Raw genomic sequence first — 70938 nt, 5'->3', positions numbered from 1 at the left:
AGTTCCTAATGCAGCATGGTCAGTTTTCTCTTTACATAACATTTCTTCATTTGAAGGGGACTAGAGTCTACTAGTCCAGTTCCCTTGTATGACAAGGATCTGAGGCTCAAAGAAGTGAAGAGCAAATGTGACTCGGTTACCTTAGGCAGGCAAAGCTGGACTGAGCCCAGTTCTCTTTCCATGTAGCAGATGTCTTCACATATTTTGACAGTATTATAGCATCATTCCCTTCTAGCAGCCAGGTTGGACTGGTCTGGAGTCAATCACTGATACCACGTAAGAATCCCTCAAATTAAGAACAAAATCTTTGCTACCTGTTTTCCAAGCAGCAGCTTGTTCGTCTACTTCAGGACTGGCATGGGCTCTCAAGGGAGCTTGGAATAAGGGCTGCCTGGGGCCGGGGCTTAGGTGGTGGGTGTAGGCCTCATGTCTCTCTCCTGGAATGCTCTGGGTGCAGCCCCAGGTCCCAGAAGTAGCCTGGCACTGCTGCCCCAGTGCCCATTAGCCAACCTCTTCCGAAACCCTGAATGTGGACTTTGTCTGGTGGGCTCCAATCTGCTCCTAATGGACTAAAGCCAGTCATTTGGCAAAAATTAGCTCAGTTGCCACCATTGTTCTTAAAGAGGCAGAGCTGAAAGGGCTGCGGGGACTAATGTATTCTATTATGCCCCCCCCTGAGGCTGGCCTCTGAGTGCTGGGGAGAGGGCTGCATTCCACAGCCCTGCCCTCCCCCAGCACTCACTGTTCACCAGTGCTGCAGGCCCTGGCTCAGCAAACTCGCTGCCTATGAGAGAAGAGCCCCTGGATGCCAGCTGTGAGGAAGGCACCCCATCTGGAAACCCTGGGGTGGGTAGAAAGGGTGTTGAGAGCCAGTGAGAGAGCCAGGAGTACAAATGGGGCTGATGAGGATGAAGAGGCAGCCCGGGATGCCTGGAGAAGCAGGAGGTGGCTGGGTGGCTTCTGTCTGCCCAGACACGTCTCCCCCTGGCCGCCCTCATGCTGTGGCTTCTCAGGGCACTTTCACGAAACGTGCAACATGGGCCTGCAGCCCCTATCTCCTCTGCAACCCATTCCCTATCAGGAACATTCCTTTTCCAGAGGACAAGGGGGGTCATGGGATTTGTTTTGAGCAGCCTGCAGATCTCTTGTTGCAGGGTCAGTTATGCCTGAACCAGGAGAAATATGATGTGTGAAAGATAAAGGAGAGGGGGTTTGGAGACTGGGAGCCTGTGCTTACACATTTATCATATATGCCCTTTTAAGTACAAAGGAGGGGATGTTTGAGTCTCTGGGTCACTACCTAGGGTTCCTCCTGTTTTGCAAAGCGAGGCCTCCGTCCAGGGCTGCCCTTCACCTTGGAGAGGCTGCAGGAGGACTCAGCCAGGGAAGGAAGGAGGGGAGGCAGGGTGTGGCGTGCTGGTTTAGGTGTCTTTCCTAACTTAAGACAGAGGTTTGGAAGTGTCACTACCCTGGCCCCCAGGGCTGGGTGAGCTCATTCTTCAGAGCTGTGTCCCCTTTTTTGGACATTAACACTGGCTGTCCCTATTTCTACCCCCTCCCCCCAACCTAAATCTGTTATAAGTGTACTCAATTTCATTAACAACAACTCTGCAAGCTTTGAAAGAGATATCAGAAGGCTGAGAGCCTGCTTGTTAGGAGAGTTTAGGCCAGGCAAGGAGACGGATAAAATGAATGGGGGTGGGGTGGCGTGGAAAGAGGATCCAGAGCCAGAGAGCCAGACAGATCTCCCATCCTAACAGAACTGTCAGATCTGAAGAGTATGGGGATCCCTGGGTGGCTAATGCCACAGTGGGGGGAGGGGGCTCCTGGTGGGCTTTGTCTATGGCCATGTCTCTAACGTGCCTGCTGATTTCCTTAGGTCGCTGAACAATGAGTGGACAGATGAATTCTCCAAAATGAAGCAAATTGTCCCAGTTGGCTGTGACATCTCAGTTCTGAGCTCTCCCCCACCTCCACTCCCTCCCCACCTTTCCGTTGAGTGCGCTGCCTTCTTCAAGCATCTTTGCATGAGTATCTGTTCCCCACCTCTATGCTTCTTGGGGCTGGGAACCACATGATCCATAGCCTCTCTTTCCCACATGGCTTGGTACAGGGCCAGGCACACACTAGGTGATCAATAAACACTTATTGATTCACTGGCTCCTGGAATAAGGGGAACACAACTCAGAGTGTGCCAGCCACAGGTCAAGGTTGGTTATGTCAGCAGAAAAGAGAGGATGGAATTAAAATCCAATCTGAAATCTCCATCAATAACAAGGAGGCAATTTCCTTGGGGGTAAGAATGGAATTAAAACTAAAAAGCTGGGAAAAGGGTGAGTTAAAATCATGCAGGATGTAAAGCATTTCATCCTCCAGAAGGAATATTTTATTATTTTTTCAAGATGCCAGTGATAATGGAATTCAAAGAAAACCTAAGTGATGGTCATAAGGATAATGTGGCTATTTAGGAAGCCACCGGTTATATATTTACTGACTGAAATGGCTGGAAAAACCTTCACACCCGAGGAGTGAATGCAGAACTTGGAAAGCACTCCAAGGCTGAGTGGCTCTACTTGGGAAGTTGTTATTTATGGAGTTTTATACTGTGTGTTAAGCAATTTGGTGGTCTAGACTGCAGTTAAAAATAAAGAACAAAAGGGTTTGATGGACAAATTATTCTTTTCTGGGGTGGGACTGGGTTACGGCTTTCTTTACAGTGCTAGAAGGATTTGATAAAAAGCAATGTCTGTAGAGTGGCAGATATTAAATATGATAGAGTGTGAAACTGCTGGAAGATTACAGAGCCTCCAGGTATACAGCTGCGTATGTTATTGGGTGTGGGGAAGAAAGAGAGGTCTGTTTAGCTCCTGGCTGCTGCCAACAGCCTCAGAAGGGCCAAGGGGCAGCACTTCTTTGCTGCTGACCCTGCTGCTTTGTGACACCCTAAAAGTTCCTGCTGCCTTAAAAAAGGCGAGTTGCCTCTCCCTGCTTGGTGCCTGAGAATTTGATTTCATTTTTAAAAAATTGTCTGGAGGCTGTGTACTTGGGCTGCCTGATGAACTTCTCTAGGACTCAGTCTCCTCTTCTGAAAAGTGGGGTTCCATAGTATACTTCCAGAAGGATGCTAAAGAGAGGGATACAGAGCAAAGCTGGTGCGTGTGTGTACCAAGATCCAGTCGCATTTAGAAACAGGAATAGGAATTGAAACAGGAGAAAGATATACAAACCTCCAGGTACATGGAGGAGTTTTGTAGGCTGGTGCTTCTCAATCTTAAGTGTGCATGTGAATCATTTGGGGGTCTTGTTAAAATGCAAATTCTGATTAGGCAGGTTTGGGGTGGGGCCTGAGAGTCTGCATTCCCAACATGTTCCCAGGAGATGTTGCTGCCGCTGGTCTAGGGACCACACTAGCAAAATCCTAGGAGATAATGCTTAGAACTTTCAGCCTTTGACTTTCCTTTCTACTGTGAGAGTCCCTAAACTATAGACCTGTAGCAGTAAGGTTTGTTTTTAGCTACAAGAAACAAAACTCATAAATAAGTTTGGATTTAAACAGGTGAGGGAAAGGGATTGGCAGCTTCATGCAGCAAGAAGTCCAGATGTGGGCACTTCACAGCTGGTGCAGTGCTTCCAGAGGACTCCAGCTCCTTCCAAAACCTCGAGTGAAGGCACTTATCTCTGTGCTTGGGATTGCATGGATGCAAGATACTGCTGCTCCTTTTTTTTTTTAAATCACTTCTGAATTCCAGGCAGGAAGAAGAGGGAAGGGTCATGGTACACGCCCTCTATATTTTAAAAAATATACTAATCTCTACTTCCATCTTATAAGTCAGAGCTAGGTCTTATCACCCATCTCAAGAACATGGCTCATTCAGGGCTCGCACAGTTATCACATGTAAACTGCACACCTATTAGGTAACAGGTATTAATAAGTGCTGGAAATACAAAGATTAATATAATTTCTGTCCTCGAGAAGCTTTCATTGCTGTACAGATGGCCACCCTGCACAAAGGACACCCTCGGCCACTTCTATGGGGCTGACACTGGGGGGTGGTCAGGAAAGAGAAGATGATTGGCTGAGACTTGGAAGGTGAGTAGCTGGATATGAGCTGGGAGGATGGTCCAGCCTGGAAGGGCAGTGTGAGCTCAGGCACAGAGGCGGGAGGAGGAGGGGGGCAGTACGGTGCTGTGATGATCCATGGGGGGCTGCAGCCCGCCACACCACTTTACACCTCTATGGGAACTGCCCCAGTGCAGGGATCCAGCTGAAACATACAGTCCAGTCAGTCGGTGCCTATGCAGTAAATATTTACTGGTTTTAAAATATTTTAAATATCACCTCTGGAAAGATCATGTAACTCTCCAAATCTCCAAGTTCTAGTAAAGCCTGCAGACCTCTGGCCTCACCCCCTGGATCAGCTCTTGCTCAGTTGCCCCTTCTCTCTTGGGCATAGATTGAGCAGGGCTCAGACTAAGCATGGCTCCCGTCTTCCCTCCTCTGGAGCTGGTTGTTTCCTGAGCATCCAGGGGAAGGCAGGTCGGCCACCCCCAGTTCACTGGCAGCTGCCTGCACAGAGCACTGGGGTCACTCTGTGTCCCTGGATGGGCCCTTCACCTTTTCTTGCAGCAGTCCCACCCCTCACCCCAACTCCTGGCCCCTGGCAGGCACCCACTACTCCATCCCACTCTATCTCCATCCCAGACCCCCCCAGCAGGACAACCCAGGGAATGCCCAGATCTCCAGTCTTCTCTCTCAACCCTCTCCTCTTTCAAAACCCCTGCTAGCTGGGCTCTTAGAGGAAGCTGATAAATGAATTCACAATAAGATGTCAACGACTGCCAAAGGCTTTCCAGGTTTCTCCCCAGGGAGAAACAAAGGCCTTGTGGAAAGTCAACAGGATTTGGAATCCAAAGATCTGTGTTCTGACCCGAGCACTTTCTGACTGGACTGGCCGAGGGTCCCACCCCCTCTGAGTCTCCTTGTCTTGCCCGGTTAAATGGAACAGTGAACTTCTCTGCCAGTTCAGAGGATCTGGGCGAGACCCAGAGGCGATAATGCATGGGGAGTGCAACTTGGGAACGACTGTATAAAGGCAGCTTCCTCCTCAACAGGGGGCTCTGCATCAACCCAGATGAGGGAAGGCGAACCAGCGGCGCGGATGAGTTATTTCCGACAGAGGGAGCGTGGCAGGAGAAGCCGGCCCTGCCCTCTCCACCTGGGGACCCGGAGGTGAGCGCTCTCACAGTGAGGGTGAGGCCACCAGACTGGAGAGGAGGGAGAAGAGCTCCCGGGAGGGAGGAGGAGTCTGAGGAGGCTCCGCCCCCGTCCCGCCCCCCCACCGCCTCCTTTATATCTGCGTTCCAGGATAAAACCGTTGAGAACGGCCGGGGGCGTAGGGGGTCCGCCGGCGCGCCTGCATGGGGAGGGGAGGCGAATGAGCGCGGGGCCCCGTGGGGAAGGCGCCCCACGCCCAGCGAGCCCGGCAGATTTATGGGCCTCCGTCCGTCACCGAAGCATGTGCCACTTCACTCTCACTTCCCTGGATTACCGGAGGGGAAGGGGTTTCCTAAAGGCCCGTTTCTCCTGCTCTGCCGAGTTGGGAGCCTCGCGCTCCCGGGGACTCCCTCTGTCTTCTCTTACCCACCTAACCCCCTCCCCTCCCGGGTGCTGCTAGAGGGCTTCCAGAACTCCCTGCCTTCGAGGCACCAGTCCCCGTTTTTACGTAGGATTGCTTTGGGATTTGGGGGTACATTGTCCAGGGAGTATTTAAGGGAAGTTCTGCTCTCCTGGAATTGGCTACTACGTTCCCCAAACCCTGTTCCCTCCCAGCCTGTCCTGAGCGCTCTGTGCAGGGCCCTGGGGAGCCGGAAGTGATCCAACATGGCAGCTGCCCACAGAGCCCACCCCAGGATGGGAAGAGACAAATGCAGAAGTCCCACCCTCTGTTTACACTCTTTGCATAAAGCACCTGATGCCAAATATCTTTTAGAATTCTGATCTAGAAGAGGTTTTCCTTTCCTGAAGACAAGAGAACTATGTGAGTTATTCATGCTTACTTATTGCCTTGGTTCTCAGGAAACTCAGTGCAAAATTAGAACTCAATGGTAGTAAACCTACTCCCCTGGGTAGTTCACGTATCTGCCACCCTCTACTACATATTTATTCATTTATTGGGGTGAGGTGGGGTTGTTGAACATTCACATGTACTTGGAATGGGGTTCGATGCTGGGGATGCAAGCATGAATGGAGTAAAAATAAGACAAGGTCCTGGCCCTCCAAAAGCCAGGAAGATATGGAAAGTAAAGAAGATATGGAAAAGTAAACAGTCATAATACATTGATGTGAGTGCTGTAAAGAAGTGTCTATGACAGACTGGGGTGAAATCCTGATACATCCCAGAGTGATATGGGCAGAGAGTAAAAGTGTATTTGCGGGGACCCCTGAGGAACTGGGGAGAAATGCAGAAATGTTAGACTTCCCCACCTGGGTTATTGCTGATTTTCTTACAAACATTGAGGACTGCCAATTTGGTGGGCCAAGCCCTCAATCTGGGGGGCTTTCCCTTGTGAAGCTTTTTGCTACAAGGGAGAGGCTAAGCCCACTTATAATTGTGCCTAGGAATCTCCCCCAGAGAGTCTCTTTGTTGCTCAGATGTGGCCTCCTTTCTCTCAAAGCCCACTTGGCAGGTGAATTCACTGCCCTGCCCCCTACGTGGTACATGACTCCCAGGGGTGCATACAAGACGCTCTGGCACAGGGAAGGGAGAGGCTCTAAATCCAGCCACGATGGAGCAGGTTGTGATGGGCCAAGGGGAGGTCAGGCAAGGCTGCAGAGAGGAAGCAAAGCTAGGAGGATAAGGAGGAAGGGTTGTCAGATAACATATGGGATAGTTAAATATGAATTTTAGATAACCAATGAATACTTTTCAGTGTAAGTATGCCACATGCTATATTTGGGATGTACTTATACTGAAAATTTATTTGTTATTTATCTGAATTTCATATTTAACTAGGCGTTCTGTATTTCTATTTGCTTAATCTGGCAACTCTATAAGTAGGCATTTACCGGGTATACAGAGGTGATGGAGGGCATTAGAGACAGAGAAAACCGCACGTGCGAACAGCATGTGCACAGGATGGGAAGCAAGCCAGAGCTGTTGCGTTGGGAAAGTGCAAGTGTTTCCCTGAGGACTGGAAACTGGGGTGGTAAAAAGGAGGGCGGGAGATGAATCTGGAGAGACTTTTGAGGGCAAGATCTTGATGTCCTGCTGAAAGGTCTGGGCTTTTTCCCATGGGCAATCAAAGATTCAGGGAATGTTTTAATCAGAGAAATAGCCAATTCAGTATTTTTGCTTCTATTTCTAAAGTTTTGTGAAAAATTTGCCTTTTTATTTTTAGTCTTCTCAGAACCTCTCTGGAAGCAGGTGGTTTATAAGTTGTCTGCTTCATATATTTATAAATAAACAGATTTATAAGTGTGTAAAAGTGGGCAAACTTGTTTGGCAAAGCCTTTTCTGGAGAGTGAGTAGGTGGTCTGCCTGGGCAGGGGCGGGAGCTGGGATCACTGCCTTGCAATCTGAAGTCACTGCTGGTCCATGAGTGTGAGCCCTATTGCTAGGGTGGCTCCATGGGCAGAAAATACAGGGAAGCGGGTTCCCTTCAGGAAAGAGAGAACATTCCAGTGGAGCTATCTGAACTTGGGAACCAGGCCCCCGAGAAGTGAAAGGGCCATGGCGATGGGTAGGATGCCCAGCCAGTCACCATCAGATGGCTCACAGGGGGCCTTCAGTGGGAGGAGCTAGGGCTGGATTTTGCTTTCAACTGCAAATGTGCAAATGTATATGATTCTTCCCAGACGTTCCCAAACCCCAGATGGCAGATCGGGCCAGTTCTTCAAAGAGGCAGAGAGGCTCATGGTCAACAGAGAAGCTGTGCCGATGGTGGGCACAATATTCGCCCCTCAACAGAGGAGGAGTTGAAAAGAGGCTTGTCCCCCACACACAGCTCCATCCTGCCATCCTCTAAAGAACTTGGAGCCCATCCCTTGCTTAATGACATTGCATGCCACTTTACACATTTCGTATTTTATTGAAAGCTTAACTAAGTGCCTTCCATTACACTAGACATTGAGAATTCACCCCCTTTATTTCATTAATAAAAGAGCATTAATAACTCTTTCTTTTACAGATGGAAGCTCAAAGGCCAGAGAGGTAGAGTGCCTTCACTGAGTGTCACTCAGCCTGTTAGGAGTGGGAACAACTCCATCCTCTGTGTGTCCTGACTCTGAACCAGAAAGTTTTTCTGCCCCAGTCCCTGCACTACTCAGCCACAGACATGAGTCCCCTCCTGCCCTGCTGCTCCTGGCTGATGGAGTGATTCTGAGTGTATATTTGGAGAGTGTCATAAAAATCACTGATGATATAACAGAATAGGATAGGAGGGATGGGCTCCAAGTTTGTTAGGGGATGGCAGGATGGAGCTATGTGTGTGGGAAGAGGCACCAGGTGGGCATCTGGGGAGCCCCTCAGTGACTGGGCTTGGCTGGGCATTCAGCTTTGGGCAATGGGGAGACCGAAGCTGGTGTTAGGAAGAAACAGTGACTGCACTTCCATTTTTCACATATGGACATCAGGCAATGTGGGAAAATCAGAACTTTTCTGAAATGAGAAACACAAGTTTAAAGTTGTGTTTTGCCCTTGTTCTTTCAAACCATTCAGGAAGGAGGGAAGGTGTGCCTCCTGGCCCACAGTTCTCATTCGCAGGAAACCTGATTCCTGATAACTGTCATGTCAATAGCCTGTTTAAAGAACCCTTGTTCTAGAACTTTCTCCTCTGTACACATACACTCTTGTCATTTGGAAAAGGGAGACTGGACTTTGAAATGCAAAGGTCTGACAATATTAAAAAGGACAAAAATTACTGTATGGAGGCTTCAGACAGTTCCGCTGGGCTCTGTTATATAGGATGTGAACTGAATGGCCGCAGGTAGTCATTAAAAAGCTCAGGTGTGTGTAAAAGTCTCGTGGTGGGAGCCGAGACTCAATAGTGTGGTAGCATGTGGAGTGGGGGGGACTGGTATCAGGCTCCTTTTTTTCCAGTTGAGCCTTGGGAGGAGCCAGAAATGTACTGGGTTTAGAATTCTGGGGTCTAACGTACACAGTCACTCCCTCTTTATCCGTGAGATAATTCAATCCCTGTCATGTTCCAGGAGGCTTATCTCTCAAGTAGGAAGACAATTGGGGGGTGGGGTGAGAAGTTGGTGATTGGGGTGATCCAATGAGGATTAACCAGAGAAGAGGGTAGATCTTTCCCTGATGGGCTTGTGATATTTACTCCTCTTCTTGGGGTTTCCAGGGCTGATGGAGGTGGAGTCATCTGGCCCAATCTCCAGAATTTTAATGATGGACAGACCTAAGACTTCCCACGATTTGGGAAACTGTACAAATATGAATGAGGGGTTAGTTACGCCTGGATTCAGAAACGAGATGATGTCATCTACAAACAACTCTTTCCAACGAGTGAGTAAACAGACACATTTGGCTTGGGATTGAGGGCCTGGCTGTAGGAGAGAAAATGACCCCCTACCAAACAGCATTTTTTCTCTAAATGTCCCTTGAATTGAAACACAGTTGCTGGATCTCCTGCGGTCTACGCTCTGTGAAGAAATTTCTCGGACAGAGCATTACCAATTGTTTTGGGATTAACCCTTTGCCATCCAAAGTCTTGCTCTGTCTCTTTCTATTTCTTTCTTCCCATTCTGTCCCCATTTGCTTTGGGGCATCTTTCATCAGCCAAAAATGGCAGAGAAGTTGACTCTCTGCAGATGCTTGCTGTATGCACAGTGGAATCACAATCTCTTTACGGGCACCATAGCTTTAAGAAAATAGCCCCACTTCTTCACAAATTCCAGTAGTTTTACTTGGAATCTCTCCATCAAGAAATTTGGTTTGCAGAGCCCAAAGCAAGCTTCCTTGGAGCTTTACAAACAAGCTGGCTTGGCAAGGCAGCACCTCCTATGATGTCCACCTTGAGTTCTAAGCTGTGGTCCGTTTGCCACAAGGCTCAGATACGGTTTTCAGCATCTTCTGCTTCCCTCAGTCTTCACTTCAGGACACAAGCAGTGTGAGGACCCAGCAAACTTCACAAAGTGCTTGCTGTTGTCTCCCACCTCTGGGATGAGTCGTGGTCATACTCCCAGCTCTCTGAAGTTCGACTCTCCCTCTCAGGGGAAGGCTTTAAACCCATGAAGAATTCCTCGGAATTCCCCAGGTGGAGGGTGGAAGGGAGACTTCTGCTACTGGGTGTGTGGTGTGGGGCGTTGGTTAGATGAGATAGCTGAGCCTTTGTCTCTGCTAATACGTTCCTCTTGCCTTCTGCCTTAATGAGGACCCTTGGCTTTGACATTTGAGGTTCCTGGACCCAGTCTAAATGTAGCATGTGTGCCTGAGTGACAGACTTGATATTTATACAAGCCACGTCGATAAGTGCACATGTGTTTTTAATGTTTTGGCTTTCTACACCACAACCATGTCAGTGTGTATAAGCTTGCACACACAGACGTGCTTTTGGTCTGGGGCTTGAGAATAGGGGTTTTGACTGTCCCTTCTCGAGCAATATTTCCCACCACACTGAGTGACATTCATGTAGCGTCTCAGGTGTTGCTTGAAGGCCATCTTCCCGGTGTCTCACCTGGAAAGATGCTACATTTTGAAAACAGCAAACAGACTCAATGAAAGCTACCCTGTTTCTTTGAAGGAGCCTAACCTGAGCTGCTAGTGATTTAAAAGAAGCTCTCTCTCCCTTCAGCCTCTCTGAGCTCCAGTTAGTCTTGAAATGGCCTGTCTTTGTACTGCAGCTCCAGAGAACAAAACTGAGGAGGTGAGCCCGGTAGCCTGGTGGACCGCTGCTTGAAATTGGAGAGGGAAAAGGGTAAAAAAAAAGTATCAGGTATCTCGTGGGTTTGCAAGTGGTATTGAGGTTCCTTGCTTTTCTGCAAGCTGACTCAAGTTAATTACAGCATCATAGATTATCTACCCCACACTTCCAACTATACCCTATCTTTTCTTTTTCCTTCCTTCTTTCTTTTTCTTTTCTTTTCTTTACTCTTCTTGGTTTTGTCTCTTAAGGGGTGTTGACCTGTGTTTAGTTCTAGTAAACCGAGCCCTCTAGCAAGTGAAGCGATTGGTTAATTGAGTCGGTGACTGACGTGGTTAATGAGTGCGGCTCGCAGCAGCCGAGAGCTGATTGGCTGCGCGGGGAGACTCCGAGGACTTTGCAACACGAGCACCGGGCACTCGAGTCCTGCAGCCTCGGGAGTAGGTGCTGCGCGCCCGCCCACCCGTCCGCCGCGCGTCCGGGAGCCGGGACGGGACTCGGTCCGCGCCGCCGCGCTGCCCTGCGCTCCCCTGCGCTCCCCTCCCCGCGCGAGCTCCCGCGGCGGCTCCCGCGGCAGGCCAGGGTCCTCGACCCGCCGGGCCCCGGACAGCAGCGTGCGGCCGCAGAGCGGGGCAGGGGTGGGGACGGTGCCTTTTGTCCCTGGACATCCCTAGAAGGAGCCCCAGTAGTTTGCAGCGGGACGCGCGCGTGCAGGCGGCCAAGGCAGCCCCGACGTCGCCGGTGCGAGCGCGCGGAGCCAGCGATGGGCAGCGGGCGCGGCGCGGGGGGCCGCCGCTGGGCCGCCTCGGGCGTGCTGCTGGCGCTCGCCGCCGGGCTCCTGGCCGCGGGCTCGGCCAGCGAGTACGACTACGTGAGCTTCCAGTCGGACATCGGCTCGTACCAGAGCGGGCGCTTCTACACCAAGCCGCCGCAGTGCGTGGACATCCCGGTGGACCTGCGGCTGTGCCACAACGTGGGCTACAAGAAGATGGTGCTGCCCAACCTGCTGGAGCACGAGACCATGGCCGAGGTGAAGCAGCAGGCCAGCAGCTGGGTGCCCCTGCTCAACAAGAACTGCCACATCGGCACCCAGGTTTTCCTCTGCTCGCTCTTCGCGCCCGTCTGCCTCGACCGGCCCATCTACCCGTGTCGCTGGCTCTGCGAGGCCGTGCGCGACTCGTGCGAGCCCGTCATGCAGTTCTTCGGCTTCTACTGGCCCGAGATGCTCAAGTGTGACAAGTTCCCCGAGGGGGACGTCTGTATCGCCATGACCCCGCCCAATGCCACCGAAGCCTCCAAGCCCCAAGGTAAGGCCGCCGCCTCCCACGCCCGCGAGCATCCCACCCGGGATGGGCAGGGGCCGCGGGACCCCGCAGCGCGCGACGCGGGCTGCAGCGGAGGCTGCGGGAAAGCCCCGGCCACCCCTCACTCCCACCCTTGCCCGCACTTCGGCGCTCCTCCCGGGAGTCCGGAGGTGCTACCTGGAGGCCACTCTGAAGCTGTGCGAGTGGTTTGTAAAAGCTTCTAGTCCGTCCGAGGTGGCATTTAGCGCCTCTCGCGACCCGGGTGCTCGGCGGGGTAGCCCAGGAGCGGCGGCTGCGCCTGGGCCCCACCGAACTCAGAGACGGGGTCCCATCCCTGCGACAGCTTTTCTAGGGCTCCAGCCTCGCTCTTTCCATGCCTGAAACAAAGCCCTATGCTTTCAGGAAAAGGAGAGCTCTTCTCTCCTCTGGAAAGGAATGGAGTTCTCATTCAAGTTTTAACAAACACGAGAAGCAGTGAGTGCCCCATTTGGAAAAAATCAAAACCCAAAGTGTAGGAAGCTCAGAGAGGCAGAGAGAATGCTGGGCGCAGCTTTGTTTATTTTCATAGGTTCTGTGAGGATTAAAAAACAACACACACGCAAACCTCTTGCCTCAGCTAGTCATTCAGCCAAGTAACCTCAGGACTGCTGTAGAACTGGCTGGAAAAAGAAAGTTTAGAAACTGCGTGGATTTCTGTTCCTCCACCCCTTTCAGGTAACAGCTCCTGATTGGGGGCGCCAGGATGGTTGGGGGTGGAAGACCCCTTCTGTCTCATTCTTGCATGCCCCCTGCTTCCCTCATTTACACAAATCCTCAGGTAATTAGAAAGATAAAAAAATGTAATTAGCTCATTGTTCATCTTCTCCTAGGGGAGTAGAGCAGCAGCTCAGCAAATTGGGGACCTTCCTAACAGTCTTAGGGAACCCCCTCCCCACCCCTTTCCCATTTAAAGGGCAATTCTTGAGTGGGAGGGAAAGAAAACCTGGGAAGGTTAAATCGTAACACGGTGACCTGACATTTATAGCAGTGAATTCATCCCTGAGTTCTTTGGAAGCAGAGTTTAGATTCAAAGAAGTGGACAAAATCTGGGATGGGGGAACTGTACCCCAGGTGCACTTAGCACAGGAGCATGGGTCCTTAGAGTTTTAGGGGGAGGGGGTTTGGGATGGGGTAAGGGCTGCTCCCTCACTTAGCATATCATCCTGAAGTGTTCAGTGCTTTTAACCTCCTCCATTATTGATGCTGAAGGAAGAAATGTCCCCTGAGGGGCAGTGCAGTTACCTGGATCCCCTGAAGTGAGGGGGGAGGCTGGTGTGGGGAAAGGTGGGGAAACCCCAAATTTTGAATGTTCATGCTTATTCTAGGGAGGGAGGAAATCGGTCCAAAGTAACTGCCGTTGGTTGGGTGGCTGGACCCTGGGGCCCGGTGGGAAAGGTAGCAGGTGGGAAAGGGGTCTAGGGACCCCTGCTCTCCGCTTCCTGGTTGTCTGCACAGGGTTAACCTTCAGGGAAATGCAGTCGTGTGAGAGCAAGAGTTGAGCAATTACGTACAGCTAACAAAGCACTTTGTGTTCTGATGGTTGTGGAACCATCCCCTGCAGCCCACAGGATTTTCCTTCTCCCCTTCCCCGGCCAGCTGGGGGATTAGCCCTCCCTGTCCTGCGTGGTGGTGGCCAGCTCTCCCTGGGCTGAGCTCAAGCCCTCTCCCAGTGGCCGTTAATTATCTCTTTCTGGTGCGATCAGTGGATAAGAAGTGGAGACCTTTGGGGGAATAGTTATAGAGAAAGTGGCTGAAAGTCCAAGGGGTTGGGGGAAAGAATCCACCCTCAACCCAACTCCCCAAAAGGCTGGGGTGGAGTGGGCTGCCTTTTGCCCCTTGACTGCTGGTTACCTAGTTTGCTACCTCATCAGTAGCCCGAGAGTCCAGGCCTTCACTGCCTCCTCCTCTCTCCCTGCCCTCCACCCCAGGGGTGTTCATGTAATCACCCCTCCCAAGACCAGCTGCCGAACACAGGGAAAAGCTGTGAGAGTCAGGAGTGGACTTAGGAACTGAATCTCGCCCACCGTTTTTGGTGAGAGGCAATGCCCCTGAAAGGGCGCGCTTTCCTTTCCAGGACCCTTGAGGTGAGGGAGCCTCCTCTGAGGCCTCAAGGCCACTTACCTCCACACTTACTGTGGAGTTCTCTGTGTACAGGTTCTCTGTGTACCTGTGTGCACGTGTGAGTAGGGGGCATGTTGAGTTAGACAAAACTCCGGGGCCCCGGCGATTTCTAGCCGGTGGCTCTGGAATAAGAACTGGTAGTTTGGATTGAGAATAAATACAGAGGCGCTGTTTTCATTCTTTAACATTAAAACCAAAATTTCAAACAACCTCATAGCTCAGCATACTTCTAGGCTGGTTTCTATTCACATACATGAGCATGTACAGTTTGGGTGTACTGGGCAGGTCTGAGTGGCCATGTGTTATTCAGGATAAACCTGATAGTGATCAATGACTCCAAAGACGTCTTTCCCCCAAAGGCTGATACCCAAGTCATATCAGCATCTGTTACGGGCAAGGCAATTGTTCATTTTCCTGGAGAGCTGCTTCTAAATCGTACACTTCCATTAGCCCTGTAAAGCTCCCAGACTCATAGGTTGTTCCCCATCCCTACCAGGTTTTACTGATTCAAATTGTGTGAATGAACTACATACTTTAGTTTTATTTTTTATTTAGGCATAATGTGCATTGAATCAACCTGGCTGTTTCATTCACAGATTGCAGAAGCTGCAGTGCCATCATTTCCCCATCCAGCCTTCCTTAGGGTTCCTTCTCCATGTCTCAAGGAGCTGGCTGGGAAAGACCTGTTATATACATGTATGCCAGATTGTGCTTGTGCTTGTGTGTTCATGCATGTGTGTTGATTTTTTAAAATTCATGTGATCCTGATTCCGGTGTTGGACTTTCCCCTCTAGCCGCCTTCAATGGTAATAAAACACAAAACCTTTTAGTTTCTCTTTTCTTTGCTTTAGCCGTTATTTTAAATACACCTTAAAGCAGCGATTTAGTTCTACTTCTCAGATGGAAGACCTGGTGGATTTCTCCTGCTGGGGCAGCTGCGGGGCCCCAAGGACACACCAGAGGAGGCACAGATTAATATTTCATTACACATTCCTCCCCCTTTCTCTGGATTAAGCTGCTCCAGAAATGGCTGTATGAAAAGTTGAGATGGAGGAAAGCCGTGTTGAAAACACACGGAACTCACCCCGACAGACTATTGCCGCCATGAGTGGCATCGATGTCTCAACGGATTTGAAAGATCCAAGGATGTGCCGCTGTGGGGTACAGTGCCCTAGGCTGCTGGCGGGATCAGGGGAACTGCGTGTGCCCAGAAGAGATGGTGTGGGGGTCCCGAGGGGGTGGGGTGGGAGGTGAACCTTATATTCTCATAGACTCGGTTAGGGTTATATTCCTAGAACCTCGCAATGTGGTAACTTCCACTTTTTCACATTTTAACAACCTGGACAAGGAAAAACCCAAAGCACAGTTCACTTTCCTGGCCTAGGTGGCATGGTCCTTTTCAAGTTGTGGGACTTACTTTTCCCAGTTTTCTCCTCCTGGAAGCAAGAACCCTAATGCAAAATTCTGGGTAAGTTTTTCCCTTTGTCAGAAACACCACCTGCAGATGCCAATCTCAAGCACTGGGAGTAAAGTGAATTTCTAACCTCTGGGCCAAAAAAGTCACACTGTCTTCTGCTTGGAATGTGGTCCTTGCTGCGCTGAGAATCTGGAGGGAGTTTAGTCCTGGATGCAGAGTAGAGGTGGGGAAGACCTCTGACAGTAAAGACAAAGGGGTTTGGTCTCTGCTGGGCCGTGCAGGGACCCTGCTTGGAAGTGGGGAGAGGTTGTGCTGTGAGGGAGGATGCTCCTGCCATCACCTGCGTCCTGACGGGGGGCTGGCCAGCGTGGACCAGCAGCGTCCTGGGGGCAGCATTGTCCTGGGAGCACTGGACAGCACCCTCCTTCGCCTCCACCTTGGAAAGCTTTGCCCATTTCACTGTGTGAACCATAGAGGTGCTCAGTGGTGAAGGAGATGCTGCCACAGAAGCCATTCTTGAGAGGAAGAACAGGACAGAGAGGCTATGGCCTCATGTCTGAGCAGAGGCCCTCAGCACCACCGAACTCCAGCCAGTTTTTCATCACCCCTTTGTCTTCAGTCCTGAGGGTGACTTTCCTGTGCTTTTCACCTCCAGCCTAGCTGTGCCTCCTGTGGTGTGCGAGAAGTACAGTGCCCTTAGAATGTTCTAATGCTTCCCTAGATCAGTGGGTAAACTTCAAATTATTTATAGGTGATGACAATGATGGTGATGATGATGATGATGATGATGACCTTCTGGAGATTCCACTGTGCCATTTTCTCCCTGTCCTTCCATGGAGGTAACGTTGCTTCCAGGAGATCTCTCCTGCTTCAGCAGCATTTTGGCTTGGAGGGGGCCTCTGGCCCTGGCCTCAGTAGTCTCCTTCCCCTGGGGCTTGGCCACCTCCCGGTGGCCTCCATGTCTGTCCCCACACACACCTCCTCTTCAAAGCACTTCACAGTCACTCATGAAAGGACCTCCGAAGAGTCCCCCTATCAAGCTCTGTCCTTCCATTTGGCAGCTCCTGCTATTGCCGCCCCCAACGCACACCCCAGCTGCTCTTGCTTCCTGCTCTGGCAGGAACTCTCACTGAAATCGCCCTTTTGGAGAGGGGTTTTCAGGCCCCTAGTGTTGGAGTTTGTGATTCTGTCTGAGTTTCTTTCTTTGTTGGCTCCTAGAGAGTTGGTCAGATTGATCTGCTCTCTTCTTGGGAATCTGGAAATGGGAAGGGGTCAGGGATCAGAGGGGGTTTAGTAAAGAAGGGAAAAAAAAAACAGGAAACAGAACTGGAATAGATCTTTGGGTTTACAAGCTGGTTTTTTCCAGGGACCCCAAATACCCCCCATCAACTCACAATTCACAGATCCTGCTCCCACCCAGCACCAGACAGTGTTAGTTTAAAGCATTGTTTCATATTCAGCAGCTCTAGCTCAAGAAGTTTCAAGAATGTACCATATGCTGGTTTATGGCTTTAGGTCTTAGGCTCAAGAACTATTCTTTTCAGTTTTAAGGTTGCTTTTAACTACTTTCAGCCTGGCCCCAGTGCTGAGCTTTTCCCCAGGGGTGGTCCCCACCCTCCCCATTACTTACAGCTCCTGTTTCTCCCTTTTTTCCTTCCTAGGCACAACTGTGTGTCCTCCATGTGACAACGAGTTGAAATCTGATGCCATCATTGAACATCTCTGTGCGAGCGAGTTTGGTAAGAAAGTGCTCCTGGCCTCCTCTGTGAGGTTTGGAATCCCTGTCTTCTCCTTGCCTGTGTCCCTGGTGTTCACAGAGCCTGCTGATCCATCTTTTTAGAACCTTATATTCTCTGCTTGTTTCCTCCTCAAATGGCTGCTTTTCAGGTAGAAAGAAGACAAGATAGGGTGGGGAACTGGCCAGCTTTTATAAAAGCCTTACTTCTGCCCTGGACAGATTTGGGGCGGAGGGGAAAGGATGCTTCTCCAGGAGTGGAGGGAGGCAGGCCTGGGGACAGGTCGCGAGGAGCTGGGGGAAGATACCAGCTGCTGTGGAAACTTGGAATCTACCATGAGGTACAGGCTTCTCTCACCTGCAGCTTCTGCTGGGCTTGGAGGCTCTCCAGGCTGGCTCTTCTGTGCATCCACCCCTAGGTGTCAGCACTGTCTCACACGGCATCTGAAATGGCCCAAAGAAAGGCTGACCACTGGGTGCCCCCATAGGGCGGGAAGATTTCAGTGTTTAGGGGATTCAGAGAAGGGCCCCCAATCATATTCTCCCAGGCGGAAAGACTCGACATCCCCACAGAGGCATGATTTCTCTCCCTTCCTGTATCAGTCTGGGTTAAAGAGAATTCAGAATCAACACGTGTAGCCCCAAGAGTAGGGCTGGGGGGCCCAAAGAGGGGCCTTCCAAGGATGGTTCCCTTGCAGTGTGACCTGCCAAAGACCGGAATTCCAAATACCCTGGGAATCTCTCCTCTGGGAAGAGTAAGTGTAAGCCTCATCCTGCCTCTATCTTACATGGATGCAGAGAAGTGGCTCAGGCCAGGGCCATTTGGCAGAAGGACAGATTCTGTCTGAAGCTGAGCAATGTGTTTCTCGTAATTCTTGCATTGTTTCCCTGAGGTTAGACTTCTTATGGAGCTCTTATCAGGAAAGCCATAAAGGTAGGTAATGTCAGTCTTCATGTCCATTCAGAGCCACCCATTCCAGGCTTTCATTAATCAAACACGAGAAAGTAGACGAAAGGGCCTTGTACTTGTAAAATGCCCTGTCTAAATGAGCTGCACGTGTATGTGCATGTGTATGCAAGTCAAAGGACATTGTGTGTTATGACACAGAACTTCTCAGGGCATTTGTGATTGTGAACAAAGATGGATGTTGGAGAATTCAGACCCTTTGCCACAAGAGAGCTTCTTGAAAATGCGTAAGTTTTGCGTGCTTTATCCCTACATTAGCATCTCTGCATGCCTCCTTTGTTCACCTTGGAGGACAACAGGATCTCTAGGATGATTGTGTTAGAGTCACATCCTTTTTTTCATGTTGTTATTTTAAATGAACTCAAAATTGTAAAAGGCACATGCAATGATGGATACAGACTCTTAATTGCCCTTCCATCTAAATCTGGTCACATATGCTTCTTGATGTCAACACTGTTGCTTCTTCATCAGGGGCTGTCAAAAGCTGGGCTCAGTTCTGGTGGTCACCTGCTGTACAATCTGTGGATCCATACTGCCTTAGCTTTCAATCCAGACACTGGATTGAGATTCCTTCCCAAAGGTACATTTGGACCTAGGGAAAACAAGACATAAATAAAGCTTCTAACTATGAATCCTGATGGGAAGCCATTTGCTACATGGGGCAGGAGGAGTCTGCTCAGATATGGTTGTGAGGCCTAAGAATTCTTATAAGGGATAACCAAGGGGTGGCTCTTTTAGATTCATTGATTCTCTTCAGATATTGTAAATTGAAACACTCACTTTTAGAAATTGGCTCCTGACATTTCAGCAAACCCAGGAATAATATTTGCAAAAGTGCTGAAGGATAACAGTGTTTTATATTCATATGACTTCTGTTGGGTTCAGCTCCTGAGAGAAGAGTGATGGAAACCCTGAAACTGAGTGTGTGGAGGTGACTGGCAGGCGACGCCTTGGTACCGGGGAGCTCAAAATTCAAAGTGTACCATCATTTACTCATTCAAGTATCCACTCATTCAGAAAACACTTATTGAGTTAAAAACACTGTGCTAGGAGCCTTCATCCAAAAGTATTTATGTAGAATAAATTTGATTTTTCTAATCCTGACCGAACGCCAATCAGTGATTTCCCTGAGGAAATCAGAGAGGCTGTAGCTTTACAGAAAAGTTATGTAAAAAATATGACGTCCCCATATACCCCACTATTGTTGACATTGTGGCATCATTTTATAGCTCACAGGCTGCAGAGGGGGCTGTGGGAACTCAGGGCCAAAGTTCATGTTAAGGACCTATGAGAAGTGGATCCAGGTTTTTGTGGTCAGAATCTTTGTTTGGAACTCACAAGCTGAAATTGTTGTCAGCTCTCCTCCCTGCTCTCACAAATGAGCACCTGAATTCTGGCACTTTGGGGTTTCATGGCAACTAGTTAACCTAGAGGCATTCCCTAGAAATGGGCCGAAGAGCCAAGCCTTGGAAAAGAATTTGAATGTGTCAAGGGTCTAGAGGGGCTTACGATACTCACGTGGGGTAGGACTTACTTTCCCCACTGGAGTAGGCACCTCTCCTGTTTACAGGAAGGACAGGTATGTCTCAGTTTAGTAACTAGTCAGGTCTGTTTGGAACTCTGTTCCTTTAACCGTGAGATTATTTTCCTCTTGGGTTCTTGAAAGTTTTGAGTTCTTCTTGGACCTTAGAGGTCGTTTTATCAAGTCACCTTATTTTATCCCTTATTGAGAAATAAGGGATCTGACTTCCCCACCTGGGGTTCTTTAACTCTGTACCGTGCTGTCTCCCTCTTAAGAGAAGATGAATGCCTGCTGGGCGCCGATGTCCAAAGTGGCTTTGCCCTTGAGCTTCTGGTTGGAGCCAGAAGCATTTGGCTCCTCAGCACAGGTATGGTGTTCATCTGGATGCAGTAGAGACTTTTCTGTTTGTTTGTAATGTTCTTATAAAACAACAAATAGGTTTTGTGTTTTTTTTATTTATTTATTTTTTCAGCGGGGGCTGAGCTTACTTGTGCTCTTAGCGCCCTGGAGAATGCAGCTCTGTTGAGAAACTTGTTTCCTAACTCAGTGCAGTTCAAGTGAGTGAGGCAGTCAGCCAAACTTATGGGATTCAGTTAGGAAACAAAGAAATTCAACCATCCAGGCTGACACACAGTAGAGAAGAAAAAGAATGTTTTCTCTCCACTTCAGGGATCAAACTTAGCATTAAGTGGCGCTGACATCCCCAGTGGGAAGGCCTCAGGTTGCTGGAAGGCTGTCTGTGAGCTCCAGGAACAAGGCACACATTTCTTCTGGGTCAACACACACACACACCCTCCTGCAGTGCATCCTCGGACTCCTGTAGCCTCCGTGGAGCTGGTGTGCCCAGTCCCTTACCTTCTCCCCTGGCAGTGCATTTTTAACTCCCTGGCAGTTCTGCTTGGTCATTCAGTTCTCCACCCCTGCACTGTAACCTCTCAGTTCAGAGCACATTTTTTCCCCAACAGGGAAAAACATCAGTAGAAACACCTGTGTGCTGATGCTCAGGAATGCAGCTGGATCAGCTTGGATCAAGTACCAGATGTGGGAAACCAAAGTTAAATGGTACAGTTTCTGAATTCAACATGGCAGCCAGCCTGCCTTCTCCGCTTACATTAGGATGCACGGTTCTGGTTTTGTTGCTTCTTGTTCTCTCTTTACTTTCCAAGTGAGAAAGTCTTGTCCTGCTGTCTGATGATAACAGGATGCTGCTCTTGCCTCTCAAACAGGTCAGTCTGGTATTTGCGAGCTGCCCAACTCGTAATCTTGCTGTTTACAACCCATTGCCCACAAGCCATCATCCCTTCAGGTTAGTTTATTCCAGAGATATGGGGATAGGATTTATAATTGCTGTGAGGTTAGGATCCTAGCCTCCAGCCACTCTAGCTGCTTCTCCAGGATCTGTAAACACTCTTGAGCTTTTCTGGAAGAAATTTGCATAATGATGTACTTTTGCTAAGACAGTTCAGAGCTTCCTCTTTTACTAGCTTCTCCAATTTTTTAAGCTTGAGAGTTCGGATGGCAACTTCTTCCGTCCAGTATTTTCATGCTGTGGAAAAAGAGTTTTTTTGCCCCCAGAAATTTTCCTTGCCTTCTAGAAGGCAAGGAAAATTTCCCCATTTATAATTATATGTTTCCTCATAAAGAGTAAAACCATACTTTGCAACTCTGAAATTAGTGAAATAGGAAAGAAAAGAAAATCCACTCTCACTGCAAGCATTGGGAGTATTTCCTAGAAAAAATATTTTCTGAGATGCTTGAACCTTCGCTAATCTGTTCTCCCTTTGCCATACTCTTCTTCCAAGATATCCTGATTGTGCCGCTGTTTGCAAGCATGGTGTTTTACTTTGAAAAGCAATTAGATCTCTTGCAGAAAGTGAGCTCAACCTTTTCAGACTCAACCTTGAAGTTTCTTACTGAAGATGAGGAAAACCTCTGGCTGCCAGTGCAGGAATTACAAGCACGCTCTGAAAGCTGTTTGTGAGCAGGGTCTGTGTCTTATGCCATCTAAGATGCCCATTAATTGCAGGATGCATTAATTTTGTTCCACTGACACAGGAAACATACTTCATGTTAAAATGTGAAGAAAATATGTATCCTAAAATGAAAAAAATAAGGCCTATTTGTACCTAGTCCCTGGCATGGTGTCATATATGGTAGGCATGAAATAAAAGCTTGTCAAATGATAGGGGATGGTGAGGATAGGGAAATTGGACTTCCTTTTTTTTTTTTTTTTAAAAAAAAGAATAAACTCCTTTCCAAGTGAATATCTGCAACTTGTTTATTAAGTTCAAGGAAAACTACATGCCCCTCTTTTGGGAGACTGAGTGTATATGTGTGTATATATAAAAATGTCCTATCGTTCAGAAATCTAGTTCCGTCAAAGTAAAATTAAATAGATCTGGGGGAAGAACCATTACCCTGGGGTGGAGTTGGTGGACTGAAACAACTGTTTTGTATTGTCATAGAAGATCTCTATCTTATCTGGTCCACATATGTATCTGGTCCACAGATATGTAATGCTGGTCCACAGATATGTAAATGCTTGGAATGAATTGTTATGGTATTTCATGTGTGGGAAAACATGGGGCCAGACCCCTTGTTAAGTGCTCTGGAAGTGTAACCCCCAGCTCCCAGCCTGAATCCTATTCTGAACAGCCTCCCCAGGCACTGGGTGGGTTATACAGCACAGAGGATGTAGCCAAACCAGAAGCATCCGGAGCCTTCGAATTGGTGGGTTAGTTTGTGATGTCAGTGACCAGAATGGAGCATTCCCGAGCAGACCCTGGAACCTGGGGGTCTGGCCAGAAACACCAAGCTCTGGGCAGTTTGGTCTGAGGTCACAGGTGGACCACTTTGTCCTCTGAAGCCATGTTGAGGAACCACGAGGAAAGCCCCCTCTGTTGAGTGTGGTGCATCCTCTCTCCATTTCTGATTTTTCTCTTCTCTATAACTGTGGCAGAAAGGTACCTAGATAAGGCACATTTCAATGAGAAACACTTTTCTTTAGCATCTTTGAGCTGATGAAAGTCTACTGAATTATAAGGAAGGACACAGAAATTCAGGATCCATGGATGGGACATGCTATCTTTTGGAACTGAGTTCAAATCTTCCTTTTGCCACTATAGTTAGGCCCCGTAACACTGGACAGATCTCATAAAACTCTCCAAGCCTCGGTTTCTCTCTAATAGATTATAGGACTTTGGTGAGGGACAGATGATATAGTGTCAGTAAAGACTCCAGCACACAGGCTGTACTCGGCGACTGTTCATTTCGGTGCTCTTTCAGGGACAGAAGTAAACCAGTAGTCTCTCCCGAGCAGTCGAGGCCTCCTTCGTGGCTTTCACCAAAGTGAGGGGTGCATCTCAGAAGCCCTTCTTTCCTTCCCCTCTCAGCTTATTTACTTGCATTTATTTAAACAGAACCCAACTCGGTTTTCAGCCCTTCCCCTCTCTTTGCACCATGATAGAATGACTAATTTTCTTTATCCTAAGTCAGATTTAGGTATGGGTGTGGTTGGTTCAGGAGTGGCCGACGCCTGACTTCTCACTCATTGTGGTAAGACTTGGCGCCCTCCAGTTCTGACTAGGTGATTCCCTGGGATGGCCAGTTGCCAAACGGTGTGGTTTAGATGTTTCTTGAAGTGCTTTCCAATTTCTTGCAGTTGTATGATTATCTGGTGGTGAGCAGCCTGGCCCCATTTCCTGGCCCTCTATCTCTTGCTATCGGTATAAAGTATTATGGCGAGTGGGAGTGAGGAGAAGGATTTTCCTCAAGTTCACCTTTGTTCTCTGAAGCTTTTCTGGGGGTGGGGTGAAGAAAGAGGGAGACGAGATCAGGGAGGGAAGCTGTTCACAGCCCACACAGCTGCCCATTTCTTTGGGGGCCGGGTTGCTCATTGGTACCACTTTGCCATTCTAAAGACAGTGCTGGTTTGGATGGGACCACAAAGATCACCCGGCCCAGTGTCGTTCATTTTACAGATTGAGGAAAAGCAGGCTCAGATAAAGGAGTTAGTCATTCGATTACCCAAGGCCACACGGCCTGGCATCCCTTACAAGTTTTGTTTCCCCCAGCATGCACTCATGTGGCTAGTCTGGATTCCATACCCTGGTTTCTTCATGTCCTCTCCTGCCCATCCCATTCCCATCCTGCCAGGAATGGCAGAGAACGGTCCTTGGGAAGAGGGTGGAGGTGTTCCTGTACTACTTGCAGAGTTCGTGGAGATTACATGGACTGGTGGATGTGCCTGACAGGTAGAAGGAGCTCAGTGTTGTTGGTTTCCTTCTTTGTGGAGAGGCAGACCCTGTGATGGGGAGAAAGAACAATGGGTTTGGGACAGGCAGATGTGGATGAAATCCCAGCCCTACAAACTGAGCCACCACGAGAAAGTCTTTTAACCTCCCTGAGCCTATTTCCTCATTTGCAAAACATGGATAGTAATTTCTACTTTGTTGTGCATAGAATTGAATTACTCAAATGTGTAAACTTCCTGGAAAACGGGGGCTGCTCAAATCCATCATTATTATATCTTCTTAGTGAAAAGAATGGTTTCACAATGGCAATTAGGCTAGAAATCATGAAATCAGCTTGTTTAGAGGAAAGTTCTTGGGAAGGGAATGGAATGTCCTGGTTAATTCTCTGTTAACAGGATTAAACTGATAAAACCTTTTAAAAAGCCTATTTTGGAAAAACTTTAAAAGCTTTCTGCAGCTTCATGGTGTTATGGTTAAAAAAAAAATAAGATAGGAAATTGAGTTTTTGTTAGATGACACCCTTAAGTCATTATAAAGTTGGAAGTCATCAGACAATCATGACTGCAGAATGCATGGAGTTTGGACTGAATATGCACCAGTTTCAGGACGTACCATTGAAGAGTTTTGCTTTTTGTTTTTATGTGTTTTTTTTTAAGAAGAGCTTATTCCTAATATGTGTTTTTCTGTTGAGCACTTATCGGGACTATCTAAGGGAGATTTTCAAAGTCCTTTTGTTTTGCTTTACTTTCCTCTGTCCTCCTCTTTGCTCAAGCAATATCTCTAGCGCAGTTTTTTCTCTCTCTCTTTTTTTTTTCCCTTATAAATGCCTTTTAAAAGGATAGGTTATATCTAGAATCAAATGAGCATTTAAATTTATTTCAGTTTTGCAGAAATGAGCCAGAAGCTTCAGTCTGTGTGGGGGGGTTTCTGTGTATGTGTCTGTGTGTATAGATTTGTGTGTGTGTGTGTATATATATATATATATATATATATATATATATAAAAGCAAAAAAATGGCCAAAAAATATCAGGCCCTTGCCCTGCCCCAACCTGCTTAGAGCAGCCAATTAAGCACGCATTAACATTGGAAATCTTCTCAAAGGCCTATAGATTGCGTTTGAAATCTCTGTTTAGTCTTTCAGGAACACTGTCACATGGACGATTTATCAAAGAAAGTTGTTTATTTGGCAGTAAAATAAACTCTGGGCCTGTTCAGACTAAGATTTCCCGTGAATTTTTACCAAGGTAAACACTGGTAACTGGCAGGTTGCAAGTTCCGTGTGAAAGCCAGACACATACAATAAATATTTGAACTGTAGCTTTGCCGCGCAAGAGATCTGGGCTGTCACTGGCTCTGTCACTCCTGCTGGGCCCCGGAGGACCTGGCACTGCAGCCCAGCTGGCTTGGCCACGAGGAGGAAGGACTGGCTGCACCTCTGTCTGCAGGAGCCGCCCCCACTGTGGGGACCCCTCAGGGTCTGAGGGCCCCTTAGTGCTGGCATCCGGGACTTCCTGGTTTGGAACGGGGAAGCTTCAGGGCAGTTTCTCTCAGCGTCGTGCAAACAGCCTTTTGATGAGTTACCGGGGGAAGTGAGCCAGAAGCAGCTGGCTTAGGTTTCTTTGAAAATAGAAATTTGTTGAACCAAATTGGCAGAGGGGTGCTGGGGTGTGTTGAATGATTGGGACTGTGGGGAATGGGAGCAGGGGCCAGAGGGTGGTGGCAGGGCGTGGATCACCTTCCGAATTCCGCTGAGCTTGAATCATATTGGCAGAACTTGCAGCAGATGCTTCCCAAGTCTCTGGCTTTGCTCATTGGTGATTGTGAGAGATGCAGGTGGGAATAAAGATGGTGGCTCCGGTTCTGTGAAAGCTGCAGTAGCAAGTGCCCAGCACATGTTTCAGTGAGTGAGTGGATGGACAAATGAATGGTGATGATGGGAAAGAGAAGAAATACAGCTTTCTGGGTCTCTAAAAGACAGATGTTGTGTGAACTGTTTATAGTGATTTTTCAGGGAGGGACTGATGAGTTATAAATTGCTTGTTTCAGGCAGGGCAGATGCAGTCCCAGATGCTGGTGCTTTCATTTCATGCTGGCCTTGGGGTCCCTTCGGTAGGACTGAGCCTAAAGGTGGCCATGGGGACCTCCGGTAACTTCAGGGCCCCACCCACCCACCCTGGGGTGCCTCTCAACCTCACTTCTTTGGTGGTGCAGGGCCAGTGCTGGGAAGGGCAGCCAGGACCCCAGAGAAGAGGTGAAGTTTGTGTTTGACAGTCAGGGCTCATCTGCAGAGCATCCATGCTTATGACTGAGGCTTGAGAGTAAAAGGTGTTGAGGGGTTAGAGGAGCTTCTGGTGTGTGAGGCCAGAACGTTCTGACAGCTATTAGGGATCGACCCTTCTTGGTGGGCAGGTAATAGATGATTATTGGCATGGAGATACTTAGGAGAATGACAGAGTGCTTTCTTTAGGGCAGAAATGAAGGGGAATCATTTACAAATTCTGAAAGGGTGTCAGTGACTTCTAAAGAGATATCAAAATAGTACTTTGGCAGTGGGGGAAGGTTAGGAAACAGCTTTCCTAAACGATGTTCTCACTCATTCAGGCAGGATTAGCAGAGGGATTTCCTCTGTGTTTTCTTTAGCCCTTCTATGAGCTTTCTGCCCAGGACATTTCCTTTTGGGACTACCTCAGATGTGATCTCTTCTCTTTGTGAGCCCTTTGAAAATTAGTTCACACTGGTGTGTCTTCCACGACAGATCAATTCAGCTTTTGGAAACAGCCTTGTAGCTGAAGGACATCCCTGTCCCTGTGGCCGTGGCACCGGTGCCACAGGCCTGGAATAAGCACTTTAAACCCTTAGAAGCAGCTTGTAGCTGCAGTGCCAGTCCCCCGTGCAGTGGTGTTCCCCGTGGGGGCCGCACTGCCAGCTGGTGATGCAGCTCCACACGGGTACTCGTGTCTGTGGCAGGGGACTCGGCAGACACTGCTTGTGCTGCTTCTTTGCTTCTGTTTGCCTGGGCTCCATGCCGAGGACCTGGTTTCTGTCCTCAAAAAGTTTAAGCATCTGACGGGTGAGACAGGCCTTGGACATGTGTGTTTGGCTCTGTTCTCCAGTACCTTCAATGCTCTGGTGCACTGTTCCAACTCTCAGGCCTGAAGGAGCCAGGGTTTGTCCGTGGGGGCTGGAGAAACTTGGGTAAGTTTCCTGGAGGAGATGAGTTTTCCACCTGTCAGGATTAAGATTAATGGAGAAAACCAAGAAGGGCACTCCTGGTGTCAGGAGATTAGGTTAGGGAAAGGGAATTAAGACTCAAACCAAATAGTAATCTTTAAAAGGTACAAAATCTAATTTAGGTAAATAAATACAGGTAAGGATGATTGTTTGTCAGTTCTAGCAGCTAACTCAGCATTCTGGGTCCGGCCGGGCCCAGACCAAAAACTTGGGACTCAGAGGCTGCACTGAGGTGGGAGGGAAGGAGCTGGTCCTTTTGGTTAGCCACTGCCTGTGTGCCCAGCTCGAAGGGTGGCCGGGCCCCAGGAATGCCTAGCCTGCTCGTTAGGGAGCAGCGGTTGGAGTGACCGGGTGTACGGTGGTCACCGATTCAGCTGTGGCCACGGGAGGAGTCCGAGTTCCACCCAGGCGGAGCAGGGCTGCAGGAGGGAGACAGGTCGGTCAAGTAAGCGCTAATTGTCTGCCTTGGGCAGGGTGCTGCGAAGTGGAAGGGCAAGCCTGAGCTGATGAGGGCAGCCTCTGACCCACCGTGCGGCTCTCAGCCACTTTGACCCAGAGGGAGCGGGGCTAGCCCGAAAGAATCACGGTTTTTGTTCTGAGATGCAGAAGCACAAACAAGAGTGCAGTTCAGATACCTGCGAGGTGCCAAAACGCTGGCCAGCACCCAGCTTCTCCCCAGCCTCTCCGGTTACAGCTTCTTTACTCTTAACACGTATTCATTTTAAAACAGGTGTGATGTGTGTTTTTTTTTTTTTTTCTTTTGCAAATCACACTATCCACAGCAGTATGCACTCTTGCACAGATTTAATTCAACAGACAGTTGTTTAGGTTCTACTGAGTACCTGGTCCTGCTTAGACCTCACACTGCATTTACTGACTTTTAGAATTGTCATCCAAAGAGATTTTTGTTCTGCAGGCAGAAGTGTTTGTATAATTTCTTCCTGGGGCCTGGGAAGAGAGGAGTTGTCATAGTCAAAGCCAAAGAGGGCAGGTGTAGAAAGAGCCAGCCCTTCTCTCTCTCATGAGCTCTGCAACCTCTTTCTGCCTCTGGATGCTCTGAACTCTGAATTAAGTCCCTGGCGAGGAAAATAAAACTTGAGTTCTTCAGGAGATAGCTCTTACCTGTGTGCATGAGGTAGGTGAGGTCCAATTTAAAAAGTCAGACGTTGCCTTTTGCCTTTTGCCTTGTATTATGAGTGGAAAGCCCTGAATGAGGTAGCGGGCCCTCCACTTTCTCAGGCCGGGTCTCATTGTCCAGGGGCTGATGAGTTTTGGGGGTGGGGCTGGGGGAGGTCTGTGGGCAAGCTTGTGGCATGACCGGGGTACCTCGGCACCCCCATCCTGGGGCCAGCGGAGGCAAAAGCTCCAGGCTTGTCCTGGGCTTCCCAAAGGGGCCTCCTCTCTGCCTGGTCTGGCCCTGCCCCCAGCACTCCTGGGCCACTCCCTGTGCTATTTTCTACTCTTGGGAGGAAAGTGACCCCATTGCCTTGATCACATATTAGTTAGAGACATAATTGTCAGTTGACTTGAGTATTGGGAGATATACTGAGCACTGGCTACTGCACGTAAAACTGTGATTGGGATGTGGTTGCTGCCCTCAGAGGACTTCCCATCTAGATGGGCTACCAAGAAGAAAACACAAAAATATAACAGTGTGTGAGTAAATGCTGAATTTTCAGTAATAGATAAACACTGGGGGCCACATGGGTATAGAAGAGGGAACAGTTCATCTGAGGAAAGAGTCAAGGAAAGCTACAGAAAGGAGATACAGCTATGCTGTGTTCTGAGGCCTTGGTAGAGGTTTGTCAGGCAGAAAAGATGGGCACAGCAAGAGTATTCCAAGCAGAGGGCCCAGCAGAGATAAGACACTTCTGGTGTTCTGGGAGTGGTGGGTCTCTCTGTGATCGGCGTATGGGTGTACGGTGGTGAGTGTCTAGAAAGGAGGTTGATGAGGCAGTCAAAGTTCAGCTCGTGAAGGACCTTGAACGCCAGGCTAAGGAATGGGGAATTTGTCCTGATGGCAATGGACAGACAGCTGGAGCCTAATTAAAATGTTACTCTCACTCACATCTTAATAGATCTCAGAAAAAAAGGGAAGACAACTTCAGAGAGAAGGTACTTATCAGTCTAAAGTGATGAAATACTAATGGCAGAACTTCAGGCATCAGTGGGTGAGATGTTTTTGGACAGGAGAGCCTTGTGGGTGAGAGGGTGGAGGGGAGACAGAGGAGGCCCTTACGTCACATCTCTTAAGAGAGGACTCAGGGCAGGGCAGTGCTGGCCGGGTCTGGACCATCTCTGGCCACCCACTTGAAGGATCCTTGGAGAGGCTGCACTGGTGAGGTCAGCAAAGCTCGCCGGCAGCCAGGGACGGGGCCATCTGCTGCGGTCAGTGCCCTGGGAAACGTTTGTTCTGGGTGTGCAGAGTGGGAGCCAGAGCCTGTAATCAACTTACACTTGGGTCACCGCAGAGCTGGTTATTACCAAGAGCGGTCGTCATTAGGCCCTGTCATAAATTGCCCTGACTTTTCTCTCCAGACCTTGTTAGTGGCCCAGGCAGGCAGCAAATGCAGCACTTCTGGAGCCAGTCCCGTAACTGTTGGACTGGTAAATGGTAGTTGGCAGGGCCCGAGGGGCTGGGTCAGCTCAGGTGTCTGGGCCTGCTCTGGAGGAGGAAGGCAAGCGGGGCTGTGGCTACACACTGAGGGATCAGGGACTAGGCATATAGATGGACGAGGGTATGTTTCTGTCTGGGAGGTGTGGGCGTAGATGTATGTGCCTAGTTGCTTGGTGCAGTGGGCTGTGTGCCTGAGCACATATGTGTGTTTGTGTTGGTGTGTGCACAGCCTGTTTGGCTGGGGAGCATGGGCCATGCCAGCCAGCTGTTTGCCTAGCTAATAGGAGTGCTTGGTCTGGTTAAGACAGAGGCTTACTCCTTTCTCCAGTACTTCAGAGAGAGGCCTTCTAGAGCACACTGTTGATTGTCCCTTCATCAGGAAGGGCTTTAGAGAAGTCCATGAGGGGTTTCTCTGCCACAATGCTGCTATGCAAACCAAGGGCCATCTTTGTAAGTTGGGGAACCTTCCTGCAGTCTTGGTGTTTTGTTTCCTGCTCCAAATACCAGATAGGCCTGTTTTGTTTAGTTTTAGTGTTTGCAGCTGGCCCACTTAGAAGTGCTGGTTTTCCAGGCAGGAATCATTTCCTGGGCAGATTTCAGCTGTTAGCAGGGATTGTCATAAAGTTTCAGTGTACTCTTTGGGACTTAAAAATTATATTGGAAAGAACAGGCATAGCCTTAGGTGTCATGCAGATCAAGACCAAGCCTAAGTTCAAGGCTTGGTTCTACCACCTACTGAGTCAGCTCAGGCAAACACCTAGCTTCGCTGTGGCTTAGTTTACCCACCTGCTAGAAAAGAAACAAACAAAACTTCTGGGGTAGGAGATAAAATATGATGGGATAGAAAAGAACACAAATTCTGGAGTTCTGGAATCTAATTCCAGTTCCACCACCAGCCAGCTTTGTGACTATAGGTGTCAGTTAAAATCTGATTCCCCATTTTCTTATGCAAAATGGAAGGGTTGCCATTGGTGACCTCTAAGGCTCCTTCTAGCTCTGAAATTGAATGGTTTTGTTCTGTGAAAACGTCTTGACTTGGTTTCTTGATGTTTGCTGGCACCCCTCTGCTCCCCTGGCATCTCCATGGGAATCCTTGGGCTTCATCTTAGGCACGTATGGAAGAGAAGCCTGTGTCTAAGATGGAACAGGTGAAAACTGTCTTGGCCATACTAATTGAAGAGTTGAGTTTGGGGTAGGGGTGGGCTTGTAGGACCGCTGCAGAGGGCAGTGCACTGTATATATTACAGATTAGCATCCTTTGGGGCCTCAATGGCCATTCAAGGTCCCAAACTCAACCCCCTCTCTTTGGGCTGGCACTCACATTTGGGGACCCTCTCCTGAACGCGTTCCTGAGGTTCTTGTTCTCCCTTGTGCTTACTCAGAGACCCGGGGATGGATGGCCCAGGGACCTCTTTGTCAGCATGGGGTGATAGAGCCTGATAGGAAAGCAGTTTTGAAACATGAAGAAGTAACTTTCTAAGGATTCAGAATTGGGTTTTAATGCCAGCTCCAAAATTTACCAGTCATGCGACTTTTGCCAAGTCCATTTCTCTGAGCCTGTTTTCTCTCCTGCCAAATAGAAATAAATTGTACATACTTCACAGAGCTTGTAGAACTCGTAAGATTATATCCAGGCGTCCTGAAGACTGCAGAGTGCAACTCACACCTAATGGGTCATTATGCGCCCTTTGGCAGCTCTGCACAAGGTGCCATCTTGCCATTCTTTTGGCATCTTTATGAAGGACTTTCTGTTCAAGGAGGGGCAGATGGCCTGCTTGGCATGGCTTTTTTTTGGACCCTAAAGCATTTGTAACATGATCCACACACACTTGGCTTTTCTTAAAAAAAAAAAAAGAAAAGAAAAAAGAAAGGGTGAATGCATTTTACAGATATACCAAATCAGACCAGCATAGTGATGTTAATGTTTTTCCCAAAGGACTTGCAAAGAATTTTGGAGGTTATTAAAATACAGGCCAACCTAACTCCTAAACATCTCTGTGGGCTCACAAGGGGAGCAGCTATTAACCGAAGACTATCAGGTACAACGCATTAATTGGGAAAGGCCACTTGGAAAAATCTATGTGCCAGCCTTACCCCCAGGAGGGGTCAGTGCCCACAAAAAGCCCTGGTGCAGATGGGGTACCACTCTGGGGGCCTCCAGCCTCCAGTGGCTAGTGGTCTGGAACTTTAATTGACATGCTATGTGCTGGCCCTGTGCACCAGTTCCAGTGCGTGGAATAAGTGTTGAGCATTCCTTTGGCCCCAGTGGCTGATGGCAGATATTTTGTGTTGGCAGGAGCTTTGGAGTGGCGGAAAGTGAGCTGCCAATCCATTGCTCCTGCACATTCCTGGACACTGAGGTATCAGGTTGGGTGTTTCCCACTTTCCAAGGAGCCTGGTTATTCTCTCCTCCATATCCTCTCTTAATCGGACAGGCTTGTATGTTTCCAGATGTCTGCCTTCCAGGGGTACAAGTGTTACAAAGAAAATACTTGAGAGAGCCGAGACTGCCTGGTCTGGCAGAGGGAAGACTTGTTCTGGGTAGCTTTGGTAGAATCCAGCTTGTTGAGGAAATAAAACCTTGTTCAGCAAAGGGTGTGTTGCCTTGTCAGGCAGTGGGTCCCCACTACAGTAACCATTCAAAGCCCGGATAGCCTCTTGCCTGCAATACCCGGGAGGCCTGCATTTGGCAAGAAGCCAGAAGATACGGCACCTACGATCCTCTATAATCCTGCAGAGCCCGTGATGCAGGGATTTTGGAAGCAATGGCCATCTGCCTGCCTGTTGGTGGCTTCTGTCCTGGAGGAGGCTGTGTTTGTGGGTGAGCCTTTCTTCTTTTGGGGTATGAGATTATTTTCTGGAGGAATGTGGAGAAGTAAATTGGGGCCCCCAGCTCATGATAGCACTCAGCTACATAGGAATCCCTGACCTCACACAGAGGCTGTCTCTTCTGTTAGGAAAGTGCGGGCTCCTGGGTGTGCAAACCCAGATCCTCAAAGCCCTTCTGAGCTGAGTGCTTCGAGATGAAGAGCGGCTGACTCGGAACAAACGGTGGACACTTCTCCCCTGGTTGCCGGCAAGGAGGCCCAGGGGATGTGAAATGAAATCCAGGTCCTGAATTTTATTCTCCTTCTCTCCTCCTGCCCTTTCTTTCATACAAGCAGGACCATCTGATCCCATCACTTCCCCCACTCCCTGTGCCTCCCTTGATATCAATTTTCCTGGTGGTTTTTTTTAAAAAAAATCATTTTTTCTTCTTTTTTTTTCCTTTGTGGCCTTCACAGTTGTATAACTGTGTTTGCGTTTGTGTGTGTGTGTGTGTGTCTGGGATGGGGGAGGTGGATGAAAAGGTTGAGCATGAAACTGTCCCTCCACTGGAAAAGGAGTAAAATCAATATATTCTGTTTACTTTTCCCTGTGACTGACAGCTCTTTGCCCGGAGCCTTCTTTTCTTACAGACTTAATGTGTCTTCTGGCAGATTTCCTTGTTTTGAATGATTACTCAGAGTAGAGAACAGGCCAGCCTAAGAAAGAAACTAGGAGGCTTCCCCTCCTTTTCCTCATCCTCTCCATCCTTGTGCCCCCTTTTCTGGTGCTCTTTGAGAGTAGGTTGGTGAGAGGAGTCTGGTTGGGGCCGGTTGAAAAATCTCTGCACCCCTGCCTTGCCCTCTGGGTTCCTTAGAAGGGGAGACCCGGGCTGGAGTTGAGAAGCACCCTGTTCCTCCCACAGAGCCCTCAGCTGGGCAGCGCCTGGGAGCTCCCCAGGAAACCCTGCCCCAGGACACCACACAGGGATCACTGGCACGCCCTGGCCTGACCACGTGGTGGTGTGGGGTGCCTGAGCCGGTCCTAGGGCTGCTCTCTAACCTTAGCACTAACTTGAGCACATCCTCGTCTGTCCGAGGTCCCTTCCTCGCCCCAGAGGGCTTGTCAGAATGCAGGTCAGGAACGCACCTGCACAAGCCCCAGGAGGGGCGCTCAGTGTTCCCTGCCTGGGGGGGGCTTGAGCACTGCGCTGCAGCCCCTTCGTGTTACCTGGTGGTGGGCCTGGGGCCATGGGAGGGGCCCCGGTAGTTGCTCCTGGGCTCTCCCTGAAGGGGGTGGAGAGCGGTGGCTGTGGGGCCCCTGGACCCCTGCTTTCCTCTCTTACTCCAGCCACATTTCTCACAGAAAATGACTTATCTGATAGTGAGTTGGGGTTGGACTTCTTCAGCCTGAAGTGGGGCTTAGTTTTCTGTTTTTTGGCATTTTGTTCTGGCATCCAAATAGGGAGAGGATTGCTTGCGTTTGGAGAAGGAAGGAGGGAGGAGAGAATTCTGAAGCGGTTTGATCCCGTGGGGGCTGGAACCCGAGCGGCTGGGGCAGATGGCCGCTGCCTTCTGAGACAGTGTCTGGGAAGAACAGAAATGGGGGGAAGAAGTGCTTGGGGAGTCAGGGAAGGAGGAACAGTGGTGCGCGGGGAGCAGGGGTCTTGATCAGCTGCTGACGGCTGAGTGACTGTGATGCTCGCTTCCTCTCTGGACCTTGGTTTTCCGATTAGAAAAATGAGACTTTGGCTGGATGGCCTTGACAGTCTCATTCAGCTTTAGGAATCTGTACTTCTGTGTAAGCAGAGCCCTTGCTTACCCCAAATTCCATTGTAGATGACTGGTCAACATGGGCCACTGGGTTGGAGCAGGATTGGGACCTAGAGCCAGGTCTGCTTGGTTGTTACCTACTGCCCAGGACATGTCTGCGGTGTGACAGGTAAAGGGGCCTCTGGAAGGGGGTCTGACCTCAGGAAAGAGAGAAATAAAGGCTGAGTGATTTCAGTAAGGCAATCACCCTCTACTTTCCTCCTGGGCTTGAACGTTGGAGCCTTTACCACATGTCCGCTGGGCTCCTGGCTGCTGGTACAAATGATTGCATTTCCATGCAAACCGTGTTAGCCTGCTGGCCTGCACTTGGTTGAATTCTGCAGCCCCTCACAAAGGATTCCTGGCCCCCTTTGCTGGGCTCCCTTGAGTGAGCAGCCCTTGCAGTCCCTACAGGCTGAGGCCACGATTGCCCAAGGCTGCTTCATTTTCTGTTGCCCTGAGCCTGCCCAGTCCCTGTAGGCCGAGCTGGAGATGCCAGATGTTTCCAGCCCAGCCTTTGCTGCCAGGTCGAGGATCCCTGCAGAAGCTCTCAACACTGTCAGGGCCACTTGAGTACTGTCTCAGCCTCTGAGTGGGATTCTGTTGGAGGGCCCCGCAGCAAGGTTGCTTGGGCCTCTAGTGAAACAGCTCCTTCCATTTATTTAAGTAGCACTTTCTCCCCACGGTGTGGAAAGTCCATGTAATAGCCACTGTGCTGAACCTGGAGCCACCATTCCCTCCTCACCTCGGGCCCTGCTTCTAAGTGTGGCCTGATAAGCCAGAAGCTTTCTTTTTCCCCTTGGATTCCTCCAGGAGCTTCTCATTCTAACTGAATGATTTGGCTCCTGTTAGCCCCTCCAGATGTGCCTGCATATGTTTGGATCCCACTCACTGACAAGCTGGGGTTTTGTTTTTTCCAGAAGGTTCATCATCACTCATGTAAATGGTCAGTGGCAAACAGATTATGATGGTGGGTTTGGCGGGTGTTCCCCAGGTGCTCATACAAGCTGGCAGGGGCACCTTGTGTACAGCCATAGGCTGGGCAGAGAAGTCAGTTTGAGGAAAGAAATAAGCTCTAATCAACTTTATGTTTTAGTTGAACCAATCAATAGTTGCAAGAAACTTGCAGAAAAGATTTTTTTTTTCCCCTCTAGAAAAATTAGTGTTCCTCTGGGGGGTTTCTATAAGCTCAGCTGCTGATTTTGGTCTGAACTTCTGGTCTGTCCAGTGGATTGTCTTTAAATAAATGTTGTGAATGGCTGAAGAAAGCAGTCTGGTGCTTGCACGTTGTCTTTCCAAGGACACTGGGTTTGTTCTCCAGCCATCAGTTCTGTCTGATCTGGAGGACTTGAGACAATTCCCAGGAAAAGGCCTAAAGACCTTTCCAGTCCCCTTTAAAAGAGAGAATCCCAAGCCTTGAAGGGAGCCAAGCGGGAGCAGGAGAGATGCGTGTGACAGCTGTCTGGTAGGGTCTCTCTTTCTAACATTTGTCAGAGAAAAGTACTTTTTGTTGTAGCAAAGGGAAGAAGCAGCAAAGATGTGATTGGGTCCAGAAGCTGAAGACACAAAGATACTGAAATCTGAATGCCAGAAAGAGAAGGGGAAATGGGGTGGGGAAAACTTGTTGTCAAAGGGCACATAGCAAAAGGAAGAATCTAAATCCAGCGGTCTGGAATTGTAACTCTTTAGGGAACAGGGTGAAAAAGAATGAGATCATAGATAGTCACACAGAGCTTCTTGAAATACCACAGAGGAATGAATCAAAATCTCTCAAGCTAGCATTGTTTTGGCCTGGCTAAAGCAGAAAGCTTTATTTACACTTTCTGCGTCTCCTGAAGGCAGAGGAGTACTTAAAAATCGGGCAGACATTCAGGAGAATAAAACAGATGAATAGATGAATCAAATATAAATGTTGTCTTATGTATTCATTTACATAATTTATTTTGAATATATAGTTACTTTTATGTAAGCCATGCATTCCCATGGTATGAAATGAAAAATGTACAAGAGTACAGAGTTAAAAGTAAGGGGAACAGTTTGTTATTGCCAAATGCTTTCCCATACATGATCTTATTTTTTGTTTTGTGCCTACCAACAGCTCTGTGAGGTCTGGAAAATATTATCCCCATTTTTCAGGTGAGGAAAGTGAAGCCCCAGAGATAATAGGCTTGTTCAAGGTCACAGAGCAGAGATAGGGTCAAACACAGGGCCGCCTGGGCAGGGCCTGAGGACGCGGGACATGGAGGGAGAGACTGCCCCCCTAGTGTGTCAGCCGCCTGCTTAAGTCTGTGGAGAGGCAGTAGTGCTGCGGGGTTGAGAATTTGGGCTCTCGAGTCACATTACCTTAGATCGAACCCTGGCTCTGTCACTTATTGGATGCCCGTCTCTGGAAAGTTCTATACCTACGTTCACTTGTCTTCAAGGCAAATGAAAGTGCTACTTCTCTCATGAGGTTGATGTGAGGATTAACATGCAAAGCCCCTTGAACTGTGCCTGGCACCTGACAATCAATTCTAGGATTTCCTAAGGCTGACTTGGTAGGTGATGGTAGGTGTTGTTCGCTGGAGGGACGATGTACTCGCTACCACACGACAAGTCAGCTGGATGCAGTGGGTAGTGATGTGTGAATCTGGGAAGGGGCTCCCAATGAAGAAAGCATTGTTGGTCTGGAGCACCTGGCTTGGGAGAGGAAATTCTAGACATGGGATGACTGACCCATGGGATGTTGTGTTACCAGGCAGGGCCTGGCTCCCGGCAGCCACTGGGAGGCAGGGAGCAGCTCCAAACGGAGGCCATGGCTCTGCTGTCCACCTGCTCCAGTAGGGATAGGGGTGGGAGGGGACCTAAGTGTCAAAAGACCTAATTTCTAACACTGCAGGCACGCTTTGTGAACAGAGCCAAAGAAAACCCAGGGCTGCAAGGTGCGTGTGCCTGGAACATCCGAGGGGAGAGGCCATCTGCTGGGCACCAAACAAGGGGGCGTCGGATGTTTAGACATGGAGGGAAGCCAATCAGCTCCCCAAAAGGCGTCTTAGGAACTGTGTCCCAAAGGACGAGGAGTGGGGCCGAGGGGCCACCGTCTGTGTCTCTGGCACTCTACTGAGTTGCCCATTTTCAGCTCTATGGAGAAATAAGGATCTTTTAACAGCTCTGTTTGCTTGTTGAACATTGGCCACAGTACAGATATTCACCCGGGCTAGCTGGAGGAATCTCAGGTGGATTAGAGCACCAGCGAGCACTCAGCAAGGTGACAGCGGAGTCCCAGACCTTGAGACTGCGTCTTTCCTGGCTGCCATTCAAATGAACTTCCTCAGCCTCTGGGGTGCGAAGGTTTATTCCGAGCATTGCTTCTAGCCCCTCAGGCTCGTGTTCGCTGTTAGCCGCGGCTTGCACCATGTCAAGGACCGTATCGTGGCACAGTCTCCATTTATGACACATGGGTGTGGGGCACTGTTATTTATATAGTGTCTCTGTACCGGGGACGTGTGCCTGGACAGTGCATCATAGTTGACAAGATACCTTGCCACTGGCTAGCCGAGCTGAAATATCCTGGGGGTAGCCACGAGCAGAGACATTTTCTATTCACAAGTGAGTTGTCGGTGCTATGGCCATGATCGGATGCAGGTGACCTTCACCTTCCATCAGTCCTCCGTGCCCAGAAGGAGAGCCGTGCGGGGATCCCATTTCTCTAGCTGATCTGCCCTAAGGACCCTCTCACCCGCCTTGACTTCTCCAGCTCCATGACAGGGTGTACCCTGCTGTTAGGCCTGTGAGGTGGAGATGAGATGTGTGTCCTTGTTGGGACAGCGGTGGCCTTGAAAAGGAGCTGTAGGAGAAAGGACTCCCCCTCCTCGCTCCCTGAGTGGGGCAAAAGCCCACAACCAAGATGTAGGAGCACGTGGCAGGTGAGGAACCAGGAGCAAGTGTGAGCTCTGGGGAGCTGGGAGCTTGCAGGACTGTCCCCTTAGCCAGAACCATTGCTCTCACCCCCGGAATTCTGACAGTCTTCATTGGGAAGAGAAGCAGTGTGCATGGAGAGTACCGTAGTGCATTGAAAGAAAATCTGTCATTTCTGGAGCCAGGAAACTGTACATGTACCCAGGAAGCATCTGCCTTATGAATGGGAGAGTGAACTTGGGAGTTGGGGAAGGTGCTCCAGGATGTGCTCTGAGCACCCATTTCCTGTTACACTGTCTCAGCTGGACCCCAAGGCTGCCCTGCCCCCAGGCTTCACGAGCGTCTCCTCTGGGGTCAGTTAGGCCTCAGTGGCCTCCACAGCCAGGGGGTAGTTTATGTATGTATGTACGTATGTTTGTTTCTTTTTAGTAAGTGTCTTTCCTGAAGAAGCAGAGAAGGAGCTCCAAGTTGGGCCATATGAGTTTTCATTCCCTTTTATTTTTCTTGTATCCCTCACGACCCTCAGGCTCTCAGAGCCTTGGGCCTCCTACCTGCCTGCGAGGTTCCAAATGGGTCGAGAGAAAGAAAGGAGACTCAGTGAGGGTCCGAGGATGCAGAAGCAGAAGGAGGTCAGGACCTCTAGCTGGAGGTGGACACCGCCATCCTGGGTGCATGCCAGCTGGGCCAGGCAGAGAGTGGGAGCCTTAGGGAACAGAGGTGATAAGGGCTGCTTTGAGACAGGACCTGGTGCTGGCGCCTGTTAACTTTTTAGATTCTTGGCTTCCACCAAACCTTTCTCAGGCCAAGACAAATTTCGCCTTTGGGAGACCAGCATTCCTCTCCATCCTGTTTCTTGTAAATTGCAAGCCCACCAGATATTTGTATGCCTTTGGCGGCGCTTTGGCGGCGCTTTGGCGGGTGGGCGATAGAACCCCATTGGCTCTGTTGCCCCTGCCTCACTCGGCTCTTATAGAAGGGCCAGGGCTCTGTCACCTCCCATGGATGGAGATGGGTGCTGGGGGCCCCCATGCGGCCTGGGCCTTGGCGCCTGCCAAGGGGCTGGAGTTGGGGCCAGCTGCCAGGGCGACTTGTGTCTCCCAAGCTGCTCTACTGTTTACACAAAGTCTAGAAAGGCTAAAAAAAAGAAATAGAGAAAATTCAAGTGTAGGAAGTTGGATATGTAGGGTCAGAAATGTGAATGAGAAAGAAGAACCAGGGGTAGGCTGGATGCATGTCCAGAGGGATGAGCAGCCGTTTTGGCTCCAGGGAGAAGGGAGGGATGGTTGGAATGATGGATTTTTCTTTTGTGCTTTCTTATTTTTGTACTTTGGAGAAGTCTGTGATGAATGAGAGGGCTGCTTGCAGCTCTGAATATCCTTTTATACCTAGGATGCCCTTAGGAGGGAAGGGGGAACAGCGAGTCCGGAGCAAGACCTGAGAAGCAGCTTACCGCAGCGGAAGGAGGATACCCCAGGACGTGGGTTTCCTGTTCTGGTTGTGTGCCCAATGGCTCTGTGACCGTAGCAAATCACTGACCTCTCTGAGCCTCAGTTTCCTTCCCTGTAAATGGAGGTAACTGGACTGAATGTTGGACTGAACTAAGATTCCTTCAGCTCAGTGGTGCTGTGTTCACTGGACTCCGATTCTCTAAAAGCCAGGGATGTCTGTTTTCACCTCTTTGGAAAGTTTGGGAGAAACTGTGCATTATCCTCTGATCCATGGTCTTGCCAGGGAGGGTGAGGAGCTCAGGAGAGGGAGAAGGGTCTTGTTCTCTTCCCTCTGCCCACTCCAGCTGCATCTTGAAACACAGGCCTGCTATCCCACTCTTGGGCCTCTAGGTGGGGGGGCCCAATGCTCATTGCCCAGGACAGTCCCAGTTTATTTGCGTTGTCCTGGCACGGTAATTAATTGTCCTCTTTCACTCTTGAGAGTGCCCCATCCCTGCATGACTACCCTAAGAAACTTCAAAGGGTAGTAAGGAATTTAATTTTTGGGGGTGGGAAATCCTGGTTGATTATTTAATTTGGTGTCTTCTGGGATTTCTGTGAAGATGCAGCAGAGCCTCTAAAAAGGAAACAGTAGTTCCCTGAAAATCTGTTGAAGAGTGGGAAGAGATGTGAACTGTAGGCCCTAAACAGCTCATTTCCCCAAATCTTTTCCTGAAATGACTTGTATCATTTTTTTGGCAAATTTTTTTTTTTTTTTCTGATTATAAAATACAACATTCATTGTATAAAACTTAGAAAATAGTGTAAAGTATAATTAAGAGATTAGAAGCCAGCTATACTCTCACCACCCAGAGGCAGCTACCGTTAAAACCTTGGTGTATTTCTCTTCTCTGCTTCATTGATATGCACAGTTTGGCAGATTGATTTTCTTTCCAGGAAACATTATATTGTGTTTTCCTTCCCTAAAATTACTTTGCTGTTTTCCTCATCCTAGACCTTTTAAAAGCAGATATTTTTACTTCCTATCGTCAACACATCAAATTAATATCACCTTATTTTTAACTATTGGTGCCATCCAAGGTTTTAAAAGGCACTTCCGAGTTAGTATTTCATAGGGACACTGTTTGGGATTAAATTTGTTGGAGAACTTTCTCTGCATTTTAAGGAGGAGAAATACTGACACTCAGAGCGAGTGGTTACCGGTTCAGGCATCATTGTCCACTAGGACCTCTATTGAGCATCTTCTGTGTAGCAAGGGGTTGTAGGGCCACAGCCTGGCCTTGGCTTCTCCAGGCAGAGTTAGTTTACCCTCTCATATTGTTTACATTGTGTGAGCCGGACTCCCTGGGATCAAATTCTCGCCATAGGACCTTGGGCAACCTGGCTTGTCTGCAAACTGCTATAATTATAGCATCTACCTTATATAGGGTAGTTGGAGGATTTAATGAGTTAATATAAGTAAAAGTGCCTAGATCTGTGCCTGGCCTGCAGCAGCACGTGCTCAGTAACTGTTAGCTGTTGCTGTTGTTGTTGTTGTTGTTGTTAGTGGTAATGCAGAGCTTTGTGCAGTTAATTCCAGTCTCTCACTAGTGAGGCTGTGAGCTTCAGGACAGTGACTGGTGTTTGTATCTTTGTATTCATTTGTCTAATAAATGCCCGAGCTCTCTGATGTGCCGGGCACTGTGCTAGTAGCTGAAGAGACGAATAAGACCTGGCCCATGCCCTGCACAGAGGGGAGTGGGGAGAGGGGCTCATGCCCAGGTCACTGTCACAGAAGACTATGATGATCAAGGGTCAGACAGGGAGGGCGGTGAAGGCCAAGGTGGTCATTGCAGGCTGGAGTGGGCATCTCCAGGTGGAGATGTCTATAGTTTGGCCTGAAGGATGGGTAGGAAAAGCACAGGTTTTGCCTGGAGTGCACCCTTTGCCTTTCAGAGGGAAGAGCTGAGCAAAGAGTAAACGGAGAGAGCTGAGGTGTGCCTGCAGTCATTTTTCAGAGCCACTGGACGTAGCTCCCTTAGGGATATACCAGCCAAGATACCTTAGAATCTGCCACAGCCATTTCAGACCCAGCTGGCTGCCTATCCCCACTTAACCCCCTGTGGCCTTGTTTCCCCTCTTTGTCAAATAGGATAGCAAGAAGATCTACTGACCACCATGCTTGGTGTAGCTTCCCCATGCTGTGGAGTATATCGGATGCTTTTCTCCAAGTTTAGCCAACTTCATGACCACGAATTGGACTCTAGTGCATTGTCTTCACTGCAGGACTGGGGTATGATAAATGAAAGCAAGGTCCCCGGGCAATGTGCACAGGCAGGGACAGCAGTTACGATTTGAGATGTGGCTTATCTTTCCTTTAGTGATCAGGGCTTCCATATTGAATTTCAAAGACAGAGAAGGGAAATACGAAGATTTAGAAAGAGTGCCAGTGCTCGAGTGGAGATTGAGATGAACTTGTCCAACGTCTTCATTTTGCAAATGTCTATTCTGATGCCCAGAGAAGCAAAGTGTTTTACCCAAGTTTATCCAAAATTTAGTGGTGGAATCTGAACTCCAGGAGCTGGGGGCTGCTGACTCTGGACTTTGGGTCCCTTCCTGGGAAATGTGCTACCTCTTGCTATCAAAGCCTTTGTTTTCCTGACTTCGCAAGAACCCACAAGTATGGGAGAAGGGCACCAGGACTTCAGTGATTCTGTAAACTGTGCTCTACCCAGCTTGCCCTAGGTCAGGGGGGTTCTTGGACACCCATGCTGATCTTGTTGACTCAGTAAGTTTGGAGGGCTGCCCTGGGCCTCCAGGATGTTTAAGCCATCACCCAAGACAAATTCCTCAAAATGTGCCACTGGGAAAAATCAAGGTAACAAATCAAAAAGCCCAATCTGTCCCTTCCCTCAAACCCTTTAAATCAAGGTTCTAAAGTGGGAGTCCAGACCAGCAGCATCAGCAGCTCTTGGGAACTTGTGAGAAAGGCAAATTCCTGGGCCCCAGCCCATTGCTACTGAATCAGAAACTCTGGGAGTGGGGCTCAGTCATCTGTGAGTTTAACAAGTCTTCCAGGTGATTCTGATGACTGAAGCTTGAAAACCTTTGTCTTAAAGATCTCTCAGGGCCTGGGATAGCTCAAGCCTTTTCTGATTCATTCGTTCTGGAAATCCACCCCCACACCCACCCATCTTTTTCCTTCCAAGAGACCATCCCACATTCCAGCTTGCCGTTTGGGGTGGAATAGAGAGGAATGGAAAGGAATGGGGGGTGGAAGGAGAGGAATGGAAAGCCAGTAACCCTGCAGCAGGAAAAGCTGTTTGCCTTGGCAGGTTTGCCTGGACTTGGAGCCAAGATTCAATCAATCCTAATGATTGACTTTATTTAAGTGATTCTCCTACTCTCTTCTACCTCTTCTTGGCAGTGGGGGTGGGGGATTGGTCAAGGAGCTGGGGAGGAAAAGGACCAGAGCTATTCTCTGTCCCACTCTGATGCTCACACCCCTGCTGCCAGGTCCACCAAGGCACATGCCTTCCCCCATAAAACCACACCAGGTGGCTCTTTTCTCTCTCAAAGTGGGGTTTTCATTTTGTACCATTAGCTTAAATCATTGGGGAGTTAACACAATCCATGAAATCAAGCAATTAGGTGGTGAGAATTGGGATGGCTGGTGGGGAGGGGCAGTAAAATTGCAAACTTTACTTTCCTGCTTGTCTCCCTCCCCGCCCCCCATCCCTACCTGTCCAGGGTGTCTGGGATCTAGAAAATTGGACAACTTCAGTTAAATAATTAGCCCCAAATGAGTCACTCAGGAACATTTTCTCCATTTACTATTGTTTGCAGATGACAGAAAAAGAATGTCACTTTCAGTCTTTTTTTTCTTTTCTTTTTTTTTTTTTTTTTGGTAATGTATGTCCCTGTAGTCCATAAATGCATGCAGCCTGTAGTTTGCGGTCAAGGAAAAGAGTTGGAGTTATTGTGACAAAGTGCAAGCTCCCTTCTTTGCTAAACGAATTAATGATTCCAAACATTGGCTCCTGCTGGGAACAGAAACTGTTAAGCTGCCATTGCAGGGCCTGTGTCAGGGGGGCTCATTTGGGTCCTCAGGCCTCAAAGCCAGCTCCTTCCTGGTGCCCAGACTCTGCCAAGTTGGAAGGAGGCTGCGGTTTCTCACAGCTAAGGGTCCTTACCCAGTGCTGAGACCAAGCTTTATTTGCACACTGGGTTTTGGGGCTGGCACTTGCTGCCTCAGGGGCGCCCACCCAAGAGATTTGTGAAACGGGGCTCACGAAACAGAAAATTGGATCCTCTCTCTCATCATGACTTGGTGAGTCCTTACTGCGTGAACCATCTGGAGGCTCTGCTTGGGGAGGAGGAGGTGTCAGCCGAGCCCAGGGGGCTGACGTGGGGGGTGTCCTCTGTGGTCCTCCTGATGGACGGGGCCAGGGGATAACAGGCCGCTTTGTATAAGAGTTTGCCAGTCTCATCTCTGTGATGAACTTCTCAGATTGTTGCCCCTGCACCTCAAATATCTATTGGGAACTTCAGCCATCTCTGAGAGAGAAAGTAATTTAGGAATCAGTGTGTGTGGCCTGCTGTCGGCCCCAAGATGGTTTTTCATTAGTGCCTTTTGGAGATAATGTACCCAAAGTGCTCACTCAGCTGTCCCCAGAATCTGCCAGGATGCCGTTCATGCCTTCTTGCTCTCCTGCTTGGAGGAACTCGGAATAAAGCAAAAGCTCTGGGTGAGAGGCATGGGAGCAGGCGCTGGCCAGCTGTACGGCCTTGTGTGTGTTACTTTACCATTCAGAGCATCAGGTGGGATTTAACATCCTTTCTAGCTCAAAGTAAATAATCCAAATGCTAACCTTATTGAGTTTTTATCTGAAAAATGTTAGAGATTCACTAGATCTGTAGCCCCCCTGCCCCGAATAAACAACCGCTGACAACATAGAATTCTTCCTCAAACAAAAGTCTTAAGAAGTTCTCACTAAAGCTAAGTTGCTCTATTTGAATGGAAGTAGAGGACCTAGAAATATAATCTGTGCTGCTTTTCAGGTCTCATGTTTTGTGACTTATTCATATTTTACATATATTTAAGTTCTTTAGCAGACTATATAGTCTTTTTTTTTTAAATTTAGGGTGTTTTTTTTTTTTTCCTTCAAAATAATACAAAATGCAGTTTAAAAAGTCAACCAGAAAGAGGGCTTTTAACAAAAGCTATAGTCCTCTGCCCCTGCCTTCTCATCCCTAATTCCCATCCCCAGAGGTAATCAGTTTCATCTATTTTAGCAGATTTTTGTGATATTTCAAAATGTGGAATAAATTAAAAACGTGCTTTTATTTCTATTTTTATTTTTTCTTTTCAGACATTATCTATTGATTCTTTTATGGAAGAAAAGAATAGCCCTCTTAGACTATCTCCCCACTCCCTCTCTCCATTCATTCCAATATAGTTATACCACACTTTTGGTTAAATTAATATTCAATGTTTATCATAATTATGTACATATTATTTGCTGCTGAGCCATGTAGTGTACTGCATTTGTAGTTTCTTTTTTGTTTTACCTTGAGATAGTAATTGCCTCAGTTTATTTGCCTACTTATTTATGCTCCCTTTATGAATCCAGCCCCAAACTCTTTGGGCAGATCAACTCATGCGGTCATCTACATCAGGTAAACTGCCCCACTGCTCTTACCTCCTCTTCCAGTCTGGGCTGATTGAGCTCTCAGTCTGCCACATGGCTGTACTGGAAACACCATGGTAGGGCTCCCTTTACTTTCATCTTATGTTGGATCTTTGGTTTCCTGAATCCCATGTCTTTTTCTTTCCTGTTTACTTCTGCATTTTTGTGGAGTGCATCATCAAGTAGTTTCCTAAGAAAAGATACATGGGAGATACCTTTTTAAAAAACCTTTGAATGTCTGAAGATGTCTTAATTCTACTCTTACACACTGACTGATATTTGGTTTGAAACCAATTTTGGAAATTTTAAAGGCATTGCTCCATTATCGTCCAGCTTCTAGTGTTGCTGTTTATAAATCCATTGCCATTTTGATGTCTGATCCTTTGTATTAGATGCATTGCCCCTTTTTCTCTGGAAGATTTTGAAAGTTCTCTTTATCTCTAGTGTTTCTAAATGTTATGATCATTGAGTTGGACACTGTTTAATTTGAGAACTCATGTTCTTCATTTCAGGAAAAATTTTGTGTATTGTTTTTTGGGTATTTTTCTCCCTTTGGTTTTCTTGGGTCTTTCTTTCTGTAATGTCTTTTATTAGATGTTGAAACTCCTGGATTGATCCTCTGTTTTATCTTTTATCCTCCTGTTTCTCATCTCTTTGTCATTTTGTTCAGCTTTCCAGGAAATCTCTTCAGCTTTATCTTAAAGCACTAATATTGAATTCTTTATTTCTGGTCTTATACTTTAAATTTCCAAGTACTCTTTCATGTTTCCTGAATGTTCCTTTTAATAGCTTTCTGTTCTTGTTTTATGAATACAATGTCATATCTAAGATGATTAATTATCATTTTAGAATGTTTCCTTTCATTCCCTGAATTGCCTCTGTTACCTGTGAGATCTTTGCTCTGTTTGTTTTGTCTATTTTGGTCTCTGTTCACAGTTAGAGCCTTTCCTTAAAGCTTGTGCCAGTCCTCCGCCATCCATTTGAATTTAAGAGTGAAGCACTAAAAATACAATTGGAAGCTTTTTCTGTATATGCACAGCTTGTGGTTTGGTGGGTCTCATTTTAGAATTTTGTTGGGGCGACCTGTCTTTTCTTTTGGGTTACTAGTTTCTTTAGAGAGAAACCCTTTAATCCTCTGGCTGGGGGATATGATATAAATTTAGTGACCAGAGTTCTGAGAGCTGAGAGTCTCGCTGATTACTCTGCAGCTTTCACTTAACCTGCTGCTGTGGTGCAGCTTCTTCCCCACACCATGCCCTTCCCTGTGTCTGGTGTCCCCCAGCCCCAGTCTCTCTGGTTCAAACTTTCTGCATAGGATAAACCTCTCGGCTGCTGCTGGAGTTGGCTAGGGACCGTCACCTGGCTTCATGGCCCAGGAGAGGGGATGTGGAGATTTTAGACCGATGCTTATATTTACTGTAACCTCTAATGGAATTCAGAAGCTCCCAGTGGCTACAGTTCATGAGCATTTCTGGGTGCAGTGTGGATCAGCTTGCTTCTTAATGACATTCTGCCCTGTAAACAGCTAGGTTTCAGCTTTTCTTCCCCTGTAAAGCCAGGTTCCACTATCCGTTTGCTTTCTATTATACAAAGTACTGTTGATATGTGTTTGTTTTCTTTGCCATTTTCTTACATATGTTTATAACTTAAAAAACAATCTATAATTTTAAGCCTGATTTTAGGAAGGAGTGGAAATGATTGTGTGGGCTCAATCTAATATGTTTGGGTAGAAGTGGCCAGTGACAAGTCTTCACAGACTTTCCAGAAGTTTGATGGCTGTCTGTTGGCACACCTTTCTTTTGCATCTTCCATTGACTCTACTTTTTAGCTCTTTGGAACTCACCCTTACCCCTTCATATCCTGACGTCCCAGAGGCCATCAGGGACACCCTAACTGCCAAGCCAAGTGGTCTGTTCTCAGACCTCATTCTTCTGAACCTCTGCAGCATTTGGAATGGATGAAATGCTTTCTCCTGTGGGTTTCCTGACTTTGGACTGGCCCGTTTTCCGCCTGTGCCTCTGATGACTTTTGCAATAACTGCCCTTTCTCTCACCCCAGTGAAGGTGCTCTCTGGAATCCCTTTCTCTTCTTTTCTTTGTTCTTTATCCCTTTACACCTTTCATTTTAGCTATTATCTGTAACTGGATGACTCACAAATCTGATTTTTGGCTCAGCCCCTTTTCCACCTTTCCCACCATCCTTCTTGGACTCATGCGGCAGCCTCATGTTACTGAGTGTATAAATGACTGGCACTTGGCAAGTGGTTGCCTTCCATCCAGGCGTTATGTTGAGGTAATTGAAAGAACTTAAGCTTTGTGGGGAGGCTACCAAGGAAGTATGATTTCTGAGCAAAAAATAGGGTTTGGATGACTGAAAGTGGATCGAAGCTTTAACAATGTACTTGAGTGTAAGATTGCTGAGGAAGACCCAGACACCCGTTAACTGCAGCTTCACGTTTTGGGTTTTGTACGTTTCTGGACCTCTAGCTGGCAGTGACCCACAAGTGGGTGTAATGTCCCACCTTTAGACAATGGTAAGTTGCTAAAAGAGGAAGTGGTTTTTTGTTTGTTTTCTTGTTTCAGTTGACGGTCTGCCTGTGACAGACAGCTGAGACCAAAGGCCTTAGACAGGAGTTGTAGCCATGTGCCCCAGGGTGAGCAGAGCATTTGATGAGGGAGGAGAAGGAGGAGCTCAGGGGGTACGATCTCCCTGAGGATGAACGTTGCTGGCTCCCCTATCCTGCTCAGCACGAGCTCTTGGGCTGATAACACAGGCTGGCAGTCAGACTGCACTCTGCATGTCACAGAAGAAAACCAGAGACTCAGGGAGTTCAAAACCAGATTTTGTGGTCACACAGAACCCAAGATCCAGAACTCCATCCAGCACACCAGCTGTCTCCCCAGCTGCTGCCTCTCGAGGCTTCTGCTCCCTGCCCACTGCCACCATTTGCACTGCAAACTGTGAACACAGCCCTTGGGTGAAATCCCTTGGGTCCAGACATTGCCAGCACAGTGAAGAAGGAAGGCTGGGGAGGGGGGTGGGGTGGTGATAGCTCCCAGGCTGCTCCTGGGCCGGCATCCATCCCTGCCCCAGCAGCCTCTGGATGTGGTGGTGGGGGGTCGCAGCACCTCCACGAGGCACAGGGAAATCAACCTTGGATAGCTAATTGCCTATCCAAACATTGCTGGAAATTTGCATCCCTAAAATAAACCCTTGAAAGATGGAAAGATGTTAGTAATTTCTGGCCATATGTGCCTCCCCCTTCTCTACCCTCCCCACCTCAAAAAAGAAAGTGAGCCAAATGGCAAGAAATAAAGTCTAATTCATAACACATTTCCATCATCTGATTTCCCCTCTTTCCCTCTCTGCTCCCCCCACCCATGTAAACTGAATTCCTTTACACGGTCATGGCAAAGGAACATTAATTTTTGATTTGAGTTGTGATTAAAAGCAACACAATCAAAAGAGTGAAATAGTTTCCACTGAAGCAATATCATCCTAAATGGAGTCATGGCATCATAGGAAGGAGCATGGACTTGGGGGTTAGATATGGGTTCTAATCCTGATTCTGTCTTTTAGTAACTGTGGCTTTGGACTGCTGTTACTGAACCCGAATCCTTCTCCTTGGCTATAATAAGCAAATAATCATACCTTCATCATATGTTTGCTGTGAGCATGAAATAGAGAGCCATATACAGGGCACCTTTCCCAGAGCCCGGCATGTGGCAGGCACTCAAGGAAGGCTCACCTCTCTGCAGAAAAGAGGGTGCCCACGTTGTCAGCTGGTGCTTGCATTGCCTTTCCTGGTGCTGGATGTAACTGCTCACTCCTGTAGCAACATTTGGTTCCAAGACTTAGATTTTGGGAAGTGGCTTGGAACTTAAAAACCGAGGGCCACTTCTTGGAGGAGCTTGTGGAAAGGGCAGAATTGCTCTTCCTTACATCCATGCAGTCCTCTTTACCGCCTTTCTTTGGAAAGTGGTTTCTTCCAGCCCCATGTGTTCTGTTTTTGCAGAGGGGTTATAGAGGCAGAATTGGAGACTTGACTTTATCTGGGCTTGGGCAGCCAGTCTCCTCTTGCTGGGCCCTCACTCAACCCGTGGAGAACTTTTCTCATTCAGCAAGCCACAGGCTAGAACAGGTGTTTTTTTTCTTGAGTGAGCCACCAGATACAGGGTTTGTAAGGCAAACAGTAGAGGCTGAACTAGGTGTGGGTCTGTTTGGGGATATCCTGGCAAGGCCTTGGAGGAAGGGGAGCTCTGTGCCACTCTCTACTTGCTGAGCTCTGGCCTGCTGGTCCCCACGCACTCTGTCCATAGCGAGGGTGGGAAATGCTGGGACATAGCTGGTTTAGGATGGAGGAAGAGTCTACCCTGTGGGGGCCACAGCACTGGCACATCTTTACCTGCCAGATTTTTCTGTTGAATCTAAAATCAAGAAGTCTCCAGGAAAGCCTTTTTTTAACCAGGAGGGACTCTTTTAGCATTTCATAAGTAAAGTCATTTTGAAATTTAGGTGAGGCTGGGAGGAGAGTCCGAGCTTCTCCCCCTTATTTTCTTGGTCAGTTTAATCAGTTGGGGGTTTGTTATAAAGACTTTTGGAACCCTAGTTTTCTGCCCTGGAGAAAACTCACTGGGAGAATGAGTTGAAGAAAGGAACTTGATGGGTAATTGTACTCGACTCACCCACATGTGTGCCAGGAAGCCTGGGACATCCTGAGAGGTCAGTGTTAATCCTGAGCTAGAGGATTTCACTCATGGGTGCCATTCCTGAACCTCCTCCACCCTGAGGGTTGAGATGTTTCTCAAGTGTACCAGGCTTAGGGTATTAGATGGGCCTTGATTAAGTAGGCTTCCGGATCTGGAATTCTTTCATAAGAGAAATAAAGCAATGGGAGAGTGTTTAATTTACTGGCTTCGATACATTCATTAAAGATTTGCTCCTAGCAGTTTTCTTTTTTCTCCTGCTTATTCTTGGGTTAGCCAAGGGTGTGTTTTTCTAAATATTAAACAATAAAGCCTTCACAAATCCACTTTCTCCTTTGCCAGAAGAGCCTTTTTTTCCACCAGGAGAAACTGTTTTACCATTTCTTATGTAAAGTCATTTTGAAATTTAGGAAAGCTGGGAAGAGGGTCCAAGCTTCTCCAGCTTATTTTCTTGGGTCAACTTAGTCAGTTTGGGGTTCATCATAAAGAATTTTGGAGCCATAGGGTCAGTATGAAGAGAAAGATGATTAAAAGTGCACATTCAGACACAAGTTTAAATTCAGAATTTGTGATTTGGGGCAAATAAATTTAACCTCCTAAGCCTCAGTTTTCTCATCTGTTAGACAGGGAAAATAATTATATCTTCCTCATGGAGTTGTTAGGATGAAATGAGAAAATGCATGTCAAATACTTAGCACACTTTCCAAAGTGCCATATGCCTTGTAATTGTTAGCTATTATTTAGTTCAGATACAAGACTTTCCTCATGGAGTGTGTAGGTGGAAGCTTTGAGTTATTAAAAAGAGAGGGCTTGGTAATTTTGAATGCAGAAGAATTCAGAGGATAAACAAATTATCTGGTGACTCTCATCTAAGAAATGTCTCTCAGCTCCTTTGGAAATACCTAGAACTGGTCAGTCTTAGAGGGGACTTGTTGAAAAGGGTCTCTAAGCCAGAGACCATATTAGTGACACCATGTGCTGAGTGCTTTTGCAGCCCACAGTGTTACCTCCACATTGATTTAGCTCCATCAGTAGAACCTGTGTACCCATCATTAAAGTATCTGGTCCACAGGTTAAAGATAATGTTAATGCAGGATCTGTAGAGACAAAAGGCAGAAGATGACAAAAGGAGGAGGCAGAGTTGGTGGCTGGGCTGATTTTTCTTTTCTGCCAGGGTTGTGCTGAGGAACAGAAGAAAGTGCGGGTACCATATTTTGAGATTCGGGGCAGAGATTATCACCATGCTGTATCTATTAGGACTTAACCACGAATTGCTCTACTCTCTCAGGAAGTTGAGGTGGAGCTTGATTCTATGTGGGTCTACTCACTGGGGTGACAGAACATTAGCAGCTGCCTTAGAGATGCAACTTAGGGACCCCGATTTCGCCAGTGTTGAAGATGGACTTTGATGTTATATGTACCTAAGCACAACAATTTGAAGTGCTCTTTTCACTTCCCTCTGCCAAGTGTGTACACATAGACTCTGTATGTCTTGTTTATAAGACTCAACTCTCAGGGGTTGTAGGTACTTTGGATGTTAAAAAATTCAACAAATATGTTTTCTCTTTTTTGAAAAAAAGTTTTTTTCTTTGACTGCTGAGATCTATAACTTCAGATGTTACGGATTATATTGAATTATATGATCCCCTTCTTCTCTTGAAGTATGGTTTGTTATTCTAAGTCACTGATTTTTTGGGGGGAGGGGTCTTTTTGTTTTTTTAATTGAGATTTTTCACATACCATAAAATTATCCAAAGATCCAAAGTGTACAATCAATTGCCCCCGGTACCATCATACAGCTGTGCATCCATCACCGCAATTAATTTTTTTTTTCAATGTTTAGAACATTTTCATTACTCCAGAAAAGAAAGACAAAAAAAGGAAGCTCAAATCCTTCCATACCCCTTACCACCTCCCTCCATTATTGACTCATAGTATTGGAATAGTACATTTGTTGCTGTTGATGAAAGAGTGTTAAAATACTACTAACTGTAGTAGATAGTTGGCAATAGGTATATTTTTTCCCAATTTGCCCCTCTATTATTAACTTCTAGTTATAGTGTCATACATGACTTTCATCTTCATGAAAGAGATTTCTGATATTTGTACAGTTAATCATGGACATTGCCCACCACAAGGTTCACTGCTTTATACATTCCCATCTTTTAACCTCCAACATTCCTTCTGGTAACATATGTGTCTCTGAGCTTTCCCTTTTCACCACATTCATGCACCATTCAGCACTGTTAGTTATTTTCACAATGTGCTATCGTCACCTCTGTCCATTTCCAAACTCTTCAGTTCAACCTAGTTGAACATTGTGCTCATAGTAATCAACCACTCCCCATTCTTTAGCCTCGTTCTATATCCTGGTAACTTACATTTCATGTCTGTGAGTTTACATATTATAATTAGTTCATATCAGTGAGACCCTGCAATATTTGTCCTTATGTGTCTGACTTATTTCACTCAATTTAGTGCCATCTAGGTTTCTTCATCAACCCATTTTTTTTAAGATGGTTTTGTTCACACACCATACATTCCATCCTAAGTAAACAATCAATGGTTCCCTGTATAGTCACGTATTTATGTATTCACCACCATCACCACTATCTATATAAGGACATCTCCATTTCTTTCACAAAGCAGGAAGAAGAGTCAAAGAAGGTAAAGATACAAAAAGAAAAAAGGAGAGAGAGACAGAAAAAAACATGACAGCTAGGAAGCAAAGAAAGGAAAGTTAGCATTATACTAAAGTAGAATAAAAGAGTCAGACAACATTACCAATGCCAAATCCCATACCCCTCCCTTGTGTCCCCCTCTTATATGCATTTAGCTTTGGTATTTTGCCTTTGTTACATTAAAGGAAGCATAATACAATGGTTCTGTTAATTACAGTCTCTAGTTTGCATTGATTGTATTTCCCCCCAATACCTCCCTATTTTTAACACCTTACAAGGTTGATATTCATTTGTTCTCCCTCAAGATAAAACATATTTGTACATTTTATCACAATTGTTGAGCACTCGAGGTTTCACTTAGTTATACAATCCCAGTCTTTATCTTTCCTCTTTTCTTCTGGTGTCCCACATGTTCCTAACCTTCCTCTTTCAACCACATTCACAGTCATCTTTGTTCAGTGTACTTACATTGCTATGCTACCATCACCCAAAACTGTGTTCCAAACCTCTCACTCCTGTCTTTTCCTATCATTCTGTAGTGCTCCCTTTAATATTTCCTGTAGAGCAGGTATCTTGTTCACAAACTCTGTCATTGTCTTTTTGTCAGAGAATATTTTAAACTCTCCCTCATATTGAAGGACAGTTTTGCTGGATATAGAATTCTTGGTTGGCAATTTTTCTCTTTCAATATCTTAAATATATCACACCACTTCCTTCTTGCCTCCATGGTTTCTGCTGAGAAATCTGCACATAGTCTTATCAAGTTTCCTTTGTAAGTGATGGATTGCTTTTCTCTTGCTCCTTTCAGGATTCTCTCTGTCTTTGATGTTTGATAATCTTGTTATTAAGTGTCTTCATGTAGGCCTATTCAGATCTATTCTGTTTGGGGTACGCTGCACTTCTTGGCTCTATAATTTTATGTCTTTCATAAGAGATGGGAAATTTTCATTGATTATTTCCTCTATTATTGTTTCTGTCCCTTTTCCCTTCTCTTCTCCTTCTGGGACACCCATGACATGTACATTCATGCATTTCATGTTGTCATTCAATTCTCTGAGACGTTGCTCATATTTTTCCATTCTTTTCCCTATCTGTTCTTTTGTGTGTAGGATTTCAGGTGTCTTGTTCTTCAGTTCCTGAGTATTTTCTTCTGCCTCTTGAGATATGCTGTTGTATGTCTCCATTATGTCTTTCATCTCTTGTGTTGTGCCTTTCATTTCCATAGATTCTGCCAGTTGTTTTTTAGAACTTTCAATTTCTACCTTATGTACGCCCAATGTTTTCTTTATAGTCTTCCTCTCTTTTGCCATATTTCCCTAAACTTTTTGAAGTGATTTAGCATTAGTGGTTTCAATTCCTGTATCTCAGTTGAAGTGTTAAGTTTGTTCCTTTGACTGGGACATAACTTTGTTTTTCTTAGTGTAGGTTGTAGTTTTCTGTTGTCTAGGCATCTGGTTTCCTTGGTTACCCCAATCAGGTTTTCCCAGACCAGAATGGGCTCAGTTCCCAGAATAAGGAAATATTCAGTATCAGGTTCCCTGAGGATGTGTCTCAGAAGATTGATACACCCTGTGAGACCTCAAGCCACTGTGCTTTTCCTAACCTGCCCAGCAGGTGGTGCCTCAGCCTGTAGCTCCTGACGTGTAAGGAGGTGTGGGCTCATTAGTTTCTGTTTTGTCTGTTTTCCCCCAGGATTTGGGGTCTGGTTCTGAATGGAAGGCAGGTAGTAGACCTGGGCACCACCTCTTTCCTCTTAGGGAAGATACACCCCATATGGAGTTTTCATTTGCATTTAAATAGGTTCTTTGTCTCTCTGACTCTTCTGTCTTCACCCTTGTCTGGGTCAGAGCACTGGGAACTGAAAATGGCTGAGGCTTTCTCCACTGAGCTGCTCAGGTTGAGAGAGAGAAAAAGGGACAGAAAGCCCCCTTTCAGGGCCGGTCCACAGCCCGCAGTTTCACCTGTTGGCCAGAGATAGTACCTGGTCCTTGGGCTCTCCCTCCTGGGACAGAGAAGTCCCCTGGCTCTTCAAGGTCAGTCATCACTAAAGGCTGTCTGCTTGTTGGGGATTTGCAGCTTGCATTGAACAGTCCATGTTTGCCAATTAAAACCCCAGTTGGAGCTGGTCTGAGGTATATTTGCTTGTTCAGAGAGTGCTGCTCTCTATCACAGTGAGGCTTTGCAGCTTGGGCTGCTGTTGGGAGAGGGGGCTCCCAGCTCGGGTCCATAGTTTCTACTCACAGATTCCATGCTGTGATCTCAGGCATTTCTCCCAATCCAGGTTGGCACATGATGTGTGGACAGTCATGGTTGTCCCCCAGCAGTTATTCCAGATCATTTACTAGTTGTTCCTGGTTGTTTATTAGTTGCTCTGGGGAGACTAACTAAATTCCACTCCTCTCTATGCCACCATCTTCTTCTATCTGAAGTCACTGAATTTTATAAAAGGGAATATGATTCAGTTTTGAAATTTATTTGAGAATCCCACGTCATCCTGTGGCAATTATCGAAGATACCATTAGATGCCACAAAACTAGGGGGCAGAATCTGTAGCATAAACAGTAAATAAGACCTTGATTTTTACTTATAAAACTGCCTCCGGAGTTCTTTTACTTGCCATTTGTCTTTTGTTGTACCATCCTGTTCAGCCATAAGTCTGGGTCATTGTTTTAGATGGAAAACAGTGTTCTAAAATGCTTTCTTTCCCCTTTCTCTCCTTCTCTCCTCCCTGCCCCACCATCTCTAGCACTGAGGATGAAAATAAAAGAAGTGAAAAAAGAAAATGGGGACAAAAAGATTGTCCCCAAGAAGAAAAAGCCTCTGAAGTTGGGGCCCATCAAGAAGAAGGAGCTGAAAAAGCTTGTGCTGTACCTTAAGAATGGGGCCGACTGCCCTTGTCACCAGCTGGATAACCTCAGCCACCATTTTCTCATCATGGGGCGGAAAGTGAAGAGCCAGTACTTGCTGACAGCGATCCACAAGTGGGACAAGAAAAACAAGGAATTCAAAAACTTCATGAAGAAAATGAAAAATCACGAATGTCCTACTTTTCAGTCGGTCTTTAAGTGATTCTCATGGGGCTGGGTTGGGGAGGGAGCTGGTGGGTTGGGGTGAGGGGTGGGGGAAGAGCCAGACAGCCCTGGACCCGCGGTGGTTCACACGTTGCTCCTTCTGTTGGTAGTGGATGTTGTAATCCCGTTGGCTTTGTTCTCGCAACCTTCCCACACCCTTCCCTCCATAGCCATGCTCCAGATGCCCATATAGCCAATATTTAAAGCTGCACGTTCAGGTAAGGAAAGGACCATTTAGATTAGGAAGCCGTTTTGAAGATCTGCAGTGTGAAGCAGCTCACCACTGTGCGAAAGGAGGCGCAAAACCGTTTCAACCAGAGACACAGCCACTAAGAAAGAAAAGTGTTGATAATAAAAAGAGGGGTTAGGCAAGAAGTGAGGGACAGTGCCAGGTTCTGTGACTTTCTTTGTGTTGTTACAAACTGCTTTATAGCTCTATCAACAAATCTCTAGCTTTGGGACTAGCAAAACCTAACTCTTAGTAAATCATGTCCCTTCAGTTACAGAGTAATTTCTCTTTTCTGCCGGTTTTAGACAGAAACACACAAATCACATGCACAGTGTAAGCTCAATTCCAGCACATAATAGGGGCAGGGAAGAAAAGCTCAAGTACAGGATATGTTAGAGAAAACAAGAACTAGGAGGTAGATCATTGCCTGCTCTTCTGTCAGTCTTTCCAAGTGATTTTCTTTTGTATAAATCAGCCCTTCTCAGATGCTGTGTAAGTGGCAGTTGTCAGGAGCCTCTGCATGAGCCTCATGTGGAAGGATGGCATGTGCCTGCCGTTGTGTAAAGAAAGGGAAACCCAGCGGGCACCAAACCCGCGGCAGGAGAGAGACCATGGTTTTCAGACTGAGAAGGCAATGGTTAGTGGTTTTCAAAAAAGCATATGTAAGGAAGAAAAAAAAAAGAAAAAGAAACAAGTGTTAGAAAAGCCCAGCAAGTTACTAGTCAGGTTGAATTGTGCTTGGGTGAAGATCTTACTGCTCTAATTGCCTCTGCTTGTTCACCTCACATTTTTTGAAAGAACAAAAACCCTACCTACTTTTCAAGTAAGTTTGAATGTTTCAAAGGTGTACTAAGAGCAGAGGCTCTTGATCTGTTTGAGGCTGCTTTCTCTTAGACGGTTCTCTCAGTAGGCATTTTTGGTGGGAAGTGGGTTTCCCTGGTAGCTTAGGAGTGTGGTCATTCCCTCTTGAGTAAGATTTGTTTGCCTTCTCCATTGCCCTGGCCCCGACACAGAACTAAGCAAAACTCACGATGCTTCCAATTCTTTTCTTTCCTGTGAAAAAATGTATTACTTTAAACTTGATTGCCTGTAGATCATAGAAAATCAAAACAACTTGCCTGTCCCCCTGCACTTTTTTCTTTCTTTCATTTCTGCAGAGGGAAAGTTGAGCCACACGTGTCCCTGCCGAAGGAGAAAGGCAAAATGTCCCTGCAGTTTTTCTCAAGTACCTGAGGATATTTCTTAAAGCCCTTGTGTTTAATAAGTGATGTACATAAACCCTTTCAGTTGAAACGACTTTACCTTACCTTTATAAGAAGTAATTCTAAAAATAAAATGTTCGGTTCTTCCCCAAAGCCTGACTCTTAAATCTCTGTAACCTCGAGGACTTCAGTGATTGTCCCTTTTGACGGATGTTTATTAACCCAATCTGGACACTGCAGTGAGGTTGGGCCAGACAGAAACAGTGGAAGATTCTGTTAACTGTGGAAGACTCCAATCTAAAATTCAGCCTGCCAAATTAGTTACCTATGTGAGGGTTATTCTAATTTAATTAACCTTTCACAATTAATGATGCCATCATTTTACACCTTTTTTTTTTCTAGTTGTTTTTCTCTGACATTTAATCATAAAGTGTTGGGGAACTTATGTGATTTGCTTATAATTTCAGATGTTTTTCTTTAATGTGTATGTGTGTTAGTTAATTAGAAATGTTCTACTTTTCTGTTGTCCAACTAAAATTCAGAGCAGTGTCACGAGTGCATGGACCTAGATCTTAGTTTTGGTTGATGAACTCAAGAGTTCGGTGCTTTTATCTATCTGCTCGTTTGACAAAGTGCATCATTCGACAGAGCCCTCCACCCAAGGCCAGGGCTCTATTTGATGGTTTTTTTTTGTGTTGTTAGCAGCTACAGCAGAGAGACAATTATGGAACCATAGTTGGCCATGCTATGCAACTTTCTAAATGGGGAATTCTCAGATAGAAAGTGCCATTTAAAGAAAGAGTTCAAAATAATTTGGAGATGTAAATTGCAGCTGCAGGTTTTGCCCGGATCTCAGTGTCCCTGGGCTTGGAGTTTCACTGTTTACTTTATGAAAATGTTAGGCATACACCAGCCTTTGTCATCACCACACCAGCAATTTCAGGGTGAAAAGGGAGGCTTTGGATCAAAAGCTGCATTTGTGTCATAAATATTTGTTTTATCTTAACAAGGGCTATGTAACAAAACCAATGTGCAGACTCATTGGCTTGGCCATTCAAGTTTCCAAAAGAGGAGGTCAGTGGGTGATTTGGTAATAATTGCTAGTGCAAAGGTCATGTTCGTAAAAGTTTAAAGTAATCATTCTGGGTAGAGTTGTGCCAAGTAATTGGAAGAACTCCGCTAAATTTATGAAGACTGTTAGTAGTTATCTTAGAAGACAGAATGTGAGGTGTGAATGCCAAGAACATTTTATTTTTAAAACGTTCTGTGTAACACTTGGCTCTTGGTGTCCCTGGATGTGCACTGGGTTCTTCCCAAGGCAGAAAGCAATCAGAGCTCCAGTTTTCATCTGGATCTATAAACTACAGAAATCCCATTTCCCAAACCTAGAATCTGTTTTTCTCATCAGACTCCAAGTCCCTGTTGCTCTGTCATAACTCTGTCGACATGGTGGTCTCAGACAGAGGCACCTTCCAGGGGATAGTGTATTGTCCCTTCTGACCTGGCACCGGCAGATACATAGGACACAGATGAAGTTCCCTTCTCCTCTAGTTCCTTGGTGGAGCACTCCTCTTTTAGAGTCTAAATCTTTTTAAGAAAGCTTAGAATACTGTGAAAATGTTTTACATTCCATTTCATTTGTGTTTTTTTTAAACTGCATTTTACCAGATGTTTTGATGTTATCACTTATGTTAATAGTAATTCCCATATGTGTTCATTTTATTTTCATGCTTTTCCTGCCATGTATCAATATTCACTTGACTAAAATCACTCAATTAATCAATGATGGTGTGAGTTGTGACTCTTTTCCCCCAATCATACACCACTCGCCCTCTAACGCTATGCAGGTAGCCCTATCTTGAGCTTTCTTTAATGACGTTTTCTGGTCCCAGATCAATAGCTTTCAAATGGTATCTGCGTGTGGGTGGGCCAAGGCAGCACCTGGGAGACCCCACAGGCTTCCCCCCGCCCCCATCCCATATTACCATCTGCTCCTATGCCTAACTTCCAAAAGAGTTTCTCTGGCTGTGTGTGTTTCGGATCATAGAGAAGGTTAAATATTTGCCCTACAAGAATGTATTTTTCAGCCTTGCCTGAGTTTCTTTTCCATGTTTCTGGTTTCAGTTGCTTCTTCCCCTCCAGCTCAATTCAGTGTAAAATTACCAACTCAGATTTTTAAATCTCAAATTTTGAGACCTTAGAGAATACCACATCCACCCCTTTGATTTACAGACAAAGAAGCTGTGACGTGGTCTGGCCAGGATTTCCCAACTAGTTTGGGGCCTCCCAGGTCACTGGCATTGCTGCAACTAGGACCCAGGGCTCCCGAATGAATCCAGGTGTGTAGACACAGTGTCCCAAACACCTGAGGCACTTCCCTTTGGACCCAGAGTACGACACTTGCCCAGACAAATGGTTTCATATGAGAATATATGCTTCTTGCTGGACGGATTCTTCAGTGTGGCACTTAATTCTGTAAGCAATTACAGTGGTAACAGTTGCTGTAGTTCCCCAATTAATAAGGCAACTCCAAACCTCAGACACTTGGCATTTTTTTTACCCAGAAGAGAGTAAATACTCCCAAGTCACCCCAAATCACACCCAAGCACAGAGACACCATTTCTTAGGTGTGGCAAGAGGATTTGTAAAAATTCCATTGAAGTCATGCTCTAATATAGAAAAATCTTCACACACTAGGGTACCTGGCTAGAAAAATAATGCTAATCTAGCATAGCCAATGAAAATGTGGGCTTTTCTTTTCAGTTATCCTGTGGTTAAGACAATCTCTTATTAGGCTGGGTATAGATGTCACTGGCACCTCACCATAACACTCCCCCCACCACGACCTCATAATTTCCTATTGATGTTTTGATTTTTTTAAAATAACAAATTAGCAAAAGAACAATGCAGTGTATACATATATGCATCTTGGCTCCAGCTGGTGGAGTTGCCTTGGGTTTTGGAATGCCCAGGGGTCTGGGCTGCACGAGCCTTGTGCCTGAGACATGCTGGCAGCACCACAGACTATCCTTTCAGTGAATTATCTGGGCATTGCTCCCCTCTCCAAGAGCAATCCCAGAGAAAGGGTCATGATGTAATTCAAGTTCAGTGGGTTTTATGTCTAAGGCCATCTGACAGCATTGGATCTAGAAATGCCATCATTCACTTTTGCTCCTATAAGGAAGAGAAATCTGTACCAGCCATCCAATAACAATCAAAGGAGATAGAACTGTTCTTAAATTTTAGCATGTGTATGAATCGCCCTGGGGAGCCTGGTTCCTGGCTCCCACCCCCAGAAATTCTGATTAGGAAGGTTTGCCTTGAGGCTCTGGAATCTGAACTCCAAACCCCACTAGTGTTTTTTGGATGCCAGCAGTCCATTGGATCTTGCTTTGCAAATAACTCTAACAGGATATATATAGTTTGGGGATGGGAGGCAGGAGATTAATTTGGTCTCTCTGTTTTCCCTCCCTCCTACACTTCAAATTGCTGTAGCCCTTTCTGAAGCTTTGTGAATTTTTCTTACTAGGTGTAAGTTAATAGAGGTAAGTTAGAAACACAAGTGAAGAACCCTAACACCTTTATAGCTGGCTGCATCTGATTCTTCAGAGAGTGCTCTCAAACTTTAATAATGACCACACACCTGGTGACCATGTGACCACACAGGATCTGACTGGGTAGGCCTGGGTAGTTCTGCAGTTCCACAGAGCTCCCAGGTGAGCCCACTGTGAGCCGTGAGTGTCTAAGAAGACAAGGCAGAAGGCTGCTCCTGCTCCGTGTCGTAATAACTCCATCTCTGGGATCTGCATATAAAGTCATCTCCTAAGGGGGACCATGCTTTGGAGTGAAAGGAAAATCAAACAGTGGGAGAGTTGCTGTTATAACCCAAAACTGGAGGCCAGTCATTTGAACCCACTCATTACACTTCACTTTTGTCCCAGACTTTGAGGGTTGCTTCTGTTTCTTCGGTCTCCACTTAACTTAGGAAACTTAGGAAAACCTTCCTTTTTTCCTTCCTCCGCAGTCTAACAGTAATCTGAGCTGTAAGGTTTAGCAAACTTCCCCTACCCTAGGCCCCAGCCCTGCCCCCACCAGGGTTCAATGGAGTTAACCAATGGTGGGGAAGCCTGTTACGTTTTCATCTTGATGGCTAAAGTAATATTGGAATTTGACAACAGAATCGGGACTTTTCACTTTCCATTTGTTCAAGTCTGTGCAGTTTCAAACTCCAGTGGTGGGAGGGGCCAAGAAAGGGGGGAAAATTGAAGTATTTGGAGGAGAAATCCCACTTCTTTGATAAATGGAAGACGGCCTTCTGAGCAGGGCTGATTTACTGGGCAGCAGGTGTTAGGAATTTCTGTCAGCAGAGGCCGAGGAAGGCTGCTTTGTGCAGGTTTGGAGAAGATGGGTCCCAGAACAAGCTGCAAAGAGGGGCAGAAAGCTCCTGTGTCCTTATACATCTGTGGATTATTTAGATAAGAAGGAGCTGTGCTTAATCATGGAGAGAGTTGTTTGCTTAAATAGAGGGTGGGAAAGTTGCATGTGTGTGTCTAAGGAGAGAAAGAAGAGGTAGGAGGAAGGAGAAGGGAGCCAGCGATTTTCCACAGCTGAAAGCCCACCAAGTGGTTTTAATTAGGATGACCTTTCAATCACCTGAGCACCAGGATTGGCGAATAAGGGATGAAGGATTTGGAATTCTCCCAGTGTCGTCCTTGGGATTTCAGCTAAGATCCGCTGTGGGCATCTGTGACCTTCAAGGAAAATCTTACCTTCCCCCTTCCCAGGAGTGCCTGGGCCCAGGGCCATAAGACTGTGTACCCTTAGGAAGCCTGTCCACTGGCTGGCCAGCGGGATTCCGGGCCAGGTCTCCTCTTAAGTTCCTTGGGTGTCAGACTTAAAGATAAATAAAACAATCAAAATCCAGGACTGCATATTGATTTCCTTGGGAAAAAAAAAAGAAAAAGAAAATAGGAGACTCTGCTGCAAGGCTTTGCACATGAATCCTCTGTCTTGTACTTTTTAAATGATTCACACCAGTCTCCACTGTCTCTATTGGTTCCTAGGAATGGATTGTTGGGAGCAAGGGCCTCAGTTTCCATTTTTGTTGCCTATTCCTCTGGAGAACTTCTGCAGACCTGTGTAATTTTGCCTCTTCAGCTAAAAGATTAAAGCCACAAACTGAAAGAATAAAGTGGTTGAATACCCAAACTCAATCACCCACTTCACAGTGTGGCCCACGGACAGCCAGGGTGAGGTCCACAGAATTAACTGGATTCCTCTGGGATCAGCCCCACCCAAAGCTGGTAGCTGAGGCTATTGGGAATCTAAATTTGGCTGCCTGTCCTGGCAGGTTACTCAGTGATTTCCAGCAGCAGTGTATCTGTCTGGCATAGCAAAGCAGGCCCTGAGATGGGCCAGGCTTTGGGCAGAGGAGAAAAAGGAGGAGGACACATCCAGCAGCAGCCAGAGAAAAACCAAGCACCAGCCTGCAAACTGCAACTAATGGCAGCATGAAGTCTTTCTAGCTCTGCCTCCGTCTTGCCAACCACCACCATGCATACCCTCTGAGCCTTCTCGGAATTCATTCCAACGGCTGCCTTATTTTCTGATGCTCTCTCCTTGCAGTGCCAGGACTGAGAGCTCGTTATGACGTTGAGGCTGGAGACCTCCAAGGGCGATGGAGGCATCCCACGTTGTAGACTATGCAGGCACATTTCAGGTGTACACCAGGCCCGAGAGGCTTGCATTCCCACTTAACTGGTTGGAGCGAAAGAACTCACCATCAAAACCTTAGAAACTCGCTTGATTGTGCTGTGAATCTTCATGGAGAAAAATGATGGTTGGTGTGCGCCTAGCAGCTTGGCTCCTAGCAAAATATTTCCCTCCCAGACCTTTCTAATTGTGAGTCTCTCTCCAGTCCTGAGCCAGAGACCAGAGCTCTGCTCTTGATGACCAGTCTTCTCTCCAAGTCTGAAAATTTTCCAGCAATCTTCAAACTGAACCTAGGCAGGTCCAGAGAAAATCCTCTCCTCTTTTCTGACTTATTGTTTCTTCTGTTCCTAATGGATGGAAACATGTTTGTTCAGAAGTGGTTTTAACTGCAAAGAGACCCAGCTTCAAAATCAAGGCAAATAAAATTTTTGTGTTTCAAAAAATGCACAAAAATGTGCCTGAGCGCATACACACTCAGACACAGAGATACACTCAGACACACACACGGAGACAGAGGCAGACATATAGAAACACAGGGACACACAGACATATGCATACACACATACACACAGGGACACACACATAGGCAAAAACAAAGACACTCAGACATATACATGGAGACACAGGCACACATACCAACAGACACAGACATACAGATAGAGACACACAGACATACACAAGAGACACACAGGGAACACACAGGCAAAATCAGTTACACAGACACACACACACACACATATGCAGACACACACAGACACAGGGACACACACAGACCCACACAGAAACATACACATGGACACACAGGGACAGACACGCAGAGACAGACATACACAGACACATGTGCTGACACTCACAGACTCACAGACACACACAGGCATACACAGAGACGCGCACATACAGACGCGCACATGGAGTAACACATTATGCCCAGGGAGGCGGTCACAGCTCCTCCGCAGGAACAACATTGTTTTCAAAGCTCAAGCTGCTGGGGGTCTTAATTTGTTGTTATTGTTTTTGTAATCACTGTTATGTATAAGGATGATTGTGAGTGGCATTCGGAATGTTAGTTCTCATGTAATTTGCTTCTTTCCTACTGAAATTTCCATGTCAGACCCTTTCATTGTTTTCAGCATCGCTGCCCCATATCCCACCTGACCCGGGAAGCGCATCCCAGCGCCCTCGGTATTGATTAGGGCCGGGGGCGGGGCCTCGAGGCTGCGGGGCGGGGCCTCGGCCTGGGGGGCGGGGCCTCGGCTTGCAGGGCTGGCCCGCAGAGGGCGGCACCGGCACCGCGGGGCGGGGGGGAGCTGTCCTTGGTTGCCTGGCCTAACATCAAGGCAAGGGAGACTTGACAGGGGTCTGGCCTGCCTCCTGATTTTGGATTAGGCTAGATTCAGATACATTTTGCACCACCCCCCACCCCCCAAGGCCAAGTATTTCAGAGGAAATGTGACCCTTGTGTTTCTGATTCATGTGCACTTAACTCATTAAAATGTTGATTTACAAAGGGCGTGTGATGTCCAAACAAACCTCTGGGGCCTCTATTCCAAGACAGCTTTTTTTTTTCTTGATGACTTCTTGAGTGGAGAGTAGGAGGAAAGAAGAATCAAAGATTTTTGTCTTTGAACCGGGAAGTTACATTCCATCGGGAATGAAACTTGGACCTAGAGGCAGGAACGCAGACCTTTGGAAGCGACTGGGTTCTCTAATGGACAAATCATGTGCTTCCAAAGCTAATCAGAACCACCTGGACTTTCTTGTGGTCCAGTCACTGTTCAGGCCTCAAGAGGCATTTGAACTTGACCTGTGCTGAAAACGAACCAGGATACATAAAAAGAAAGACCAGAGTCTGTTGCAGGAATGTATGTATGTCTATGGAGAGCATTTGGAATCCTGGGACAAACTCTCCACGCCTGGCTCTTTCTTCTCCTCCACACCTGAAATTATTAGTGACTACTTCAGATAACACTAATAATCTTAAAAAAAAAAAAAAAAATCCCTTCCAGAAACTGAGGGTGCATTTTCTTATAGGGTGTTTGGAATGGGGCAAAAGGTTGATTGCATATTATAATTTCAGCTGTGGGTGTCTTCTTGAGTGATTTCTCACCAGACTTCTCTAGGAAGCTCTGGGTTTTTGTCCACTTTTCATTTCTTTTATAAGAGGAGCTCTTTATCCCTGGTCTGGTGTGGGAAGAGCACATCTCTTTTCAGGGTGTGTGTATTCGTGTATGGATGGGTGTCTGCGTACGTGGGTGTGGGTGTTGGTGTATGTCAGTGTTGGAACATGAACGTGTTGGTGTTGGGATGTGCATGCTTGTGTTTGTGTTGGTGCCTGTCTGTGTAACGTGGCTCCCACACTACTCCTCACAGGCCCCTGTCCTGAAGCACCTACAGCACTTGGTCTGCAAGGAAATGTTAAATTGTGTCGTGCCAAGTCTGTCTTGTATCCGTCTGTCTTCTTTCTTGAATGTCATTTAATCACTTCTACCTGTTTGTGGACACCACGAGGACAATAACTTTGTACAATACCGCCTCTGTGCTGGCCTCCCTCCGCGGCCATTGTCCTAAGCATATTGCCTTATGCTTGGCTCAGGCTCAAGGAGAAGGAGAAGAGGGCTGGTGTTCAGAGTGCAGTGACCTGTGGCCTAGGTGAGGTCTCCAGGAGAAAGGCAAGTCCCTGTAAAGGGGAAGAGCCCGGACAGCATTCCAATGGCCTCGCTGTCCCTGCCCTAAGCCACTGCTCCACCTTCTATGGCACTAGTGGATTGAAGGCTTCCTCAATTAAACTCGCTTTGTTTTTCCATTATGAAGCAGGAAAATGGTGAATTCATTCCAGTAGGTTTGAATGTGTTAAAGGTTGGTCTGGCTTCACAGACTGTGTCCATCAGCTGCTGACGTACCAAATAAATTAAGAAAAAGCTGGTTTTCCAGTATTCCTTTGGCAAAGGACCCAGCAGCTGACACTGGTTCAGAATTATGGCTCATAAAGCAAACAGCCTGGATGCGCTGTGCTTTTTTATGAGAGGCTTTCAACTTCTTATCTTTCAGAACAGTTAAATGTCTGTTTTTGACTCATTCCCCTTGGGGCCAGTTATTGACTATTTTGGATGATCCCTTCTAGTGCAAGTAGTCAGGAATCACACTGGCCAGCAAGCTTGGGACATTTCCTCTCGTATAAGTGGTTCATTTTGGATCTTCAAGATTTTTTGCCCTTGGATTGCAAAAGTGTACACTGAAGGCAGGGAAAAGATACCACCTACACCACAATGAAACCCAACAGGAAAACAACAAACAAAAAAGACACATGCAAACCCTAAATTTGGTGTAAATATGCAAAGAAAGAATTACTGATAACCTCATGTATAAACTGACACAGAGAGGATCAGAAAAGAGGGTAAACTCCTAACCTGGTTAAAGCCTGCCCCGTTGAGGCTGGTCTGAAGACCCGGCCACACACATTTCATTCACTAGGATGGGGTTTTACCTCGGTACCTTCTCTCACTTAATGGCATCTTGAGAAAAGCCCTATTTATTGGGGTTGGCTTAAAACATTGTTAATTCTCTCCTGGGCATTTCTGGGTCAAGAAAGATTTTCCGAAGTCCAAGAATACGTGCGTTGGAAGCTGTGCACTGCAGACCCTTATTTCCGAATTATGCAGCTTAATGGCCTCCCATTGGGAAAGAAAAACAACGAACATCACGGAGTGCTTTTTCCACCTCCTCCTGCTGACCACACTGAGGGTTACAAGAGGAAAACAGCTACACTAGAATCAGAAGTGATCAGACCTCTCTCGGTGGCACGATTTTCCAACTATGGCAGACAAGCTCTTCATCCCTCCCCCAACACACACCCATGGACGTTTCCAGCTAGCTCAGCAGACTTCCTCCAGAGAGAGATGGTACCATTTCACTCCCTCCCTGCTGGGCGGGAGTGGAACACTGATCTCGCCTTCCTGGGTCTCCTGGGAGAAGAAGGAAGGGAAAGGAGTCACCGGAAAGCTCACAGCTTCATCTGTGTGGCCCTGCACTTGGTTGGTGCCAGTGACGGAGCCTGGACCAAGGGCCCCACCTTGGAGGAAAAAGGTGCCTATGAAGTATTTTCCATCAATAAACAAGGCCCTCAAAACTGTTACAGTTAACATGATTTCTTATGCGCTATCTCTTTTCTCCCCCTTCTAAAATGTCCCGGTCCCCGCCACCCCTTCTTTTAGCTGCTCATTTATTATTTTTGGTCTTTTCTCTCTTTTCCTTTCTCTTTTTAAAAATCGTCTTCCATCATATCTCTCCCTCTGACCCCTTTTGCCCCACCCTTCATCTTCCTGTCCATTTCCCTTGCTCTCTGCTTGTCTTTCTCTCGTTCTCAGCTCCCCTTCATAGCCAAAGATACAATCATTGGTGCGGGAATTCTTGTTCTGACACGTGAGGCAACAGGGGCCTGGCTTCAGGACCGTCTCAAGGAGCTTCTGAGAATCCGTCCCTGTTTTAGGAGGTCAAACAGCTTCCTTTAGAAAGGCAAAACCAGACCTGAGGCTCTCTATCCCCACGTTTCCCAGTCACCTCCATCAGTCAAGTCTGATGGATGGCAGGGGCATCGCGGCTGAATGGCAGGAAGAGTTGCCTTTCTGAGAGGCAGGGTAGATGTGGATTTGGTTTCTGCAGGTCTGAAATGTGGAACATTGCGCCTGCACACTCCCATCCGTCCTGGTCCATCCTCAGATGCAGGAACAAAAACAAACCATGATTGTTTTCCAGCCGGGTGGCACATTCCTTCCACAGCTCATCACCCTATAATCAAGCCTCGTGCCCGCCATGCACATTGGGGGCCTAAACAAAAGTGGTGTCTCTTCACACAACACTAACCTATCTCCCATCTGTCAAGTCAGCTTCCCCCATCGTGGGACAACTGACATTTGGGCTCTGACACCCTGCTAGGCAACAAGAGAGCTGAGGGAGATGAAAGGAAATTTCCTGCTTGACTGAGAGAGGGGACAGCTGGTGTCCTTATTTTTCTGAAGGGTTTAGAGAAGCACAGAGCCCTTCAAAAGTGTCCACTTAGCAACCAATCATTTTCCCTAGGCTCTTGGGATTTCCTTGGCCAGTTTCCACAAGGGCCTGGATCTTCTTGGCACTCAAGGATACGAAGAGCAGACAGACAGCTCTTTACCTCTGCCCAGCCTGCTCCATCCAGCCTGGAGGCAGAGGGTTCTGCTGTTGTTGATCTTTGATAAAAGCCAACCTTACTGGGCAACCACTGGGCCAGCTATTATGAAAGATGCAAAGATAAAGCAGAAATGAATCTGCCCCCAAGTAACTTACAATCTTATAGGAAAGGTAAGACATGGATATAAATAACCACAGCACTGGGTAGGAATGACACTGGTCTTTCATGACACATAGTTTGAGAAGCACTTCCTTATCTTATCCCTTCCATTCTTTCTGAAAAAGCATGCTTTCATTGATTTTTAAAAGGCTCCATTTTCCCTTAGTGACATGTTTGGTGGGGCCTGATGTCTGGGGCCTAGTCCATTTCCTCTCTCCACATGGGCACCTGATAGCATGTGTCATGTTTGGACCCATGCACTGGGGGTAGGTGAGGGTAGGGGTTGATTTGCCAAGGTGTCCATGAGAACAGGGACTGGTATTTTGGGCCATGAGCACGTGAGCATCCGTGGATAGTGAGGTGGGTCTAGAGTGGATCTGGCTGTGGGCCTGTGGGCAAGGCTGCCAGCATGGACTCAGACCAGGGCGGCCAAGCAGAAGTCTGTTCTTGGTCCATGGCCCTCTAGAGACTCATCTCTTTTCCTATAAACTATTTTCACATGTTAACATTTGTAACCATTGTTCTGAAGGAGCTGGACTTGGAATGAAATAATGAAATAATACTCTCTTTCTATATTTTTTCCACCTCTTTGCCCTTCTCACCTGCTGTGTTAGATCCCTGTCTTGGGAACTCATCTAGATTCCATAGTCTTCTGATCCCTTTCAGGTGCTAAGGAACAGATTCATTTTTATGTAACAAAAAATCCAAATTAATCTAAATAAAAATTCCAAGTTCTTTTTCAAGTTAAAGCTTCTCCCTGCCTCCCCACCTCTACCCAGTACCCCTTTCCGAAAGCCTCAGAAGCCTATAGTGGAGAAAGGGATGTCTTCTTCTCTTTGTCTTGTCTCCTTCCCAACTAGTTCTGTTTGTTGGGTGTTAGGGCTTGGATAGGGGAGCCAAAAGATATAAAAATCTTGTCCTTGGCTAGTGTCGTAGCAATCTGGCATAGGTGTCCTCTAGTTTGGCTGATGCTTAAAGCTAAGCTTTTTTTTTTTGGAGATAGACTTGTGAATTATTGGAAACCCCTCTGTGGTAGTTTGGAGGTTTTATGGACCCCAGAAGAGAATAATGCCCTTAGATTTAATCCATCCCTGTGGGTATAGATCTATTGTGGGTGGGAACTTTTGATTAAGTTATTTCAATTGAGATATGACCCACCTCATTCAAGGTGGGTCTTTAATCCTCTCTCTGGAGTCCTTTATAAGAGGATAAACGAGAGAAAAAGCCCCAGAGAAGCTAAGAGGAAGCCACTGAAGTCAGAAGCTGGAATCAATGAAAACCAGGAGGGAAAGACCAGCAGACTTTACCATGTGACTTGCTATCTGACAGAGGAGCCCAAGCTTGCTGGAAACTGATCTTCAGAGAAGATATCGTCCTGTTGACGCCTTAATTTGGACATTTTCATGGCCTTAGAATTATAAACTTGTAATTAATAAATCCCCATTGTTAAAAGTCAACCCATTCCTGGTATATTGCATTCTGGCAGCTTTAGCAAACCCAAACACCCTCCCAACGGAGATCTCTCATCTTCCAGGTGACACAAGCAACCCTCTCAATTCCTGCTTTGGGAAATATAGCCCACAACTGTGTGTTGGGGTCACCCGGACCTGCAGAGAGCCCTCATGAGTGTGATCCTTTAGATGGCTTCTGCCCTTCAACCCACAGGAAACACCTGGCATTATGGCGCTATGGGGTCTGGCAGACCACTCCCACTGATCACTCTGCCTTTCCAACTCACTCTACCCACCTTCCACCTTCAAGATTCTCTGGTTGAGATTCAGACACTAGTTCCTGGGACCTCTAAACTCCAGGAACACATATGGTCCACGAGGAACTCTCCTACTAACCCTGCTCTAGTCCTGACCCCTTTGCTTGAGGTGGAGATAGGGAGTGGTAACATCCACATGCTCTACTTTTACCAAGCCACCAACCCTCTACCAAGAAATGCGTTCTCACAACCCTCTCCCTCCATCTCTCTTTGTTACCTTTATAAACTGAAGGGCAGTGATTGGCATTTCAGTCAGGGTCCTGACTGGAGACAGAAAACATGTTATTTTAACAAAGAGAATGTAATGTAAACGTTTGTTAACAAAATATTGGCAAACTGAAAAGGCAAAACAGACTGTAAGTTATTACAGAGGGAGTGATTGTAGTAAGCAGCCACCACCCCTTGGGGACTGAGGGAAGAGATAAGAATTATGAAAACTTAGAAGCACTTCCCACCATGAGAAGCAACAGTGCCGGCAATTGCTCTCCTGCTATAAATAACTACAAAATCATATAAACTATGTGAAATAACTATAGC

At 47.1% G+C, this 70938-nt stretch overlaps 1 protein-coding gene across 1 annotated transcript; it reads left to right on the top strand.

The window, feature by feature from the left end:
* Window positions 1–11307: 11307 nt before the first annotated feature.
* SFRP1 (secreted frizzled related protein 1) lies at window positions 11308–56174 on the top strand. The gene is made up of 3 exons (XM_037813419.1): window positions 11308–12182; window positions 17418–17495; window positions 55846–56174. Exons 1-3 carry the CDS (start codon window positions 11639–11641, stop codon window positions 56166–56168), a joined length of 945 nt encoding a protein of 314 aa, XP_037669347.1. The 5' UTR covers window positions 11308–11638; the 3' UTR covers window positions 56169–56174.
* The last annotated feature ends 14764 nt before the right edge of the window (window positions 56175–70938 follow it).

The sequence above is a fragment of the Choloepus didactylus genome, chromosome 20, assembly GCF_015220235.1.
Source record: "Choloepus didactylus isolate mChoDid1 chromosome 20, mChoDid1.pri, whole genome shotgun sequence".
Lineage (NCBI taxonomy): Eukaryota > Metazoa > Chordata > Mammalia > Pilosa > Megalonychidae > Choloepus > Choloepus didactylus.
Note: the sequence above shows the minus strand (reverse complement) of the source record. Positions and strands in the feature narration are given on the sequence as shown.

Bases quoted from the DNA above. Each gene is read 5' to 3' on its own strand.
- SFRP1 (XM_037813419.1), top strand. From the start codon at position 11,639: ATGGGCAGCGGGCGCGGCGCGGGGGGCCGCCGCTGGGCCGCCTCGGGC. The intron at 12,183-17,417 runs GTAAGGCCGCCG...TTTCCTTCCTAG, and splicing joins CGAAGCCTCCAAGCCCCAAG to GCACAACTGTGTGTCCTCCA. The intron at 17,496-55,845 runs GTAAGAAAGTGC...CACCATCTCTAG, and splicing joins TCTCTGTGCGAGCGAGTTTG to CACTGAGGATGAAAATAAAA.